The 72,089-nt window shown below is 34.9% G+C and overlaps 4 protein-coding genes and 1 long non-coding RNA gene across 12 annotated transcripts; 4 read left to right on the plus strand and 1 right to left on the minus strand.

Annotated features, from left to right (window-relative positions):
* Positions 1-14,016: 14,016 nt before the first annotated feature.
* On the plus strand, positions 14,017-26,767 carry LOC132612822 (neutral/alkaline invertase 3, chloroplastic). 2 transcript variants are annotated; one of them, XM_060326906.1, is made up of 7 exons: positions 14,017-14,067; positions 21,077-21,875; positions 24,130-24,295; positions 24,418-24,629; positions 24,792-25,285; positions 25,400-25,448; positions 26,221-26,767. In XM_060326906.1, the coding sequence occupies exons 2-7, from the start codon at positions 21,195-21,197 to the stop codon at positions 26,548-26,550; spliced, it is 1,932 nt and encodes a 643-aa protein (XP_060182889.1). In that variant the 5' UTR covers positions 14,017-14,067; positions 21,077-21,194; the 3' UTR covers positions 26,551-26,767. The 2 variants fall into 2 exon arrangements, with proteins under 2 accessions (XP_060182889.1, XP_060182888.1); XM_060326905.1 differs by lacking the exon at positions 14,017-14,067 and adding an exon at positions 19,255-19,409.
* Positions 26,768-27,757: 990 nt separating this feature from the next.
* LOC132614031 (protein kinase G11A-like) lies at positions 27,758-30,139 on the plus strand. The gene is made up of 2 exons (XM_060328375.1): positions 27,758-28,406; positions 29,267-30,139. The coding sequence occupies exons 1-2, from the start codon at positions 27,853-27,855 to the stop codon at positions 30,075-30,077; spliced, it is 1,365 nt and encodes a 454-aa protein (XP_060184358.1). The 5' UTR covers positions 27,758-27,852; the 3' UTR covers positions 30,078-30,139.
* A 3,770-nt stretch (positions 30,140-33,909) lies between these two features.
* Positions 33,910-40,713, plus strand: LOC132614372 (pseudo histidine-containing phosphotransfer protein 6-like). Of its 2 annotated transcripts, XM_060328818.1 has the most exons (9): positions 33,911-33,958; positions 34,505-34,582; positions 35,110-35,187; positions 35,555-35,685; positions 35,770-35,838; positions 36,277-36,348; positions 38,176-38,248; positions 39,837-39,922; positions 40,413-40,713. In XM_060328818.1, exons 2-8 carry the CDS (start codon positions 34,523-34,525, stop codon positions 39,891-39,893), a joined length of 540 nt encoding a protein of 179 aa, XP_060184801.1. In that variant the 5' UTR covers positions 33,911-33,958; positions 34,505-34,522; the 3' UTR covers positions 39,894-39,922; positions 40,413-40,713. The 2 variants fall into 2 exon arrangements, 1 of the variants encoding a protein (XP_060184801.1); XR_009572279.1 differs by lacking the exon at positions 40,413-40,713 and having other exon boundaries at positions 33,910-33,958; positions 36,277-36,395; positions 39,837-39,860.
* Positions 40,714-41,956: 1,243 nt separating this feature from the next.
* Positions 41,957-49,635, plus strand: LOC132615473 (uncharacterized). 6 transcript variants are annotated; one of them, XM_060330075.1, is made up of 6 exons: positions 41,957-42,536; positions 43,446-43,513; positions 44,443-44,531; positions 45,220-46,650; positions 48,288-48,355; positions 49,273-49,635. In XM_060330075.1, the coding sequence occupies exons 4-5, from the start codon at positions 45,222-45,224 to the stop codon at positions 48,326-48,328; spliced, it is 1,470 nt and encodes a 489-aa protein (XP_060186058.1). In that variant the 5' UTR covers positions 41,957-42,536; positions 43,446-43,513; positions 44,443-44,531; positions 45,220-45,221; the 3' UTR covers positions 48,329-48,355; positions 49,273-49,635. The 6 variants fall into 6 exon arrangements, 5 of the variants coding, with proteins under 5 accessions (XP_060186058.1, XP_060186062.1, XP_060186060.1 ...); XM_060330079.1 differs by having other exon boundaries at positions 45,220-46,638; XM_060330077.1 differs by lacking the exon at positions 48,288-48,355.
* A 17,830-nt stretch (positions 49,636-67,465) lies between these two features.
* Positions 67,466-68,365, minus strand: LOC132615713 (uncharacterized). Its single transcript, XR_009572807.1, has 2 exons — positions 68,237-68,365; positions 67,466-67,713 (listed from the first exon to the last, which is right to left on the minus strand). It is a non-coding gene; the product is annotated as an uncharacterized LOC132615713 (long non-coding RNA).
* Between the last annotated feature and the right edge of the window lie 3,724 nt (positions 68,366-72,089).

Raw genomic sequence — 72,089 nt, forward strand, 5'->3', positions numbered from 1 at the left:
CAGCTCAAAACAATTTTCCTTCATCAATCAAATATTCAAAATCAAACGTAACAAAATTCAAATTTCAAAATCTACTGAACCTTCAACTACTCTGTTTTTTTCAAAAAAAAAAAAAAAGATCACCAAGAAGTTCATCGTTTGAGGTAATTCAATCAATACGCATTTGTTATATCAAAAAATTTGTTCATAAAGTTACGTCAATCATCATGTATTTTTAACAATCTGTTGAAATTTGTTTTTTACGAAAATTAAAAAGTTATAGATCATCGTTTCAGGTTGATCGATTAAATACATTATAGTGAATTTTGAATAGGTGTATGTCAATCATCAAGTACTGTTCATCTGTTTTCAAATTTACAATCAAAATCACTAGTTTTGAAATTGATGAAAAAATTATTTGAAAAATATTTATCTTAAGGTGAATATGTTCTTAAATTGGTATAATTTCAAACAAAAACATCAATTATAAATCTCTTTAACATCACTGGTATAAATCTCAGCTAGTATTTCTGTTATGTATTTGTCAAATACTACCAAGTATAATGTATGTTCGATATTATTTTATGCAAACTGCAAATAAATTCAGTTTTTGGAAATTTTGATTGACATATTTAATGTTCTTAATGGTTTAAGTTGTTGAAATGAATTATGTATTTGTCGACTATAAATTGAATAATTTGATGTTGTATTTTTTGTTTATATGTTACCTGTCAAAATTGTACGTATTTACAAATACAATAACATAATTGAGTGTATGTTGTATTTGTAATGTTAATACTAACTTTTTTCAGATGTGTATTTTTCAATTTAACAGTATGATGTATGTTGTATTTGTCAATATTTACGTGTGATGTATGTTAAACCTGGTAGAATCTGATTTTGATTCATGTTAAATTTTTTTAATGCAGAATAATTGAATAAAATTTGTTGTAAAACAGATGTCGAATATTTCATCGTTAATTAAACACTCTGGATTTTAGAACAATGAAAATAAATACGTCAATTACAAAATTGATGCGGTCACATTCAGAGAGTATTATACGTATGTTGAATTTTTAGAAACAATTGCAACACAGTTGAAATTGGATAAATTTCGAAAGAACATATACGTAAACTACACTGTTGAAGGTGATGAAATCCCAATTGAAATTCACAATGATAAGAGTGTAAAGGTGTATGTGGAGTTAAAGAAAGAGAATAAAACATTACCAATGTATCCGCGGTGTATAACTACAAGTGATAGGAGTTTGGAGATATGTTTATCCGGAGAGAGTTATGTTTATGGTAATCACTTGCAAATCGGTTACACGAATCAGTCATCATTGGGAGAAACAGTTGGTTCGGTAGAATTAGCATCATCTAGTTGTGGACAGGATGATGTGCTGTTTGAAAACAAACAATTCATGGTTATAGACGACCTAAACCAAAAGGTAGTTGTTGTCGATCAAGTTTACAAAGACAAGGATACTTTAAAAACTGTGATGGAGAATTATGCGATTACAAACCGATTCAACTTCCACACAGAAAGGTGTAATGCAATAAGGTATTTCATTTTACCATGTAGATTGTGTATTTGAAATTGTGACTATGCTTATTTATAATGTCAGTAACTGTGCATGTTTAATTTACAGTGTATGTTTAAAACTGTTACAGTGTATGTTTAGATTGTATTTTTTACAAATTTATACGTGCAAACAGTTTTCTTTTACACTATGTATTTTAAAAACTTATTTTTATATATTTCAGTATTTAATAATGATTTGATTATATTTATTTTTGGTCATTATTGTATTTGACTTTAATGTATTTTTAACTCATGCTCATCCTATGTAGCTACACACTTGTCTGCGTATCTGATGATTGTCATTGGAAATTAAGGGCATCAAGTATAGGGAAGTCTGAACTTTTTAGAATTAGAGAGTTTCAAGATAAACATACATGTCTCCTAAAGGAAAAAGTTTATTCCCAACGACAAGCTACGAGTCGATTGATAAGTGGAATTGTTAAACCAAAAATAGCAAATCATAAGAGGAAATACACTCCTAAAGACATTACAGAGGATATAAAAAATGATTTTTGGCATGGATGTTTCATACATGGTTGCGTGGCGGGCAAAGGAAAAGGCGATGATTGATTTGAGGGGTACAATGGCTGAATCGTATAACCGGCTACCTGGTTACCTATATATATATTGGATAAAACATATCCTGGTTCAAATATAAAAATGCGTAAAACTAGAGAGAATGAATTTTTGTATGTTTTTATTGCTCTCTATGCATTTATCAAGGGATTTGAGTGTTGTCGACCAATTGTGGTTGTTGATGGTAGCCACTTAAAAACACCCTTCAATGGGACATTTGTATCTGCAAGCACATTAGACGGTGCAGGTATGTCTAAAATTCACGATGCCTTTTGTTTATTAATCTTAATAACTACAAATACAATATGTTTTTTTACAGAAGAAATACTTACATATATGCAGGTAATATACTGCCCCTAGCATATGGTGTGCTTGATTCTGAGAATGACAAATCTTGGACGCGGTTTTTCGAGCGTTTCAAAGAAACATACGGAGTAAGAGAGAACACGTGTATCATATCTAATAGGCATGAGAGTATAAACAAAGCTATTTTCAGAATCTATCCAGAAGTCACACATTATGCATGTATATGGCATCTATGGGGTAATGTATGTAAAAAAAAAAAGGAAAAGTCATGACATTTTGTCGCCTGTTTTTTATTCAATGGCAAAAGCATATACACAAGATGAGTTGATGCTTAAGGTTCAGAAAATAGATATGCGGGTTGCAGAGTATTTGGATGAAGCTGGTAAGGATAGGTGGGCTAGAGTTTATGCAATTGTTAACCGAGGTTGGACAATTACTTCTAACATTGCGGAGTGTATTAACAAACATCTTTTTGCTGCTAGAGAACTACCGATATATGACTTTCTGGAAGAGTTTCGAAAGATGTTTGATAGATGTAATTACAATAATTAGGAGAAATGGATCATACATTCACCACACTCGGTAAAAAATTCCAAGAGATGCTGTCAATCAATGAGTATTTGTGTCTACGAATGACGGTATGTTTCAAAATCAAGTGTTTTTACAAAAAATTAAATATATTTATTAAAAAAAAATTAATTCTAAATACTGTTTTTTAATAAGGAACTCTGTTTTTTTATTGAATGTATTTTTTGTCTTAAAACGATTTTTTTTTTGTGACAAATTGAAAAAAAACATTTTAGTTTTTTTTAATCTGAAGACTGATACATAATGAAATATGTTTTTTTATTGAATGTATTTTTGTTCTTAAAACAGTTTATATTGAAAGAAATTTAAATACATAATGTTTTTTTTTTGTTTGACAGATTGAACCATCAACAGAATTTGTGTACACGGTACATGATGGACGAAAGCGTTTCATTATTAATCTGAGTAACAAAACATGCAGTTGTCGTATGTTTCAATTAGACGAAATTCCATGTCCGCACGCATGAGCTGTTATAAAACAGAAACATTTGGTTGTTGATGATTATTGATCTGATTTATTCAAGCTGGAGACAGTTGTAAAGACATACGATATTGCTGTGGATCCTCTACCAGACAAGCGTAAATGGAAAATTCCAAAAGACATCTTGGATGAAGTGGTGTTACCATCGAGATACAAAAGACCACCTAGTAGGCCAAAGAAGAGGCGTAACAAACCTTTACATGAATTAATGGCTGCAAAAAATAGACATGCTTGCAGTACTTGTGGACAACTTAGACACAACAGGCGTTCATGTGGTTTTGAGCCTAGGAGGAAATGATTTGGTTTCAATTATGTTTTTATTATCGTACCCTTACTTAGGGAAATACTCCGAGTTTTTTTAAGAATAAGGACAAATGTGTCAATTATTTCTATTGACACTTATTATCTGTATTTCTATAATTCTTGTTTTGTATAAATGTTTGTCATAAAATTCATTGATTTCTGTCAACATATGTACAAATACATCTAGTTTACAGTATAAAAATCATCAATAATTCATGAACAGAGGTTAAACAAACATTGAGATTAAATTTGGTATTATAACATACTTGAGTAAATAACTGTGTATGTCTGTTAAAGAAACTTAATGTGAATACTTGAAGATTGTTTTTCTGTTCATTCAAACATACAACAAACATATAGTATGTGGATTACAAGAACATTAGGTTTTTATATCAAAAAAATGACATGTATTTTTAGCTGTTAAGTTGAAAAAACATTATGTATTTTTAAAATACATAGTTTACAGATGTTAATGATGTCAGTATTTGAAGGCCACTTTTTGATATTCAATGAATTTTCTTTTTTCCGAATAGTATGTTCAACAGTTAAATAATTGTCAACATTAATAGTAATCTTAAAAAAAAAAAAAACTGCACATTCATTTCACAAAATTATAAATCCAACATCAATCTAATACATCTAAAACAACAAACTAGCTACTAAAGAAAAAAAAGAACAAAAACATCGTTTATCCGAACATAATTGTTCAAACATCATGAACATCAACAGTGTTGTAATCTATCTCAGTCCTAATTGGTCTTGGTGGAACCCCACTATCACTCTCAGCATTGTTGGCCAACTTGACTTCGGCGTATCCCTACAAAAGAGTGCTATATCTCATACGCAGAATATGTGCATCAATATTATCTGGCATACTCCCAGCCATGATCAAATACTCAGCATATGCTGCCACAAATACACCACAGTCGATGTGATAAAAAGGGATATACATGTTAGTTTTTAATACTAACTATAATTAAGGATAAAAAATGTTATAAATATTTTTTTGTAATGAAACATACATATAACAGAATGTATTTGAAAAGAGTATTAAAATGTATGTTTATATAAATCTATATGACTTATCTATTTGGATATAAACACCATGTATGTTTTTTTAAATATTTATGTATTTGTGTGAATAGACTGATGCATCCTACATGTATTTGTTGGTTAAAATAACTTTTTAATTTGGAAATACTTACATGCTATCATATTCTTGCTGAGGCAGATTTTCAACATAAACAACATCGAGGGTATCCATCTGCCCCTTATTGTTAGAAGCTGTATCCTTAACCAAACTGAGACTTCTTCGATTTACAAAGAATCCCGACATATTAAGGAAATGCAGTAGTAATGTGGCCAGTTTATCAAATTCAGTCCTCACAACTGCTGTGTGCCAAGCAAAATGGTACGAGTTGTAAACATAAAGACGCCTGTCAAATTTTTTATTCATTTTTAAAAAAGAAAAAGAAACAGGAATCAAAATATCAGTAAACATGTATTTTTTGTAATATTTAAAAGACAAGTGTTAACCAAAAATACCTGTCTAAGAATGACAAAACAACCAACACCCAATGATTTTCTTCTTTTATGTTGAATGGTATTAGCACATTGTCAACCGTATGTCATGGCACATTCGCAAGTAGTTTGTGGCCCTTGACATAATCGATCAAAGTAGACTCTTTGTTGGCAACATCGGTCTGTGTTCCAATGTTGTGGAATGCGTGATAACAAACATCAAAGTGCTGCTTGAACACACAATCAACATTGGTGAAAGTGTAGTTGTTGTTCATGTCATATTTTCCTTTCTTCCGAAAGTAGTAGAATATGACGTCAATATGCTGAAATGATTCAAAAATACATGGGTTAACTTTAGATATGAATTAGTACATATTTTTGGTAATTAAAATTGTTATAAAAATTACCTCGTCATTCCAAAACTGACCATCCATTGACAAAAGGTAAAACCTGTCCTTATCTTTAACAGTTGTGACAACAAAATCGTATTGGACACCATCCTCGAAAGCTGCCATGTTTTTCTTGTAATGATCTTCATAATTTTTCCTGGAAAAACAAAAAAAAGCACAAATACATTATGAAAAAAGGGACGCATTCATAATTATTCCAAAATTCATAAAACCTTACAAACATACTTAGCATCATGCCTTTTGAGCATTCCTTTGTTAAGCCATTCACATAATTCTTCAAATACATCGAGGTCCAACACATCGGTAATGAGAAATTGATGAAAGGGGTGTTTCTTGTCAAACAAAGGCATTTGTTGCTTACCCGAACTGCTACCTATTTATTTGTGAAAAAAAAATCAACAGTTGCTCCACTTTAAAAAATGTATAGCAAATAACAAAAAGATGTAAATACATACCAAATTTTGTGCACCATGGCGAGGTTTGGTATTTTCCGGGCCGTATAGTCCGAGGAATTGATGGATGAAGAATTGTTTCTTTTTCAGTTTCTTCTTCTTTCGCAATCTCTTTTCCAGGAGTTTGACTTGGCCAAGCTTCGTTGGGCAGATACCACTCAAATATAGGCTGCACCTCACAAAATTTTGCACCGGGATCCACAAAATCATTAAAGCTAGTGTTTCCCACATTCTTTTGTGGTGTAACTTGTTCTTTTGGATGCTCTTTTGCTATATCGGCCGATACCTATGCAATAACCTAACAAATACAGACATATAAAAATGAAAAAAAAAAAAAAACAGATTGGTTGCGAATTAAACGTATTCAAGTTTAATGCATACCTCTTTATCATTTGAATCATCGAATTCTTTTTTTTCTTCCACAGTTTCTTTGGCTATCTCAACAGCCGGACATTCATCGAAAATCTTCTGTTCTCCCGAAAGATTACCTTCTTCCAAAATCTCTTCTGTTGAAACTTTGACAGTATCACCGCTTCAATTGTCATTATTCGCTTGTTTTTCATGACCATCACCCTTAATAAAAAATGCCATATAATATGAATTAAAAAATTAATTAAAAATAAATCAACAAAAACATAAAGAAATAAATTGTGAGAGAAAATTAATTGACAAATACTTGGCAGAATAATCTGTAACATACCTTGGGAAAAGAAACATGAACAGTGGTAGTATCCATTTGGATACCATCATCATGGTCCATGTAGGCATCACCTGCTTGATGTATGTTCTCGTCACGAAATTGAGGATGTGTTTCACTATTAGCCCCCTACAAATACAATATGTATTTATCAAATAAATTTGAAAAAAACATACTGATTCGATCCTTATTGACAAATGTATTAGTTAAGTTAAGATACCTTTTCTGAATTTTGATTCAGTTTTTTATTTTTCAAAAGCTTTGTTAATTTTTAATCCATCGCAAGACGGAAATCCTTTAATTCAGTAAATACAGACTTGAATACATCAAGAACCTAGAAAAATCAGAAAACAAGATCAGGAAGATTATAAAAACATTTTTTTTAAATTTAAACATAAAATGCATCATATAGGACAAAAACAAATTGTATTTTTAAACATAAAATGCATCATATATGATGGAAAAAATATAAAACTTACATCTTGTTTGAATTTGTTGAAATCTTCCCTCAAAGATTTGATGTCATCCGATTTGTTGGTGGATGAATCATCAACAGATGCGCGGTGTGTACTTGTACCAACTGTTTCTTTTCCTTTTGAGTTTTGATTGAACGGGCTGAATTGGGACAGAAACTCCTGTTGGAACTGACGGTGGGATGATAGTTTGTTGGACTGTTGATTGCCGATTTTCCACGGGCAACGATGCCGTTGACATCTTCCTAGATTTCTTGCGTGGTGGAGACTTTGAAGCGTCTTTCCGTTCTTTTTCCTTGGCAGCAGCAACATGTGGTGGTCTTGTAGAGAAATCAACATACTCATCCTCCGTTTCTTGTATTTGCGTAGGTTAAACATGTCTGTCTACAAAGAATGGACGCAACCTGAGCTCTTCAAATTCATTGGTCAGAGGAACAATGTTCCTAAAGTTAATGTGATCCTGTAAATTTGGAAAACATTGCACATATCAGACCTGTATTTGTCCGACCTGTATTTGTCAGTCATGTATTTGTTAAAATACATTGAAATAGAAAAGCATGACTACTGTCAAACAATGTATTTCTGTGAAGATAGTAGTTAAGAAACATGCATTTGGCAAAAACATATTATGAAGGATCTAATTTAGTAAAGGATTAAGTAAGAAGAATGTATTTCATTTTAGAAATTCTACCTTGGAAACACCTTCTCTGAACATGCCCGACATGAGTAGGGAAACCGTTGGTTGTGTGTTAATTGTTTTCCAGTTGAACATTCTTGGAATTCGATTTCCTGTCTTAACAGCTAAATTGGGGTCAACGTTGGAACAACACTCGTATATCCAAACTTGCATAGCATACGGAAAACCCCGAAGACAGTAAAACTGAAGTATCTTTTGCATCTTGTTGTGAACACTGACAATCAGATCATCGAATGCTTCTTTACCCCATGTATAATCTACATATCGTCTACTCACAACCAAATCAAAATGTTTTTTTGGTACTGTCACGTTTCTCTTTTCTCTCGACAGTAAATAATTATGGATGAAATATAATATCGCAATCCTAACAGCATCTCTATCAGCATTAGCCCCGACACTCCAATCCTGATCTTTAAAACACTTGTTTAATGACATTTTTAAAACATTTTTTGTTGCCCCAGGAAAATACTTTGTCATGAATTTGTTCTCAACATCCGGAAATTCAATTTCCTCACCATAACACTTGAGCCCAGTAATTAATGCAAAATCAAATAGAGTAAACGTGAGTTTAGTCCCATTGATATTAATAACAAAAACATCCTTCGAACTACGTTTCAACTCCCTAATCATCAGACATTTAAACAGTTGACACTGAATCTCGGATTCAACCGGCATATCCAAATATTTACCAAAAATAGTGTTCTCAAACATCTCAAACTGTTCATCAGTAAGTTTGTCCCTCAAATCATCTCTGATTTTTTGATTCATGTATGCTTTAATACGTACTGGAGCAGTTGGAGGACGTTTCAACATGAATTTAGATCCCTAAAAAAATAATTAATAATATGAGAACAAATACACATCGTATACTAAAAAATACATATGACTGTATTAAAAAAACACAAAAAAACAAATCACTGGTTCTAAAAACTACAACACAAAATAAACATACATACTTTAGAAAAAATGTTCCCATAAGAAGCAAGTTAAAAAAACAACCAAAAATACATAAACAACAACACATATATATTTAGACCTAAGTTTTATTTCCAGAAAAATAGACATACATATAATGAAAAAAAATCTGTAAAACCTGAGAAAATATTGGATGTCAACAAATACACAATAAAAACTGAAAAATACAACATCTATCTCGCAAAAACACACGAGTCTCACAACTAAAAAAAATCAACGCATACATTCATATAGATTAACGTATGTGTTTAAAACATAAATATAAACTGAAAATATGATAAATCTGGCATGAACATGAAAATAAAAAAAAAAGAATAATCAAAACATACATTCATAAAAAATTACGTATGCATTCAAATACATAATCAAAAAATGAATTTTTTTTTTTGAAAAAATACTTGATTCTTCACTGATAATTTTGCTGCTGGTAAATCTTCATCAACAACAACATTCTTCCCCTTTTTAGCAGAATCAACTTCAGATGTATTTCTCCTCTCTGATGTTGTAACAGAAGCTTTTTTAGTCTCAGAAATACGTAGTTGAAGACTCGCTTTTCTCTTAGGATCATGTATTTTCTTTGATCTAATCTCAGCATATTCTTTCTCAGCAGAAGCTGCATCAACATTGATTTTTTGTTGAGAAATACCCAAATTAAAGGTCGAAAAATCTAAATTTTGAACACTATGTGTTATACCTCTAGTTACTCTCCTATTAGATGTGGTTTGATCAGCTATTAGAATAATGATTTAGTGATTAACACCTGAAAATTAAACTTTGATTTAAGTTAAGATTATAAGAACAGTAACATTAAAAAACGAAAAATACACAATATATATAAAAATAATTACACAAATACACAACCACCCGAGAATTTAGGGCACAAAATCGTGGTTGAATCGTGGATGAAACGTGATTGAAGGTTGAAAGTAATGAAAAAAACGGCTAAAATTTTGATTAATTAAAGAGAGAGAATCCTAATTAATGTGTGAGTATGTAATTGTACCGTTAAAAGGGGGAACAGGGATTGGGCAACGCGATTTTAGGTGTATTTGTGTATGTTTTACCTTTTTTACCATGGTAGCTATAATTGGTAATATTGAAAAGTTTTAAGTTATTATTAATAATAAAAACAAATGGTAGTTATGTTCATTAAATATGGTTAAAAAGAAGCTATGACAAGTAATTTTTACTATAAACTATGCTTTGTCTGGCATAGTTTTGTATAAATTAAGTTATACTACAAAACTATGCCGGAAAAGGAGCACTACTAGAAAAAGAGTTTTTCCCACCGACATTTAGTGGTAAATTTGTGCTATAAAACATGATTTTTCCACCTCATTCCTATCGAACAATCTCACTAAGAAAATACATGATGAGAAATATATTCACATTGAAACGCTGGGAAACTTCATAATTTTTTCATGTGAAAATTCTACTATTTATGTTTTTTCCCACCGACATTCAGTGAGAAATAGCCACTGAAAATTTTTCAGTGGGAAAATAGTCATTTTTTAGTAGTGGAACTATGCTTTAAGGCATAACTTTTGCCCGAATAGGCATAATTTGCTATGAAATCTTGCCTTGATTTTTTTTTTTTTTTGCCTCTGCTGAGGTTCGAACCCGAATCTCTGGTTTCATAGACCAGCGAATAAGGATACTTTGGCCCACAAATTTTCATTAAATGAGAAGTAGAGATCAATAATTAAAGAACACCGATTTGAGGAGCAAAAATTAAAGACCAATCCATACAAAGGCCAATCAGCGCAATTTTTTGCCAAAGTTTTTAGTTGAGAAAGAAATTCTAGTTAGGAACCATATGATACAGCTCACTTTAGAACTTGAGGCACAAATATCTAAACTCAGGCACAATGCATAGCTTCAGACAAAATTATAACTTCAATAATTAAAATTGATACACGAGGAAAAACTGAATAATCATGTACCAAAGTTTTAGCTAACAAAAATTTTTGTTTAGGAATTATAATGATAAACTCACTTCAAAACTTTAGGTCCAAATGCATGAACTTCAGCAAATACATAAACTTTTGCACATATGCATAAGGTTCAAGCACAAATGCATGGACTTCAAGCACCAAAGCTGAACTTCAGACGTGTTTTGTCTGAAGCTTGTTTTTACAAACAATATGTCACGTTTCAGACAAAATTTATAATTTTATATGCGGATTTGTGCTACTTTCATGATGTTTGTCGAAAATTAATTATAAAGTGGTTAAACTTATAAAAATTATACTTCACGCATACTTGAAAAGACAAATACCGACTTTTCCTAAATATTATTTTGGAGAAAGAAAAAAAAAGTAAGTCAAGTAAGTCATGATTTATAAAGTAGGGCCAACTATTCAAAAAGCTCAATGATATCCCCAAGCCATTACAACCACAGAAAAAAGGAGAAAATGCAGAACAGTAAAAAGAAAAGGCCAACACGAAGACAGAGAAACATTATCTCATTTTCATAATGTCAACTCTTGAAACGTGATCATCAAAGGTTGTGACAGAGTAATAAATATAATTAATTAGAGGTCTCGATTTTAAATCTGAATATACAATTGCTTTTGATAGAAAAAATTTCAATACAATTTGGATTAATCCGGTTCAAAACGAGCACTAACACCAATTAAAAAAAACCTTTTGAGACATGGAACGAAAATAAAACTTTTGAGACGTGGAGACTTGTCCATAGCTGAAAGGGACGTGGTGAATAATATCTTCAATCCATTTCTTTCTTATGGGGGAAATTGCTTCTGGTGAAAGATTGTTCCATGTTGTACATGCCAATAATTTGCGGCTGCTGCTGCTAATAATAATAATCACTGTAATTGTGACATTTACAGATAGATAGATAATCGTCATTAGACCAAATTCTGTAATGAATAGACTGTGTCATATTTTAGAAATAAAATATGTAAGAATTATTTACTTTCTCTTTTGAGAGGCCAACTATGATTGTCATTTTGCATAAAAAAGGATTACACAATAAGAAAGTTGTTATTAATTTATTATTTATCATAAAATATTTTTTACACGTAAGATATTATGCTTGATTATGACAAGTGTTATTATATGATATCTAACAATTCATGTGTGTATGTTTATGAATATTGAATAGACAAAAGGTATACTTTTGTGCGGTACGCAAAAAATTATATGCACTAGGTGCTTCTAACAACAATAATAAGAGTCCGCGACTTAAGTGACACACAAAAAAAAAAAAAAAAAATTGGAACCAAAATAACACAAAAAAGAAGAAGTTACAAAAGTAGGTTTCACGCACAGAATTTGTGCCTGAAAGAGGCTACTTTTTTTTTTTAAAACTATCAAAATCACGTTTTTTTCATACTTTGGGCAAAGATTAGTCGTGTTTCAAAACCACGAAATATTAATATTTTATATAGAACTTAATATAATTTTTTGCGTACAATAATATCGGCTCATTACATCAAGTATAACTAAACGTTTGGATCGTCGTTTTAGGGATTGTAAAGTGCCCCGAAGTAAGTTTTGTTTGTTTGGAAACTTGTCATCTTTAAGTTTAAGTGTCATATTTTATAGAGTTTTGATCTAAGTGTTTTATTATTTAGTCAAATCGAATGTACAAATAAAAATATTATATTAAAAAATAATTTATCCAATACGAGAGGTTCAATCAAGGTATAATATATCTCATTCAATGCTCCCACGAAGGTTTGATCCCATGTTGTTGGCATAAAAAAGAAGTAAGTAAAAAAGAGAGGCTAAACCACCAAGCCAAATTGGTGAAAGCAGCAAAGTAGACACTTTTTATTTTTTATAATGTTCACTAATGCTATCTAACTCGTTTTCATAAATTGAATTTCGAACCTCGAAATTGACATTCAAAACATCATTACCACGGGATTAGCATCTCGAAATAGATTTTTTATCATTAGATTTTTACTAAAGATGAATGAAATTTTTGCACAAATTTGGGGCGAAATTTTTGCACAAATTTGGGGCAAAATTCAAATTGAATGGGATAACAAGTGTTTTTTTAAAAACCGGCTCGGCTATGGCGGTTTGCCCGGCTAGATCTCGAAAAAATACCCTGAGTAAAAAAAAATCGCGTAAATCGAACATCCGAGCGCAAAGTTATGACCATTTAAAGTTTCACCAATTTACAACTAGTTTTCTACCTATGCTCCTATCCTTATTTTTTATTTACTTAAAATCTTCTATGATACATAAATTAATTAAGGTCATGCCACAACGGTAAGGGTTTGGAGCTACTCAAATTTAACATTTAACATGTGAATATGTCAATTTTTTTCGTCCCACTGTAAACATAATTCAACATTTGTTTCCATTAGCAATCATAAAAATGCAAATTTGTCTCCCTCTATTTGGATAATTTTCAATGTATATACCTCATATGTATGGGCAACGCGTTTTTTAGCCTCTCATTTTTTGGCATCTCGTGTGGGCAACAGGGCCGTGATGGTGCAAGTACGTCTCGTGGTGGCAGAACATCTCGGAGTAAAAGAGCCTCTCGTACTTGAAGTTTTATTTTGAATATTTTGTTATTGTAAAAAATGATGTATTACTTAATGCAATGAATTATTTTTGAATTATTTTGAACCTCTCGTATTGGATGAATTATTTTTTAATATAATATTTTTATTTGTACATTCGACTTGACTAAATAATAAAACACTTAAATCAAAACCCTATAAAATATGACACTTAGATCTAAAGATGACAAGTTTCCAAACAAACAAAACTTACTTCGGGGCACTTTACAACCCCCAAAACGACGATCCAAACGTTTAGGTATATTTGATGTAATGAGCCGAGGTTGTTTAGCATATTGATCAATCAATCAATTTGGTCACGTTTATTTGTTGAAGAAGAAAAAAGGGAAATTATTTTGTTCACGTTTGTAGAAATTGACAGCAATTATATACAGCTTGCAACTAAACTAAACAATAAAAATCTCACACATTTGTCCCAGGTCCTTTCAAGTTTCAATTTCTTCATCATATATTTATAAGGTAAATAAAAATCAAAATTCTAACTTTTTTTTCTTTAATTTTGTGAGATTTTTTTTTTTTTTTTTAAAACCTTCAATGAAGCTTAATTGCTTAAAGTTTGGAACTTTAAGCTTGTTTTTTTCATTTGATTTTCATGCATGTCAATTGGGTTATTGTTACAATTCAAGATTCCATCTTTACTTGTTATTCTAAGAAGTAAATACCCATGTTGTTTAAGAATTTTTTATTTTACTGTAGTAATTAAGTGAAAATTTATTGGAAAAATTGGATTTTTAGATGACTTACTGTTGGTCTCATGTTAGTATGATTGCAATTTTTTTAATCAAGATTTTAATATTGAGTAGAACAATAGGATATTGATTTGTTTTTACCATTAGTGAAGGCTTACTTGCTCAAAGTTTAAAACTTTAAGCTTCTTTTTTTCATTTGATTTTCATGCATGTCAATTGGATTATTGTTACAGTTCAAGATTCCATGTGGGTCCATCTTTATTTGTTATTCTAAGAAGTAATTAGTCATATTGTTCAAGAAAATTGTGTTTTATTGTATACCCACTTGGAGATTAAGTTAAAATTATATTGGGCATGAGTAGTTAATTGGAAAAATTGAATTTTTAGATGATGTAAGTGAATATTTTGATCAAGATTTTAGTATGAGTAGAAAAAAATAGTATATTGATTTATTGTTCATTCGCAACTATGGGAGCTTGGCTGAGTTCAGATCTTGTTCACTTTTATTTTTTATGATCTTGGTAAATGAGGAAATGCCTAGATTCTGTAGATTTATTGGCTTTAAATGAAATGTAATTTTGAATTCGAATTGTTTCGGTTGTCTGATGAAACAATGTCCTCCTTTTGAATGTCTCATAAGTTCAAGTAGTTGCAAGTAACTTATTCTGTTTTCAAATGGCACTTTATCAATATCTAGTAGACTTTTTAGCTCCATAAAGAATACTATAAAGAGGATTATTCTCCCATAATGGGATGCAATGAGAAGCAAAGCTCAGAATTTTATTCTATCTGCTTTATAAATCGACAAGTCTTTTTTTTTTTTTTTTTTTTTTTTTTTTTTTTGTGTTTTTGGTTGAGAAGGTAAAAAAACAAACTATATAAATCGGCAAGTCTTGTGTGACTATGTCTTTTTGGTCTTTGCTGCCAATCTCTTTTAGTGGACAGCAAGTAATTGAATAGAGCCGAAAAATACAAGATTCTACCGGTAGTTTGATGTGTGCTAATTGAGATCAGTTACCTGGTTTCATTGTTGTGCTTTTAGTGGTTCTTGATATAATTCAGTGTTGTCAAAGGCGCGCTTAAACCCTGAAGCGAGGCACAAATGATGTTGAGCGTTTCGCCTCTCTTAAGGGGCCTTTTAGTGTCGTTATCAGGGTTCTAAGACATACTTTTTCTTGCCAATAAACATACTCCTGAAAAAGTGACACTAAAAAAATGCATAAAGTTTCACACATATGCATAAACTTCAAGCACAACTGCATGAACGACAAGCATCAAAGCATGAATTTTAGACATGTTTCATCTGAAGTTTGTTTGCACAAACAATATGTAACATTTTAGACAAAATTTGTAATTTCATATACGGATTTGTGCTACTTTAATGACGTTTATCGTAAACTGATTTTAAAGTAATTAAACTTATAAGAATTTATATACTAACTAGAACTTAAATGATAGCCTTAAAATCGACTATCGGTGCACTTCATGCAAATTTGAAAGGACAAATACCTACTTTTCCTAAATATATTACGGAAAAGGGCCAAATATACCCTTGTATTATAGGAAAAGGGATTAATATTCCGCTCGTTATACTTTGGATTCAATATACCCTTACAGTTATATTATTGGATTAAATATACCCTCTTCGCTAAGTTTGTCCAAGTTGTATATTTAATCCTACGTGCCGCTGACCTTTGATGAGGTGGCATGTGCGTTTCAACCCATTTTATCCCTCCCCTCTTTTTATTCTACCATCGTTAAAATTTCCTTCCCGTCAACCGTCATTGCCACAGCTAAAAGATTCAACATTATCACCACTTTCCAGAAAAAATGGCTACTCGGCCCCTCACTACCAAGGGCTTCATCTGGATTTCTCTATTTCTCCCAACGAAGAGACAAAACCCAGCAGAAGAATATTAAATTTCAAACTTAAAAAACTGAAACCAAGACTAAGATCAACTTTAGATGGGTCAATAATTAATAGGAATCTCAAGAACATTAAATTTCAATGTTAAAAATGAAAACCTACATCAAAATGAATTAACAACGGGTTGCTTGTTGATTTGTGGTTAACTTTTGCGAGTGGGTTGCATTGGAAAAATGCTTTGTCCGAGAACAAGTTATTGATGGAAGATTCAAAACTCAATTGTTTAATGCTTATGAAGTTTAATACTCCACTGCATGCACCGTCATATAAGGTTTCTGGTGGACCGATGATTGTGATGCTCGTTTTCATCGATTAAACTGACGCATAAACCGTCGACTGGGTGGCGGTAACAGTGGCAATGGTGGAGGGGGAGGAAATTTAAATGGTACAAAAATAAATAAAAGGGAGGGGTAAAATGGATTGAGTGTGTGAGGTGGCATGCCACGTGACATCTACCTCATCAAATGTCAGTGTCATGTAGGACTGAATATACAACTTGGACAAACTAATATAACGGCAGGGGTATATTTGGATCCAAAGTATAACGAGGAGTATATTTGACCCTTTTCCCATAATACAGGGGTGTATTTGGCCCTTTTTCGAATATATTATTTTGGAGAAAGAAAAAAAGTACTCCCTCGTTCCTATAATAAGTGTCACCTTAACCAAAAACACGCATATTAAGAAATTAATAATGTAATGTGAAGTTTACCAAATTACTCCTATATAATAAAAATAAATTACTTTTACCTTTTGATTAGAGCATGCACAAGAAGTAAATCTTTTGACATTGGAAATCTAACAATATCAAGTTATTATGTGGCTTTTCCAATCATTATTTAGAAGTTATTTTATTGTCTAAAGGTAGCACTGGAAAAATTAGTCAATTTATGTTTTGATTTTCTAAGATGATATTTATTATGGGATAATTTTTTTTAGCTAAAGTGATACTGAACGGAGAGAGTAACAGTCAAAGCAACTCATAATGTGAGGCCAAATGTTCAAAAAGTTCTAACCATATCCTCAAGCCATTACAACCACCCAAAAAGGAGAAAATGAAGAACAATAAACAATAAATTAAAAAAAAGGCGAACACTAAGAGTTTTTTGGATGAGCTTATGCCTATAAGCTACAAACAACTTATAAGTTAAAAAAAGTAAGTTGGGATAGTCTAACTTATTTTTTTTTGGCTTATAAGCTGTTTTCAGCTTATAAGCTATTTTCAGCTTATAAGCTGCTTTAGATAAGCTAAGTCAAATGGGCCCAATTATTTTTTTGAGCTTATTTTAATCACAAAATGACTTTAAGCTGACCAGCCAAACACTCAAAAAAGCTGAAAACAATTTATAAGCAACTTATAAGCCAATCCAAACGGGCTCTAAGAGGGTGTTTGAATTGACTTATTTTAAGTGCTTATTGATTTTTAAGCTCTTTTATTTTTTATTTTTTATAGTGTTTGAGAAAATAAAAAAAAAATTTAAGCACTTACTTTTAAGCTTAAAAGTATAAAAATAAGTCAAAAATCAAAAGTTGAGTAATCAATTTATGACTTTTAGCTTATAAATTATTCTTGAAAAGTTAATCTAAACACCCTCTAAGACCGAAACATTATCTTGTTTTCATAATGTCAACTCTTGAAACGTGATCATCAATACAATCACCTTTGATAGAAAGAAATTATAAGTGTTAGTCGGGCTCAAAACAAGTACTCAACACCAAGTAAGAAAAAACTTTTGAGACGCGATAGGAAAAAGAAAAGTTTTGAGACTAGGAGTCTTGTCAATAGTTGAAAGGGACGTGGGAGATCAATCCATTTTTAAGGGGCCATTGCTTTTGGTGAAAGATTGGTCCATGTTGTACATGTCAATTATTAATATTTGAAGTATACGAAATGTTAATTATGGTTGAGTAACAGAAATGTATATGTAAAAATTAAAATACATGTTTTGCCTTCACTAAATAATTTGATGTGAATATCATTTTTTTAAATTTATTTGTCTTTCATTTCCAAAAAATTGTCCTATTTATATTTGAAGTGCGCGAAATGACGAAATATCCTCCTTTCATCAAGATTTTCCAATTACATATTTCTTTTACAACTTTTGACTTCTGATACGTTTGTTTGACTTTGAAACCTTTTTCATTTAAAATCCTTAAGTAATACAATTTATGTTCATTAAAAAAAAGAAATTAATCAATATTCAACTTATAATTAGATTAAACTTGATCACATTGACTGTGCTGTTCAATGTACTTTTTTATTTTATTTTCATGGAACGAAGTGAATATTAGCTACCAAAATTATTTATGATTCACAAAATAAAAAAAGATTATTTCAAAATTAATAAACACGTAAATAAAAAAAGAAAAAGGAAAGGAGAAAAAGAACATAATGCACAGCAAGTAAGAAATGATTTCTAAAATCTTATTTTCAAAAGTGTTTTTCAAAAAATACTTTTGGCGAAAAATAGCTTGTATTTGACCAATTAATTTAAGAATCACTTTTGAGCAGCAATAAGTGTTTGAATAAGCTTTTAAAAAGTATTTCTAAATATATTTTTCTCAAAAGTGCTTTCTGGTAGAAACTATTTCTTTTAACTTCTGAAAAATAACTTCTGCACATAAACACTTAGGGCCCATTTGGCCATGAATTTTTTTCACTTTTTTCCGGAAAACGTTTTCCCTTTATTTGGAAATCAATGTTTAATTTAAAAAATACCAAAAAACTTGTTTTTCACTTGTATAACACTTTCAATACATTCACTTATTACTAAACACAACTCCATCCTCAACTTCAACTTCAAAATACCAAATACAGTGAAAAATATTTGGTTTTCATGGCCAAACGCCTACTTATTTTCTCTCACAAAATCACTTATTAAAAAACTAAAAACACTTTTAGGGAAAAATAAAGGCTATTAAGAGAAACAAAAAGAAATATTAAAAGAAAAAAACCAAATGACGTAGAGACAAAACTAACCAAATTTATTCACGTTTATTTGTTGAAGAAAAAAGGGAATTGAAAGCAATTGTATATATAGCTTGTAGCCATAACTTTGCAACTAGTAATAACTTATACGCCCGCCATTTATTTCTTTATTCATTTCCATCCTTAAACAATAAAAATCTCCCATATTTTTCCTAGCTCCTTTCAGGTTTCAATTTCTTCATCATATTTTTATAAGGTAAATAAAAATCAAAATTCAATTTTTTTTCCTTTATGTGAGATTTGATTTGTGTTTTTTACCTTCATTGAAGCTTGATTGCTAAAAGTTTGACACTTTAAGCTTGTTTTTTTTTTTTTTTTCATTTGATTTTCATGCATGTCAATTGGGTTATTGTTACAGTTCAAGATTCCATCTTTACTTGTTATTCTAAGACGTAAATATCCATATTGTTTAAGAATTTTTTGTTTTACTGTATACCCGCTTGGTAATTAAGTGAAAATTGATTGGAAAAATTGGATTTTTAGATGATTTACTGTTGGTTTCATGTTAGTATGATTGCAATTTTTTTTTTTTTTTATCAAGATTTTAATATTGAGTAGAAACAATAGGATATTGATTTGTTTTTACCATTAGTGAAGGCTTAATTGCTCAAAGTTTGAAACTTTAAGCTTGTTCTTTCATTTGATTTTCATGCATGCCAATTGGGTTATTTGTTACAGTTCAAGATTCCATGTGGGTCCATCTTTATTTGTTATTCTAAGAAGTAATTAGTCATATTGTTCAAGAAAATTGTGTTTTGCTGTATATCCACTTAGAGATTAAGTTAAAATTATATTGGGGCATGAGTAATTAATTGGAAAAATTGAATTTTTAGATGATGTAAGTGAATATTTTGATCAAGATTTTAGTATGAGTAGAAAAAATAGTATATTGATTTATTGTTCATTAGCAACTATGGGAGCTTGACTGAGTTCAGATCTTGTTCACTTTTATTTTTTATGATCTTGGTAAATGAGGAAATGCCTATTTTCTGCTGAATTGTTGGGCTATAATTGACATGTAATTTTGAATTTAAAATGATTTGGTTGTCTGATGAGATAATGTCCTCCTTTTGAATGTCTCCTATGTTCAAATAGCTGCAAGGAACTTATTCTGTTTTCGAATAGTGCACTTTATCAATATATAGTAGACTTTTAAGCTCCATAAAGAATACTATGAAGGAGTAAATTTTTGGATGGAATGAGAACCAAATAGCTAAGCTCAGAATTTTATTCTATTTACTTTATAAATCGACAGCTCTTGTATGAGTGGTCTTCTTGGTGTTTGCTGCCAATCACCTTTAGTGCACAACAAATAATTCAATAGAGCCGAAAAATACAAGATTCTACCGGCAGTTTGCCGCGTATCATAAAAAATTACCTGGTTTGATTGTTTTGCTTTTAGTGGTTCCTGATATAATTCAGTGTTGTCAAAGGCGTGCTTAAGCCCTGAAGGGAGGCGCGACATGTTGAGCGCTTCACCTCGCCTAGGTGGCGCTCAGTGTCGTCATCAAGGCTCTAAGGCATACTTTACCCTGCCAATGAACGTAATCCTGAAGAAGTGAGACTGAACAATTGATATTTCACTTTATCGTAATTGTTTTCAAATTTATTGTCCATATATTTTTTATTCATGCTTATAATTATTAGTCTTGGACTATAGATACATATTTGTTCTTTTTCCTCCATTTGCGCCTTTCATCAGAGCCCATGATTTATTTGCACTTTGCGCTCAAAGTCCCGATGGACCTTAGAGCTTTTCGCACTTTTTGCCTTTGATAACACTGTGATATATATGCTACCTGTTTGATGGATTATTTTCAAGTGTCATTTCATTCTGATAGTAACCTATCCATGAATGTCCAGTATCATTAGGTATCTCTCATTGGAATTGGATGTGTTGGATTCTTGAGAAGGATCCTGGGCTTCCTTGTCATTAATATCTTTGCTCGCGGCTCTGTTCCTTGCCTCGACATCAGGATAGATGGCCACATCTGAAGCAGTTCTGCAACTTTTAGGTGGTTCGCTACCTAGTCTTTTTGGATCTGATAATTCTTTTAGGAAATTGGGATCATCACATAGCTCCAAATCCTTCATCAGATACAGAAAAAAGAGGGGTCCAAAGTTTGTGAATTTTCTCAACTGTTCAAACACAAGACGACCTGTGCATGGTAATATTGCTCATTCCTATTCAAGATCTGTGAAGTGCAAATGCCAGCAAGCTGACAGTGCGAGTAGTATTGCATCAGAAAAGGGAAACGGGGCGTCGTGGTTTGTTGACAATGACCAGAGCTTCGATACAATCAATGGTAATACACCAAGCATTCTGCAGTTTGAGACAGTACGAGAGGCTAAAGTAGGAGAGGAGGACTTTCAATCCAATGGGAGCTTACCTCCAAATGGCTCTGTACAAGATGTCTTGAATAGAATGGCTGGAAACTCCCTTGAGGATGAAGCATGGGAACTACTACGGGAGTCGATGGTTTATTATTGTGGTAGCCCTATAGGAACAATTGCTGCAAAGGACCCAAATAGTTCCGCCGCCAATGTACTAAACTACGATCAGGTCTTTATCCGTGACTTTATACCTTCTGGTATTGCTTTCCTACTGAAAGGAGAATATGAGATTGTTCGCAACTTCATCCTTCACACTCTTCAGCTGCAGGTATTATGCTACTTAACTTGCACAAAAGTTTGTTTTCTGTACAAAAAAATGAGTTAATGATATTTTCTTTCATATAGTCATACATTTGTTGATTGCATTTTTCTTGCTTGTATCTCATCATCTAGTTTCGTATCTCATTGAGAAATCTTGCTATGGATGTTCCTCGATGGCATTGCAGTTAAGGATGGTTGCAGGAATAGCGTGTTGTGATATACCGCCCTTCTTATTTTCATCCATGGATAAATTCCTGGGAAAAATTCATGTTAATCACTGGAAATGTATGCTAGGATGCAACTTTTGTTTGAGTAATCTTCTGGAATTAATGGTTGGATACTTATTTCCTCTTAAAACATTCAGCTTGATGAGATAGTTGTATTGTGGGTATACACCTATTATGTTTTATGTCTGCCAAACAATTTAGATCACTGTTTTTTTAGCTTCTGCTGTTATACGTCCTTCTCAGCATTCTGATGGTTTTGCTTTTCTACTTCAAGGTAAAATAACAAATTTTTGGATTATACATTCCTTTATGTAAAGAATATTTTAAGTATAAGTCTTCCTCTGATTTATCAAGGTAATATTAACAACATGATTAAACTAAATGATGACTGCCTTATTTGTTTGTTGGCTGTTCTTTTACAATGAGGGAGGGAAGGGAAACCCCTAAGCTTTACATGAATGGTGTGTTCCATCAGGGAGGACAGGCTATTATCACCTAATTCCCTTAGTTGGTTCGAGCCCCACGGTGGGTTGTTTGCTGTTGATCTTTTTCCTTAGATTAAAAAAAAAGATGGCAGCAGTTATTTGGAGTAAGATATAGATAAAAAGATTCTTTATGAAAGGTTTATTATCTTCAGGTCCCTTAGTTGCACTGAGATACCTCTGTTGTGATTAGTTGGAGGCACTTGAACAGCATATTACAAGACTGTTTCAGGCAACCCCAGTATTATTGGTTAATGGGTGGCGGAAATTTGCCTTTGCAAGGATTATATGATCTAGTTGCAGATAGGTGTCCGATATCCCTAGTGGTAGATGGTGATAAATAAAGCTGGTGGTAATCTGGCAAAAGTTTCCCATACCCTTAGTGCCCCAGTCCTTGGGAACTTTTCATTTTATGATTTTTTATTAATGTATTGGGGCACTCAAGGGTGTGCCTAGTGGTTAGTGAAGAGGGAAAAGGCTCTGGGAGACCACAGTTCAAATCCTAATAGAGACAAAGACACAAGGTGATTTCCTTCCATCTGCCTAAACCTAGTGGGCAACGTTACCCTGTACATGTGTGGATGGGAGATAGCAGGTACCGGGTGAATTAGTCGAGGTAAGCGCATGTTGGTCCATAAACCATCATTATAAAAACAAAAAAAAAAATTGCCAGGCATTCACCTGCAAGCATTGAGCGCGTATCTTTGCAAATTTTGTTTTTGTGATATTTGTATTAGTAAAATATACAGCTCAACTTAACTTATTGAGAGTTGAAAAGCATAGTGGGTCCCAAACTCAGATACAGGAGGAGGGTTGTGGTAAGCTGACAGTCAGCGTAAAAATTGTTATACTTATGATGAAACCTCAGAAATACTTAACGTGATATGATGAACCATCGATTAATTCAAGATTGAGTCATAGCAAATTGATTGTATCAGAAAAATATGCCTGCAATGCTTAATCATATATTGGTAAAGGAAAGGGCCTTTTGCCCTATAGCTTCTCTTATATGATAAAATAGAGCTTGGGAAGAAATAAAATGATTCATCGTAAGTTCCTTGTGCTTTCATTGGGATTTCAGAAGTAAATGTCTTCAACTACTGGAATTTTGTAAAGTCCAACTCCACCGCAAATTAACGTTTCAGAGAAGTATACCGATTCATATGGATCTCCTTCTCTTCTGCCTACTCTCCTTTCAGACGGTTCTCAAAGCAAAGAAGGAAAGGTGGCAGCTCCCATGGGTGCTAATTTACTTTTAAACTCTGTAGTAAATGATTGAGAACTGTGGGTTCAACCTGCTAAGTTGTTTTTAATTTCAATAAAGATGCTTCATAGGCTATAAACCTGAACATTCTCAATATGCTCCGTAATCTGGTTAGCACTTTGTGCAGTCCAAAAATTCTCTTAATGGAAGTGGTTAATCATACAATTAAGCTTATATCAAATGAAGTGATTTTGATGTCAAGAGTAAGCTGTATGATCAAGCAGCTTGTCCAGATTTCAGGAAAAAAAAAGGTTATAAAATGACAACTGATATGCCATTATTCTGCAGAGCTGGGAGAAAACTATGGATTGTCATAGTCCTGGTCAAGGGCTGATGCCTGCTAGTTTCAAAGTCCGGACAGTCCCATTGGATGGTGATGACTCTGCAACAGAAGAGGTACTGGATCCAGACTTTGGAGAGGCAGCAATTGGCCGAGTTGCGCCAGTTGATTCCGGTAGGAAAAAGGTTCTCTCTCCAAAAAGAAAAAGAAAAGTTTTTTTTTTTTTTTTTCATTTTCTTTACCTTATCATTCTTGTACTTATAGAGACCTCTATCTATTGTAACTGGTAATCCCAGGACTATGGTGGATTATCTTGTTACGTGCATATGGGAAGTCCTCTGGCGATCTCTCGGTACAGGAGAGAATTGATGTTCAGACTGGAATAAAAATGATACTGAGACTATGTCTTGCTGATGGCTTTGATATGTTCCCAACATTGTTGGTGACTGATGGTTCATGCATGATAGATCGCCGTATGGGAATTCATGGTCACCCTCTGGAGATTCAGGTTTGATTTCAATCACTATAATAAAAGAGCTGTCATACCCGGCAGGTTAGTTTTTAGATGGGATGGAAAAAATAGTTGTATCAATTGTGGCTGATTCATCGTGAGTTATCTTGGTTTGCTCCCTAATAATGTTGTTTAAGATTACATTTTTATTTGTTGCAGGCACTGTTTCAGTCAGCACTGCTTTGTGCTCGAGAAATGCTTACACCAGAGGATGGATCATTTGACCTTATTCGAGCATTAAATAATCGTCTTGTTGCCTTATCGTTTCATATTAGAGAATACTATTGGATTGATATGAAAAAGCTAAACGAGATTTACCGGTACAAGACGGAGGAGTACTCCTACGATGCAGTTAACAAGTTCAATATTTATCCAGATCAGATTTCTCCTTGGCTGGTGGAATGGATGCCAAGCAAAGGAGGATATTTGATTGGAAATTTGCAACCTGCTCACATGGATTTTCGATTCTTTTCTCTAGGAAACTTGTGGTCTATAGTCTGCAGTCTTACAACAGATGATCAGTCACATGCTATATTGGATCTCATTGAGGCCAAGTGGACAGATCTGGTTGCTGAGATGCCTTTTAAAATATGCTATCCTGCTCTTGAGGGTCAAGAGTGGCAGATTATTACAGGATATGATCCCAAGAACACGTAATTTTCTACCTCGGTTACATTAAAAAATTTACTTCTTTGTCTGCTATTGACTCTTAATGACTGGTCCATTATCTTTCCTCATCTCACGTTATCTTCTTGTGCCTGATGCAGACCTTGGTCCTACCATAATGGAGGTGCCTGGCCAACTTTGCTCTGGCAGGTAACGTCCTTTCTCGATCTTGAATTCGGAATTTGGTGCTTGTAGATCTGATCTTCGGGTGGGAGATCAGAACATTTCATTTTATTTTGTTTCTTTATCAAGTATCCTTTAAACCTTCCGAACCTGATCTTTTGTTACTGTGCATGATGTCGTTCACATTAACATATTGTTACAACTTACATCTCTGTTTTGTGTTATGTAAGGGCTGTTTTTGCAAAAATAACCAGTTTGTTTCATTTTGTCTCTGTGTCCGTCCATTTTTGGCGAGACAACCTTAATCCTTCCATGAAACTAGATAAGGGCTGTTTTTGAAAAAATAACCACTTTGTTCGGTTGTGTCTCCGCGTCCGGCCATTTTTCCTGAGATAGCCTTAATCCGTTCGTGGAAGAAGAAAAGGGCTGTTTTTGAAAAATAGCTTTTGTTCCGTTTTGTCTCCACAACCGATCATTTTTGCTGAGACGACCTTAATCCTTCCGCGGAAATCGACAGTTGTGTTACAAAGAATTACTTGAACTGCAGTGCATTCTTAGTTTTTATCTTGTGGATCTCGTCATTCATCCTGGGAGTATTTCTTTTATCATGTTAGCATCTAATGAAGTTACATAAGTCCCTTTTTAAGACAGAAAGATAGTGCTGAAAGTTTTGAATTAATCACGTGTGACATATGAGGTTTGCTCGTCTTTTGCCCAGTAACTGAATTAGTTTCCCTAAGATATTATTATAGAATAAGCTGGGAGGAAGTTGACGTAATATCTCTTGGAACTTTTGTAGCTGGCTGTTGCTTGTATTAAGATGAATAGACCGGAGATTGCTGCAAAAGCTGTTGAAGTGGCAGAGAAGCGCATATCGCGAGACAAGTGGCCAGAATATTATGACACTAAAAAAGCGAGGTTCATAGGGAAACAAGCTCAACTTTTCCAGACTTGGTCAATAGCTGGATATCTCGTCGCCAAACTTCTCCTTGCCAATCCAAGTGCCGCGAATATTCTCATTACTCAAGAAGATTCCGAGCTTCTCAATGCCTTCTCTTGTGCCGTCAGTTCTAATCCTAGAAGAAAAAAGCGTGGCCCAAAAAGTTCCCAGAAGACCTACATAGTATGATAAAATCAACCCCACAAATTATTGAATGTACAGTTCATTGACTAAAATTGGGCATTGAGCCTGTTAAAGTGTACGATAGCTACATATAATTGTTTCGCCTGGTGTTAACAAGCTGAAATTCTATTAACATTTCAGCTTATATTATAAAAAAGTGTTCTTCTGTAAACAATTTACTAACTGCAGTCAATATTAAGAAGCTTTCAACCTTGGACGAGTATGATGCCTGAATATGAAATGATTCATTATGCATCTTGTCTCATAGTTCTCCATATGGGAGTGCCTAAAATTGTTTTTGCATGAATTATGCTGTTGTACAGGAGAAGCCAGTCTGGGAGAGGCCTTATTTTATTGTTTTGGACATTTTCTACCAATTCCTATGTAATATTGTAATACATAAGTTATTCCTTTAGCTCGCGTACTTAATGTTGGATCTGCTGAAGTAAGCATTCATATAAAAACAAGATTACTGTATATATTATGCAACAAAGCAGGAATAGCATCTAACATTACATTTCTATTAGAAGCTGTAGGTCAATAGTCAAAGTTCGAAACTACAAAATTGACCAAAGTAGAGAAACCTGAATCATTTGAGCTGTAACTTGCAAACACTAGAAGACAAACAAGTCATAGTTAACATTAGTAAAGGGACTTGAAATCATATTAACTGAAGGAAAATCCAGCAAAATATTTATCTGCACTCAGTATTTATATTAAACCAAATAATTTAACCACAAGAGTCACAAATAAAAAACGAGATTACATATTACTTAACCATGATTAAAGTAATAAAGTTATTAGCAAGACACGTCTTGTAATCATTTGCTTGGTGTAAATAGAGGACATATAAAAAATTTAGAAGAACTAATTAGGATGTCATTATATTCCTTAAGAACAATATAGGTAAATTGTTTTCAATGTATGTAGCTTTCAGTATCTGTAGCTTAGATGGCTCAGATATGCATAATTAAACTATAGTTAATATGCCACCAAAGATGTACCAGAAAATTAATCTATACATAGTTCCAAATATCATAAACTCTTAAATTATACTAGCTCATATATAGTAATATCAATCTGTCTGGGCCATAAATGGGCCCTGACTCCAACAGCCGGCAATATGACCCACAACCATTTTGCCGGCCCAAAAATCTACATTTCTTTGATCCTTCTAACTACCCTTCAAAACAGAATGAATATTTTTCCTCCCCCCTCCATTAAAACTCACCAAACAATATTACCATCATTTTATCACATATATTCTCCTTCCATTCTCATATTTTCTCTTCTTCTCTCTCAAAAACCATGGAAACATCTTTAGTCCACGAGGACGCCAGCTCCTCAGCATCGCCAGCTATCAGCTCGACCACGTTAGAGGTGGGAGAAGTTCGTCTTAGCGTGGACATGGAGGTGGAAACAACCATATACAATACTAATACTTCAATCTCATCATCCACGAAACCCCATGCAACGTCTAGTGATCCATGCTGGAACGCCATGCGTCGTGTAATCCAGACAGAAGTCTCGGGTTTGAGTCTTGATGACTTTTTCTTCATCCAGAAACTTGGGAGTGGTGACATTGGTTCTGTCTATCTTGTTGAGTTGAAGGGCAATAAAGGGTGTTTGTTTGCAGCTAAAGTGATGGATAAAGAGGAATTGGTTAGTAGGAGCAAAGAAGGAAGAGCCGGGACAGAAAGGGAAATATTGGAAATGTTAGATCACCCTTTTTTGCCTACCCTTTATACCACTTTGGACACTGATAAATGGTCTCTTTTGTTGACTGAGTTTTGCTCAGGTGGTGATCTTCATGTTCTCCGGCAACGACTGCCGGAGAAGAGATTTGATGAAGCTGCCGTCCGGTTAGTACCTCCTCTACCATTTACATCTTTTTTGTTTAACCATTCATTATCCGAAACCTAATCATACCGACTAATTCAGATAAGCGCCGTGTAGGACCAGTAACAATATGAAGAAACACTCCCTATCAGTAGTTTCTCCATTCCCATGGCGAACCCTAGAACTCAAATTAAAGTTGGAGAAAATCCAGTTTCATTTCATCCCGACCACTAAAGCTAGGTTATAGCAAGACAACAAATTGTTAGTTGATGCTTATCGTAAAAAGTGGGCTCGATCGATTCATCCGATTAATTGATACACGTCGTGTAGGAACCATTAAGATGGAGAAGCATTCCTTTTCTATATTTCCAAGGTGGAAGACTAAAAATAATTTGATCTAACAAAAAAAATAAAAAATAGCTACTAAATTTGTTACTATCTATGCTAAATAGTCCGTAGCTGACAACAACTTTTTATAATCCGCAGCTAATCCGTCATTAAATAGAATTAGCAATTGATTTTTACTGTCTAGTGACAAAATTATCTATTATTAATTCCGATTTTTTTTTTTTTTTACTGTTAGGATTGACGTGGTAGGAATTCCATCCATCCCGGCCACCAGACTCATTAATAATTCCTCTGCCATTAATCATATGCCAACTATTTTATTTATAAACAATGTCTTGATGATTAACGTCTAGACAATGTGAATGTTTGTCCAGTTTGCCAATGGGCCATTTTGGTAGACTTCTAAGATAATGTGGGGAAATAGATTTCAATATATGACACGCATGATATTTTTGATGTGTCCTACTATTATATGCTTTCTATTTATTAGCTGACTAATTAATGTAACATGTGAGTTTGTCTATTGATGTAACAGGTTCTACACATCAGAAGTTGTGGTTGCTTTAGAGTACCTACACATGATGGGGATAATTTATCGAGATTTAAAGCCTGAAAATGTGCTAGTAAGATCAGATGGTCATATTATGTTGACTGATTTTGATCTCTCACTAAAATGTGATGATTCATCAGTAATGCCTCAACTTGTTCAAGAAAGTAGTCCAAAGCTAGATCATAATTCAAATGATCAATCCTCCATTAATTCACCTCCATATAAGTCTTCGTCTTCTTCGTGCATCCTGCCCAATTGTATCGTGCCACACGTCTCGTACTGGTACTACAACCACAGGCGAAGAAGAAGAACAAATAATCAACGACCCCTGAGGTTGGTAGCTGAGCCAATTGAGGCTCGATCGATGTCATTTGTTGGGACCCACGAGTACTTAGCCCCGGAAATCGTGTCGGGGGAAGGCCATGGCAATGCGGTGGATTGGTGGACACTAGGAATTTTCATGTACGAGTTGCTTTATGGTGTGACACCTTTCAGAGGACTTGACAATGAGTTCACCCTTTCGAACATTGTGGCTCGAGCCTTTGAGTTCCCTAAGGAGCCAATGGTTCCGACCATAGCTAAGGACTTGATCACCCAACTCTTGGTCAAGGACCCTACCAGGAGAATGGGGTCCATGATGGGGGCCACAACAATCAAACAACATCCTTTCTTTGATGGTGTGAACTGGGCACTCTTGAGATGTACAACCCCACCTCATATTCCCCAAAATTCCAAAAGTACTAGAGAGTTTGTCTCATCTTATGATGATGATGATGATTATGTAGATTATTATTAGTGTTGCTTATAATTTAAGGGCTCGTTTCGTACGAGGAATAATAATCATGGAATTATATTTGAGATGAGTTTATCCCATGTTTGGTTGAGATAAAATCGCGGTATAATTAATTCTGGGATTGTAGTGTTATTTTATACCTATGGGAAGGTGAAATAACTAATTTCGGAATGACTAATCCTGATATAATTTGTTTCCAACCAAACGACCCCTAAGATTTTAACTTCTGCGCATGGGCTTATAAAGTCACTTTACACCGTCCAGTTAAGTTACGTACAATATGTCACTATTTGTAGTAAGTTTGATACGGTAGTCCAGGTGATACCATCTAGGGGAACCGTAGTAACAAAAGTGAGTCGATGCCTGCAATGGTTGTACCTGGTGCAACTGGTGTAGTCCGCAGTTGTTGGAGTGTTGGTTTACAGAAGCACAGAAATATATAGATCGTAGATTATCTGATGTAACATGTTGAAATATACTGGCAGTGTAACTTTTCTTACATTGTTTATGTATGTAAGTTAAATTCATAATTTAATATCTTCACTTGATGATATTCACCAATGAACTGTATATGCCACCATATTTGGCGTAACAGTCATACTAATAATGAATTTGTTATAGAAAAATTGTCCTAATGCTGTAGTCGGGAAAGTAGTTTTATGATGCGTCATACCAGAAGAATTGTGCCAAAATAAAATATTCACACAAGTCAATCATGATTGCATTAGAAAAAATGAATTATCTACTAAAAATTGAAATGAATAACCAAGGAGAAATAAGTTTTTAATCTACATAGATTATTTTTACATGAACTAACTAACTTGGTTCAAGATGTTCTTTTTCCTATCTCAAATGGGTCAATATCAATTGGTTCCTAAAATGCAAAGCAATTACATTAATTTTGACTCGTTACTGACTTACTGCTGTGCTAGCCTTGTTTAGAATAATTTGTTGGTAGATTGTTTTATACAAGGTAAGAAAATTTACAGTCTAGATTACGGAGATTATTAATATTGAAAATATGACTTACGGAGATTATTAATATTGCTTCTACGATTGTCATAACTACAGGAAAAGGAAAGAGAACTGGTGGGGCAGAATGAAAATTCATAAAGTCTGTTTTCCACATTTAAGATTTAACCGTATACCATGTATTTTTATTCGTTAAAACCCCAGTTTTAACCCCCACTAAAGTATTCATGTTATATGTCCTTTACGTTTTTTAATGTTTCTTAAAAATATCATATTACTTAATAGCCTTAGTCATAAGAATATTTATCTAAACTATTATTTATTTCTTTAAATTTAAATATCGAACTTAATTAATGCTCTAATTAGAATAACAAAGAAAGCTTTTAAATTCATATTCATTCTTTTTTATGAAGAAAAAAAAAAAAGAGAGTTGATGTCAAATGATATTGTTATGAAATTTGCATCTGGTATTCAACTAATCACTGAGTTTGAATTTGCGCATAAAGCTCTTTTAATTTTCCATAGCAGTTTTCTTTCATATGAGATACATAATTTTGCATGTACAAAACTCGCTAATTCATTAATATGTACTTGTGCAATAATTTGCTATAGGTGAAAATACTTGCTATCAAGCGTTTCACAATTAACATGATTTATACTTGAGATTTTGATTAACGATGAAAAAATAAAATCATCCTGTTGTATTTTCATACTTCATATAAATAGTAGAACTTGTTAATTAAGTGAATTTTTCTTTTTGGATCTATCAATTCGGTAAAAGAAAAAGAAGAACAAACAATTCTTGTACTTTTTTTAAGTATGTTATCTAAAATGCTGCTAGTTCCTTACTTCTCAAATTGGTCTGTTCTTTGACTCTGGTAACCCAAATAATTATGGAAACAAGGTTGATAGAAATAAAACCAAACAAGGAAAGTAATGATGGGAACAAGTTTGAGAGAATTAAAACTAAGAAAGAGGAAAATAATTATGGGAACAAGTTTGAGATAGATAAAAAAAAAAGAAGGAAATAATTATGGGAACAAGTTTGAGAGAATTAAAACTAAAAAAAGGATAATAATTATGGTAACAAGTTAGAGAATAATAAAACCAAAAGAGAGGAAAATAATTATGGGAACAAGTCTGAGAGAAATAAATCTTAAAAAAAGAGGAAAATAATTATGGGAACAAGTTAGTGAGAAATAAACCCCCCACACACTCCCCCCCCCCCCCCCCCCCCCCAAAAAAAAAAAAAAAAAGGAAAATAATTATGGTAACAAGTTAGAGAGCTGAAATTAAACCTAAAAAGAGGAATATAACTATGGGAACAAGTTTGAGATAAATAAAACCAAAAAATAGGAAAATAATTATGGGAACAAGTTTGAGAGAAATAAAACCAAAAAAGAGGAAAATAATTATGGGAACAAGTTAGAGAAATAAAAAAAAATTATGGGAACAAATTAGAGAGAAATAAAAATATTATGGGAACAAGTTGAGAGAAATAAAACCAGAAAAGGAAAATAAATTTTAAACAAGCCAAAGAAGAGAGTTCGTTACTCAGTTTCGTATTTTCATATAAGGCAAGCTCTGTTGCAAGAGAGCCAAAAATTTGAAACAAATGAAACAGAAAATGGAAACGCCAAATTATAGGGTTGGAAATAAGCTCTTTGTCTCCTTTAACAATGTTCAACTTCTTACCATAATACAAAATATTCATGAAATCTGTTTGTCAATATATAATGGTAAAAGAGATAGTAATAATACACAACTCAATTTGTATTTCCTCTACAATTCTGTGTTCTAATTGACGAAAATGGATGAAGAAACACTCGATCAAAAATTACTTGATTGTATTAAGTCTCTTGAGAAAGAGGTACGTTAATGTCGCTAGGAAAGGAACTATAGTTTCAGCTACCGAGTTTACAGAACTCAGTAGTTTTGGCTCAAATTCTGTATTTATGTTTAAAAATGTACTCTTGTTCTTTCAATTTATGCGACACTTTTGACTTATAGAGAGTCAATTTGACTAATATTTAAAGTTAAATCGGATTCACTACTAAAAAGTACTATTTGCTAACTGAAATTTCCCACTAAAAAAATACTCAGTGGCTATTCCCACAGATATTTTGATTCAATCAATGAGAAAAAATAGTAGTGTTTTCATATGAAAAAATTAGAAAGTTTTCTTGCATTTCAATAGAAACCTGAATTCCACCATGCGTTTTTTCAATGAGCTGATTCAGGGGATGAAGTGGGAAACTCATGTTTTCACCACAAATTTTTCACTGATTTGTAGGTGAGAAAAGCCTATGTTTTCTAGTAGTGATTAGATAGACTCAATATTTTACAATTAAAATTTAAATATTAAAAAATTATACGGAATTTTTTTCTCATAATAAAAAATATATTTTAAAATATTGATCAAGATTCAAACAGTTTGAACCTCAAAAATGAAAAATGTCACGTGGATAGAGGGAGTAGCTAATATAAAGTATAAATACTTTATTAAGATCTAATAACCAGCCATATTTTCGAATTCAGAACTCATACGCTCAAAATTCTAACTCGGCTTATGATAATGGCACCCAAATTTCTAGAAGTTTCTGCCATGATACACATTCACGTTTTATGTACAGGTAATGGACTACGAGGAAATGGATGATGATAATCAGGAATTAAACCAACAATTATCTGTAATCTGTAAGTCTTTGGAGAACGAGGTACGTTACACTTTATTGAAGCTTTTTAAAGTATTTCTGTATTTCGTAACTGATATTTTATCTCTCTATGCGTTACGTTACGGTGCATTAAACATGTGATCTAAAAAGTAACGTTTCTTGGAAGTATTTATTGATCATTTATGTGCATTAGTAACTTTCTTCGTTGTTCATTTGCTGAATATATCCTCTTCTTAGGTATTCTTTGTTTTGAGTTTCCGTTGATGATCAAAAACACACCTTAAGTAGGCGTTTGGCCATAGAAACCAAATATCTTTTTACTGTATTTGGAATTTTTGAAGTTGGAGTTGAAAAAAGAGTTGTGTTTTTTTATAGTTTTTGCAAAGAATATTTTGTTGTTTGAATGTACAGAAAGTAAAAAAAAAAAAAAAAAAAAAAAGTGAAAACAGGGTGTTAGGTGTTTTTCAAATGCTGATTTTCATATAAAGTGAGAAAAAATTCCGGAAAAATGTGAATAATTTTCATGGCCAAACGGGTCGAACAATCACTTTTTCACGAGTTTCACATTCCATTTTCCTACATGAACTATCACGTAGGTGTGTTTTAATACATAGATGGTGATAGTTCAGGTAGGAAAAGGGAACGATGAATAGTTTGCGTGTGAAACTCACGAAAAAGTGATAGTGCATGTGTGTTTTTGACCATTATCTCTTTTTCTTTTTCTACACTCTGTCTCTCTCTTACTCTCACAGTCACTCTCATTTTTTTCTCTGTAATTTCTAGGTTTCCAATAGTCAGAAAATGGAGAAAAGTGTACTCATTCATCAACCAAGTGATCGCATGCAGTCCCTCCAGGATGAGGTATACCAATGATGCTGCACTTCCTAGTATCTTAGTCTTATTGACTCTCGATAAGCGAAAAGTTTCATATGGATAGAGGGAGTACTTAATATGGAGTGTAAATAATTTATTAAGATCAATAAGCAATACCATAAGTTATTTTGTTCATTTTTTGTACCTGAATTCTCTACGCAGTTTAATTACCTGTTGCATAAAGTGCACCACGAATAGTGTGGGTAGCGGGAGAGTGAACGAATAATATCTGCAGCCTTGCCTTGCGTTTATGCCTTAAACTTGTGGACTTACATATCACTAATTGACACATTGAATAACTCAACTTAGAAACCTGCAGTGTATGGTTAAAGAATTTGTGTGTGTCACTAAGTTTTTTGTTTTAGTTAGGGTCCTTTATTTTTCGTCATCCAAAATTTCTTCGATGTTCATCTGCTGAAGATATCCTCTTCTTATGTGCTTTTTTGTTTTTCTACACGCTGTCTCTCTCTCTCTTACTCGCACAGTCAATCTCATTTTTTCTCTGAAATTTCTAGGTTTCCAATAACCACAAAATGGATAAAAGTGCACTCATTCAACAACAACGTGATCGCATTAAGTCCCTTTTGGATGAGGTATACCAATGATGCTGCACTTCCAAGTATCTTACCATAAGTTATTTTGTTCATTTTTTGTACCTGAATTCTCTACGGGTTTAATTACCTCTTGCATAAAGTGCTCCAATTGATTAGTGTGGATAAGGGTAGAGTGGATGAATAACATCTGCAGTATAATCTTTCATTTATGCAAAGCAACTGCTTTCACGCCTCGAACTTGTGGACTTACATGTCACTAAATGAGACATTGAGTAACTCAACTTAGAAACCTGCAGTGTATGGTTACAGAATTTGTGTGTGTCGAGGTGTTTATGATGAGATTTCTTATTATTAAATGATGTAGAAGTGTAAAAGGTATTTCATTCACTGGGGATGCTTTTTGCAGGGTTTGGTTGATTGCTATTTCCGACAAAGCTACTCATTGAAGGAGGACGTGCGTCCTTCTTTCTTCCTAGATCTAGTTCCGAGTTTTTTATGCGATGCTCGCAATGTTATGCGAGAAATGGCTACGGTTCTGTACGTTTTCGTTGTTGTTATGGATCAATTTTTTTGTTTTGATTATGGTTGTCGACTTATGTTACTTTCTCTCATTTATTTTAGTGAGTCACCAGTTGTGGACTTTGATGTTTTAAATGAGCATTGTATCAAGCTGAAAGGAGGTTCTTCATGGTGAGTTGTTATTTCTTAAAGTAGCCATAAGAGTTCTTCTTCATAAAATTTACGTAGATATTTGATATTCGGTACATAGTCTTACGTATTATATGACAAATGAAAAGTATTATAGCATTGCATCATAAAATGGAATGTGCAGAGAGAATTCATGTATCCAACCGTAACTAGTTTGCCGTTGAGGCATAGTTGATTGATTTTCTTTTTTCAGAGAGCAGCAGTTTCGTATTTGGTTTGTCTAAACGTTACTATCTCTTCATATCTTACTGAGGTTTTTTTTCTTGAGTTTTTTTCCACCAAAAATTCTCTGAAAAGTGGATCATCAGGCTTCTACCTTCTGTTGAATATGCCACAGTTGGAATCTTAGGTTAACCTTTCATTTTCGTAATTACTTGCCATAGGAAAGATCATAATGATTCTGCTCAACTTCTTTTGCAGCATTGGAGCCTGTAAGGTTGTGAATGTATGTTATGATTTTATCCGGGCAATTGACAAGAAATCCAAGGATGAGTATGATTCTTTCTACATCAGCTAGATTTGTCCACAACTTGTTAAAGGTTTTACTGTTCACTTTCTTGTTAGGTATTCTGTTTGGTTAGGGAAATGTTTAATGCATGTCCTTATTCATCTCAAAGTCTACTTTTCACATTAAAAATCAACTAGTTTTGAAATGATGGGATCTTGTTATATCTCACCGGCATTGATATAATTGTGATGGAGATAGAAAGCTGATGGTTGGGTGAACTTAATTGTACTTGGTTTGTTTAACATTGCTTCCATTTAGCTAGGCACTTTCGAGTGCATTCACTTGTTTTGAACATGCAAATAGTAATACTAACACTACACTGCAAAGGAAAAATGAGTTTCATCTTGGTTGCATTTTATGAAACATTGAACTTTTTAATCTTCTTCCTTCTTTTTCCTTTCAGAAAGAAATAAATCTAGGGGTCAACTTTACAATCAACATACTCTGTTAACCACTTATGCTGACAAAAGGAAGATATGATGTATTTCTAGTTTTCCATATTGGGGTAAAAATGTCAAAAGTACTTTTTATTCATGTAAGCACACTGCATAACTGATATGATGCTTACTATTACTTCTTTTCCTTCTTATGATAAGGTTTGGGGAGAGGACTCTTAGAAGATGTATGACTTCACTTTATTTAAGATTTTGTTTTAGGATATGGTTCAAGTTTATATGTGGAAAAAAGTGTGAAAGAAAAAGCTCTTTCTTGTTTATTTAAGAATACTTCATAACTGTGTTTGCTTCAATCAAAACATATTTTCACCTAATATTTAAGGTTGGGTAAGGGTGGACTCTTTTAAGATGTGATATCTTAGGAGGGAATTTATATGGAGTAGTAAAAAGAAGAATCAAATTTTTGTTCAAGGTATTATGAAAATGTGTATAGATTCAGCATGGTCCAGGAGAAAATTGGAATAAAATTGGAATACTTTGCTGGTGATGAGCTCTTTTGCTTCTTGTTACCTTTCATGACAAAGGTGAATGACTGTTTCTCTCAGCTAGGTCATTTTTTTTTCATAAGGGCATAAAATATGTGGGAATGCTTTTCGAAAAATCCATTTAAATCCTGGATTCAGATACCTGCTTGGTGCATGATATATCGGAGCCATCTACGTATCAATTGAAAAAGAAAAAAAAGGAAAGAAAGAGTGGAGCCATATATCTATTTGGTCTATAATCTGGAGGTAACTAATAAAAATATCATGCGGTTAAGGAGAGCACTTAATTCTATAAAAGGCACTCAGGAGTACACCTTAAGGTGTGGCATGGCCTAGTTTTCTTGAGGGAAGTCAGGTGTGGCAAACACCTCTTTCCTTCTGCCTTAAGTGTATGTGTCAAAAGCTTTTTCTTTCCCTCAATGTCCAAAATAACAAGATTTTATTTTGATAACCAAAGCATTAAATATTTAAATAGTGGGTTACTCTCTTGTATATCCTCATGCTGTCATACATACTCGTCTGTGTCGTTTTCCCCTGCATTTGTGTGGGTGTGAGTTGTATAAGAGATGCATTAATCCTTTGGCAATGATCAGAATAGTACTAACCTTATTCCTTGTTTTTTTCTGACGTAGAATATTTCAGCATTAAATTTTCTTATTGTGGTTAGAATTTCATGACTGTTGAGAATCTTTCTTTTTTCTCTTTTTGGGTTCAAAAGCACTGATTTCCATGAAAGGACTGCACTTTCTCTAACAAGAAATCCTTAGCCACTCTTTGTGGGAATAATCTTGTTGCTCATAGTAATTAGAACATATCACGAAGATGTTTAGTCGTTATCTGACGAAACTATTCCCATTTTCTCTGTATGTAGGTGTCTGCAGGCATTTAGAAACTTCACACGAGAATATCATGATCTTCAGAGCAAACTGGAAGGCATTATGCAGGTACTATATTATCATGCCTACATTTACTTGAAGTCGCTTGTGACATTTCAACCGTGTCATTTGGTAATGCTGGTCAACTTCTTCCTGAGGAATTACATTTCTGACTCACATATACACCTATTCTTTTAATTTAATGTCTTAATAACATCTCATTTCAGAAACAGCAAGAACGCAAGTTCGATCTAGATCTTTTTTACGTCCTATCTACCTCAGCAAGTTTTGCTAATAATCAACATCAATCTTTCTAACAATTGTAGAAGTAAGGCCTTTCATGAATATGTCTAAAGAAGCTTAGTATGATTTTCTTAACTTCTTTTGTTAAAGAAGCTTAGTATGATTTTCTTAACTTATTTTGTTTACTCTTTAACCATCTATCAATTTACTTCTGATAAAATTCTATGTCTCTGTTCTACCAATTAGTCATCTTAACTTTTTCTCTTGTTGAAGTGTGTGACCATCTCATAAAAAACTTAAGCTGTTAGAGATAGCACACTTTCATTTATTTAAATATGTCTTCAATGTCTCTTTGAATGGTTTGTTATATCCCATTGCTCTAATATTATAGTCCCTTTGTAATGCACTTAACTAATTATACTCCTGTAAAGATTGTATGCCAACTCACAGAAGTTATGAACCTGACATTATAACCTCTTGAAATCATCCTGATCAGAGTTATATTTTAAGAATTGAACTAGAGGATAAATCTACTGGTATGTTGACCTACTACCTTTATCTTTTACTCCTATAGTTATATGCTATGCAATGTTGACTTCAGAAAGATGTCATATATCTAGCTCTTACACATTTTTTACTAGATATCCCGCGCTAAGATGTCCGTAAGAACTATATCGAATTTTCTTTTTCCCCTGTTCTTGATAATGCCACCTAAAGATCTTTCATGCATTTGATTGTATGAACATAGCCAGAGGAAAAAATAACACTAATATAAGAGGAGACAGAAAACTCAATGGGTGGAAAAGCAAGAAAATTGTTCAACTCTCCTCAGATAACATAGGAATAGTGTTTTGAGCTACTTGCTTTAAAGATCAAAGAAATAGCTGAGATTGGTAAAGTCTCTTCATTGCAGATGGAGTAGATCCTTTTTCAATGGCTATTTTTATCATGAAATGAACTGCAACCAAAAGGAAAACAACTCCGTAGTTTAACAATAGTTTGGACTAACATATAACTCAAGAGGATAATATAAAACCTATGCCGCATTTATGAGAGTTACTGTGGCTCCAACACAGTGAGATACTTGATCAATGACTATTCCTATGGTGTTCCATTCTTTGATTGCAGTAAAAGAGTACATAAAACATGAAGTTACCAAAATTTGTCTCTTATATTTTGCGAATATGCTTAATTAGTCAGGAAATCACTGCTTCTTGCCAAAAGGCCATCATGATAAATAAGAATTTTGCTCGTACTTATTAATTCATCTTACTTGTTAAGTCTAAACCATTCAATGGTTTTATATGGTAATCAACCTAATATCTTCTTGCACTTATGCTTTCTGTTATAATTCCTAGTTGAATGAAGTTGCATTACTTGTCTATTAACATTATTCTTTACATGCAAAATGAAGCTTGAGAGGGAAATCTTGTCTGCTGAGAGCTCAAAGTCCGTGATCGGTGAGCAGTGATTCTCTCATCCTATTGGACTGGAGTAGCGGTAATATTCTGTAGTTTCTTTTTTGGTTTACCTTGTGTACTGCTTTTTTGCTTTGATCCTTCAAGGCTTTAACTATCATTTAATATCGTGAAGGCTGTAACGACTTGAATAAAATGATTACCAGTAGGAGGTATCTTACAATGTTTGTCAAACAGCATGTGAACCTATTTGTTTGATATACATGCTAGATATCAGATAAAATTGGATTTTTGCTGGCTCTTTATCCATTTTCTAATCCACAAGATATTGTCAATAGCATAGTGTTAAGAGTGCCTAAATATGCACATGTATGATTTCAGCCGTCTGACATGCAAGAAAACCATGGATAAATTACCAACAACTAGATTAACAAAAGCTTTAATGGTGTAATAAATTAATAATAGCCGTTTCTTGTAAAATCTTGCCAGTAAACAACTTGTTTTGACATAATAAAAGTGTGCTCTCTGTCTTTCTATTGCTGGCTTAATTTTTTTATGTTTTGTGAATAAAGGCTTCCATATTCGAAGATGAAGAATCAAGCAAAGGGGCATGGACTTCTCTATTACAATTCTGCTGCTAGGAAAACTATGAAATATAATGTTTAAAACTTTTTAGTCACCATACAGGTGCAATGTGTTTGTATAAGACAATTGTAGTATCTTCACTTATTTATCTTGCTTTTATTTTACTGTCTTTTTTATGACTGAAAAGTCTAGCTAAGCTAGGTCGTACGGGGATTCTTAAATAGTTTTTAAAGTGAGGCTTTATTAATGGTCGATCTATCCAATTTATAGAAGCTACACTTTTATGACATGTTCTCTTCATTCATAAGCGGTAACCAGCATAGAATCCATGTCCCAAGAAAAAGTTAAACAATTTGTAATTACATGGGCCAGTACAATAAAAAGTATCACAATTTGCTCCCGTTAAGACGCGGTAATATCAACACAACCGAGTGGGAACTATTTGAATGCATTAAAAGATGATATAAGAGATGTTCCAATTGCAAAGCTAATAATTAACAAAGTAGGGAATAGAAGAGCTTCTCAATACTTGTGCATGGAGAAATTCGATTCATAAGGAATCGATTGGTTGGTGGGATAAGGATAATAATCTCTGATAACGCGCGAGATTATTTTATCCTGTGTTTAGTTAATCCCACCATTTGTACTAAAATGGTGGGATTAGCTTGTTTAGTTAATCCCACCATTTGTACTAAAATGGTGGGATTAGCTATTTCATATGAAAGGTGAGATAACTAATCCCAGGGATATCGTTATTTATTCCATCCTACCAACCAAACAACCCCTAAGAAGCTTAAATATACAATAATTAGGAAGCATAAAATAAGTGAAAACTCAAAATTGACCCTTACCAGGCTAAGCATACAACTCAAACTGTCCCTTTCTAAATGAAGGTGATAGTAATGTTCATTTACTTGGAAAGAGATAATTTATTAATTGGATCTAAGTTACCATGTTCAAGAAAAAGAATGAAGCTTGAGAAATGAAACACTTCTGAAACAAGATGTTTGAACAAAAATCCATTTCTTCGAAAGGGCAACTAATGCAGTTGTTCAATATCTTCCATTACATCGGACCAAGAAGATATAACGAATCTTTACACGGCTAGTCGGCCGGATTTACTTTTTCTAATTAGTACCCATGTTATATATAGATTATACGTTTGCGACCAGTTTCAAATTCAAGTAGTTGGGTGAACGACTATTAGGTTAATTCTTCAAGATAGATATAATCACTTAGGGGTCGTTTGGTTAGTATTCCTAGGATAACTTATCTTGAGATTAGTTATTCCACCCTTGATATAAAATAACAGTACAATTTCAAGATTATTTATACCATCATTTTATCCCAACCAAACGTGGAATAAATTCATCTCAGATATAATCCCGAAATTATTTATCTTTATCCCCTGTATCAAACGAGCCCTTAGGTTGTAAGTATCCAAAGATGGTCAAGAAAACCAAGATCTTTTGTCATTATTTTCGTGTCTATCGTCAGGCTTAACCTGCTATTGCAAAAGTATTTTGTTACGTCCCGTATTTTTATACATTGGGACAACCCGGATTAACTATGATAAATTAAGGCCAAGACTATTCCGGGATTTGAAGTCGGGACTTTTGACCTTTGATTTTATTTTGAGACATAAGTTGTGTATGAAATTGTTAGCTTGAACACTTAGGAAAAATTGGGACCATAATTCATAAATTTGGAAATTAAAACTCTTGCATAAAAAAAAAAAAAGGGAAGATGTGTGGATTGAAGTGGTCCCCACACATTGTTGTGGCCAATTTTAATTGGTCCAACACATGTGTGGGCCCAAAGACAATAAGAGATATTTTAAGGGGACTTAAAAGATGACCACTTAGTCATCTTTCTCTCATTTCACATTCCCACACTTAGAAAATAAAGCAAGAAGTTGAGGAACCAAAACCATGGCTCACGGCCAAGACCATGGAAAACCAAATCCAAATCAAGCCCCTCTAAAAATATTTCTTGGGTACAAATCAACTAATTAGAGGTCCCTAAGTAACTTGGAAGCATTGTTGGAGTGATCAAGTCTTTCATTTAAGAGATTTGCAAACCCTAGCCTATTGGTGGATTGAAGAAGAAAGGTGAGATCTAATCTTGTTTTTGAGTTATAAATGTTGTATGCATATTATAGTATGTCAATATGGATGAAAAATCATGAAATGTAGTATGTTGGAAGTTGGGTCGTGTATGGTGTGTGAAGTTGTGTAAATGGGTGTTGTGACTAAGTGAAGAATTAACTCTATTTAGTATGTTGATTGTTGTAGGGTGAAGAAATGAATGAGAACTATCGATGTATGTATATAGGTGGGTATGTAGCCGTGTATATGGCCTCCAATTTGTAGCAAAGAATGAATTAATATCGCTTAGCGTCGAAATGGTTGTTGTGATGACTTTTGTGTTGGAAATGAGCAATTAATAACTCAAGATTGATGTTGAGAATTTGTGGGCTGTTTTGAGGTTAGTTGTGCGTTTGACGTAAGTTGTATATTTTATGAAAATCATATCGTTCTATTGTGGATTGTGATACAAAACATGACTTGAAAATGAGGAAAGTGAAAAAAAAAAAAAAAGGGGGTTGCTCGGCTAAGGGGACTGTTTTCGGGCAACATAGAGAAAAATTCTTGGCTTGTTGGAAAAATTATGTGAATTGTTTAGAATGTTCTTGAATGTTGTTAGTATGGATTTGGGTTAATAATCGAATGTACGAACGATATTGTGGCTTGAAAGTAAGCCGTTGAAACGAATATTTGGAAAGTTGTTGAAAGATGTAAAAGAGAGCTATTACTGTTGTTTTGCCTTTCGAATTGATTATTGATGTTGCTAGGTTGGTTATTGTGGTTGTTGTTGTTGATTTTGAGCGAGATAAATTCTCGGGATGGCCTATTTATAGGGGAAGTGCTGCCGAATTTTCTGTAGAATTTAATGATTAGTTGGAAAGAATGGCTCAAGTGCCCTTAACTAATGTTTGGTATTCGTTGGCGTATTTGTAGACCTTGGGGAGCCCGAGGCGTGGATTGAAAATTTACTTTAGATTGGCTATTTTGGAAGGGCGTACGAGGTATGTAAAGTAATCCTCCTTCTTCGGCATGCCTTAGTTAAAATAGGCTATGATATAAGCCTCGAGGAAACTCTATTCTCACAATCCGAGCATGTTTATGAATCGCATTTGTTCTTTGGCATCCTTGCCTTGTCATGGCAAAACATTGATCCTTATGTACTTGGAATCCATAATTTGTAAAGATTACATGAAAGCTGATTTTTGTTTTAAAGTTCATTCTTTAGCGATTTCAAAACTTCAAACGCCCATAATTTCCTCAGAAAAGCTCGGATTGCTTTGAAATTTTCGTAGGAGTTTGTATGATATAAAATGAGTATGTTTTTCATAGGCGGGCTCAGTTCGGGTCTATACTCGTCCGTGGGTCCCGCGACGCCCTTTATGTAAATTCGACAACTTTGAATCAAAAAGTGATAATTATCATTCCGATTTCGAATATGACTATTTTACTTATCCTTCGGATTTATAATAATGATTTTATGCATATGATTCCTCACTACTCCGCTCGTGCCTACTATGATATCGTTCGCCGGTTCCCGGGCCGGTTCTATTGTCGTGCGCTTTTTGATACATTCCGGTGTTATGCTGTGTTTATGGTTCACCGTGCTCCTAGCTCGAGGGCCGGGTTCCACTTATGTTTGGCGTTATGCTGTGTTTGGCGTTATGCTGTGTTGTGATGTGTGACGGGGATTCGGAGATTTGAAACTTTCTGGTGTTATGCTGTGTTGTGGCGCCATCGACAGGCGGGCGACCACATTTTCCAGTGCCCTATGCATAATTTATACTTTGGAAATAAACATTTTGATATGTATTATTTTCTATATATCTGATTCGATTATTATTCAGATTTATTTCTGTACCTTCTGCTTTGCATACTCAGTACATATTTCGTACTGACCCCCTTCTCCGGGGGCTGCGTTTCATGCCCGCAGGTACAGACGCACAGCCTGGTGATCCACCTGTTTAGGACACCCTTTCTGCTATTCGGAGTGCTCCTCTCTTTCCGGAGCTTATACTTTTGGTATATATATTTATTAGTGCATTTGTATATATTCGTTCATGGGTACGGCGGGGCCCTGTCCCGTCATATGATTCTGTCGGTCTGTTTAGAGGTCTGTGGACATGTTTGTGGGTTGGGGTCTTTCTGTATGGATGTATGTACATGTCGTTTGGGCGATCCCATACGCCGAGGCGGCCGGTCCGCATATGTTGTTTGGGCGATCCTATACGCCGAGGCGGCCGGTCCGTATATGTTTATATATTGCTTGGTTAGCCCTGTGTGGCTTTTGTTGGTATTTTCTGCGTGCAGGGTATATTGGATAGTCCGTAAAACAAAGGAAACTCTGTCGAAATTTTTCTGGAAATTACCTAAATTTGAAATAAAGCCTTGTCGGCTTCCGCCATATACTAGAATGAGTTGATAGAATTTGAGATAATATTTGATAGATGGGTTCGGGTGCCCAGATCGGGCACTAGTCACGGCCTACGGGGTTGGGTCGTGACAGAAGTGGTATCAGAGCGGTTTGTCCTCGGAGTGTCCACAGATCGTGTCTAGTAGAATCTTGTTTATCGGTGTGTTGTGCACCACATCTATAAACAGGAGGCTATAGGACATTTAGGATGTTGTCTTTTCTTCTGATCTTAGATCGTGCGATAGAACCGTGCTATTAGGATGATTCTGTTTTGATCTGTTGTTGTTTTTCTTTCAGTGATGCCTCCGAAAAAGGCGACGGCCGCCCAGAAGAAAAAGGGCGTAGTAGGAGAGACTAGCCGGGCTCAGAAGGGTACTCGGACCCTTGCTCAGATGATGCGTGATATTACGTCCCGGCCAGCCGACTCTGCTACGTCTTCATCGTCAGAGGAGTCTGGAGCAGCTTCACCATTAGCTCCAGGGGCTTCAGCTCCCGCGCCTCCAGCTCCTCAGCCAGGGGCGGAGGACAGGACACTGAGAGAGGCTGTGCAGTTATTGACCACTCTGGTAGCGGGACAGGCTCGCAGACGCGGGCGGAGAGATGATGATGATGACGATAGGCGTGACAGCCTGAGGGTTCGAGAGTTTCTATTATGTGGCCCTCCAGAGTTTTACGGGTCTAAGCCCGACGAGGACCCCCATGACTTTATTCGGGGGATGCGGCGCTCACTAGATTTGGTCAGGGCTTCAGAGACTGAGTCTGTTGAGTTGGCTTCGCATAGACTACGGGATATTGCTGCTCACTGGTATGAGTCCTGGGAGCTATCCAGGGGTGAGGGTGCTACCCCAGCTACTTGGGACGAGTTCGTGACTGCTTTCACTCACCACTTTTTGCCCCCAGAGTTACGGCGGGCGCGGGTTGACCGATTTTTGCATCTGCAGCAGAGGGGTCGGAGTGTTCGTGAGTATAATATGGAGTTTGATTCTCTGGCCCGGTACGCACCTACCATAGTAGCAGATATGGCCGATCGGATGCACAGATACGTGATGGGGTTAGACCGCTACTTAATTGATGGCTGTATGGCGGTGGCATTGCAGACAGACATGGATATTGCCCGACTACAGGCTTATGCTCTGGGTATGGAGGACCGACATAGAGCTGATTATTCCAGCAGAGATCGGGACAGGAGGCCGCCCAAGAGGGCCAGGTCCGCTGGGTATTCTGGGGAGCCTCAAGGCGGGCAGCCTCAACAGTATGTTAGACAGTCTTCTCAGCCAGCGCAGAGTGCGCCCCCGCAGTCTACCGGAGAGGGATTTGATAGTGCCAGATACTCAGGAGCAAGCCAGAGCTTCAGGGCTCCAGGTTCACAGGTGAGCCGAGGTTCCAGCCAGGCGAGGCCACCTATGCCTCGGTGTTCGTATTGTGGGAGATCTCATCCAGGAGAGTGCTACCGAGCTACGGGAGCCTGTTTTTCTTGCGGCCGTCAGGGCCATATGATGCGTGATTGTCCAATGGCAAGTGGTTCTGGTAGTACAGTTCAGCCGACAGGATCAGCCGCGGGTTCATCTTCTACTCCCTCAGCCATGCGCCCTGCGGGACGAGGTATGCCGGTACAGGCGGGTCGCGGTCGAGGCCGTGGCGGTGCTTCAGGTTCTAGCGGTCCCTCGAACCGCATATATGCGTTGGCCAGCCGACAGGACCAGGAGGCGCCACCAGGTGTGGTTACAGGTGATTTGAATTTTTAAATTCGTTACATTGTTTGGTAAGAAATTGATATATGCTATTCAAAAAGAAACTCCCCCGAATTTGAGTAAGATCCGTAGCATTAAATCCAACATTCGAGGACGAATGTTCTTAAGGGGGGGAGGATGTTACGTCCCGTATTTTTATACATTGGGACAACCCGGATTAACTATGATAAATTAAGGCCAAGACTATTCCGGGATTTGAAGTCGGGACTTTTGACCTTTGATTTTATTTTGAGACATAAGTTGTGTATGAAATTGTTAGCTTGAACACTTAGGAAAAATTGGGACCATAATTCATAAATTTGGAAATTAAAACTCTTGCATAAAAAAAAAAAAAGGGAAGATGTGTGGATTGAAGTGGTCCCCACACATTGTTGTGGCCAATTTTAATTGGTCCAACACATGTGTGGGCCCAAAGACAATAAGAGATATTTTAAGGGGACTTAAAAGATGACCACTTAGTCATCTTTCTCTCATTTCACATTCCCACACTTAGAAAATAAAGCAAGAAGTTGAGGAACCAAAACCATGGCTCACGGCCAAGACCATGGAAAACCAAATCCAAATCAAGCCCCTCTAAAAATATTTCTTGGGTACAAATCAACTAATTAGAGGTCCCTAAGTAACTTGGAAGCATTGTTGGAGTGATCAAGTCTTTCATTTAAGAGATTTGCAAACCCTAGCCTATTGGTGGATTGAAGAAGAAAGGTGAGATCTAATCTTGTTTTTGAGTTATAAATGTTGTATGCATCTTATAGTATGTCAATATGGATGAAAAATCATGAAATGTAGTATGTTGGAAGTTGGGTCGTGTATGGTGTGTGAAGTTGTGTAAATGGGTGTTGTGACTAAGTGAAGAATTAACTCTATTTAGTATGTTGATTGTTGTAGGGTGAAGAAATGAATGAGAACTATCGATGTATGTATATAGGTGGGTATGTAGCCGTGTATATGGCCTCCAATTTGTAGCAAAGAATGAATTAATATCGCTTAGCGTCGAAATGGTTGTTGTGATGACTTTTGTGTTGGAAATGAGCAATTAATAACTCAAGATTGATGTTGAGAATTTGTGGGCTGTTTTGAGGTTAGTTGTGCGTTTGACGTAAGTTGTATATTTTATGAAAATCATATCGTTCTATTGTGGATTGTGATACAAAACATGACTTGAAAATGAGGAAAGTGAAAAAAAAAAAAAAAAGGGGTTGCTCGGCTAAGGGGACTGTTTTCGGGCAACATAGAGAAAAATTCTTGGCTTGTTGGAAAAATTATGTGAATTGTTTAGAATGTTCTTGAATGTTGTTAGTATGGATTTGGGTTAATAATCGAATGTACGAACGATATTGTGGCTTGAAAGTAAGCCGTTGAAACGAATATTTGGAAAGTTGTTGAAAGATGTAAAAGAGAGCTATTACTGTTGTTTTGCCTTTCGAATTGATTATTGATGTTGCTAGGTTGGTTATTGTGATTGTTGTTGTTGATTTTGAGCGAGATAAATTCTCGGGATGGCCTATTTATAGGGGAAGTGCTGCCGAATTTTCTGTAGAATTTAATGATTAGTTGGAAAGAATGGCTCAAGTGCCCTTAACTAATGTTTGGTATTCGTTGGCGTATTTGTAGACCTTGGGGAGCCCGAGGCGTGGATTGGAAATTTACTTTAGATTGGCTATTTTGGAAGGGCGTACGAGGTATGTAAAGTAATCCTCCTTCTTCGGCATGCCTTAGTTAAAATAGGCTATGATATAAGCCTCGAGGAAACTCTATTCTCACAATCCGAGCATGTTTATGAATCGCATTTGTTCTTTGGCATCCTTGCCTTGTCATGGCAAAACATTGATCCTTATGTACTTGGAATCCATAATTTGTAAAGATTACATGAAAGCTGATTTTTGTTTTAAAGTTCATTCTTTAGCGATTTCAAAACTTCAAACGCCCATAATTTCCTCAGAAAAGCTCGGATTGCTTTGAAATTTTCGTAGGAGTTTGTATGATATAAAATGAGTATGTTTTTCATAGGCGGGCTCAGTTCGGGTCTATACTCGTCCGTGGGTCCCGCGACGCCCTTTATGTAAATTCGACAACTTTGAATCAAAAAGTGATAATTATCATTCCGATTTCGAATATGACTATTTTACTTATCCTTCGGATTTATAATAATGATTTTATGCATATGATTCCTCACTACTCCGCTCGTGCCTACTATGATATCGTTCGCCGGTTCTATTGTCGTGCGCTTTTTGATACATTCCGGTGTTATGCTGTGTTTATGGTTCACCGTGCTCCTCGCTCGAGGGCCGGGTTCCACTTATGTTTGGCGTTATGCTGTGTTTGGCGTTATGCTGTGTTGTGATGTGTGACGGGGATTCGGAGATTTGAAACTTTCTGGTGTTATGCTGTGTTGTGGCGCCATCGACAGGCGGGCGACCACATTTTCCAGTGCCCTATGCATAATTTATACTTTGGAAATAAACATTTTGATATGTATTATTTTCTATATATCTGATTCGATTATTATTCAGATTTATTTCTGTACCTTCTGCTTTGCATACTCAGTACATATTTCGTACTGACCCCCTTCTCCGGGGGCTGCGTTTCATGCCCGCAGGTACAGACGCACAGCCTGGTGATCCACCTGTTTAGGACACCCTTTCTGCTATTCGGAGTGCTCCTCTCTTTCCGGAGCTTATACTTTTGGTATATATATTTATTAGTGCATTTGTATATATTCGTTCATGGGTACGGCGGGGCCCTGTCCCGTCATATGATTCTGTCGGTCTGTTTAGAGGTCTGTGGACATGTTTGTGGGTTGGGGTCTTTCTGTATGGATGTATGTACATGTCGTTTGGGCGATCCCATACGCCGAGGCGGCCGGTCCGCATATGTTGTTTGGGCGATCCTATACGCCGAGGCGGCCGGTCCGTATATGTTTATATATTGCTTGGTTAGCCCTGTGTGGCTTTTGTTGGTATTTTCTGCGTGCAGGGTATATTGGATAGTCCGTAAAACAAAGGAAACTCTGTCGAAATTTTTCTGGAAATTACCTAAATTTGAAATAAAGCCTTGTCGGCTTCCGCCATATACTAGAATGAGTTGATAGAATTTGAGATAATATTTGATAGATGGGTTCGGGTGCCCAGATCGGGCACTAGTCACGGCCTACGGGGTTGGGTCGTGACATATTTACTATTTTTATGTGTCGCATCTTTTGTAATTTGTACATCTTGAATAAATGAGGTAGAATATCTTAATTTAATTTCTTAAACAACCTCCTTATCTTTTAACTTTTTCCTTCACATCTTGTAGGTACAAAATTTGTTACTCATCGCTAGGGTGGCAAACGGCGGGTCGAGTCGGATATGAATCGGTCGAAAATGGGTTAAATCAAAACAGGTCAATATTTTACAAGGATAAAAAAACGAGTTAACCCACAAATAATATGGATAACCGTATTATCCATGAATTCACGAATAGTTAGATGAGCAGACAAGCTAAAAACCAAATAAGCTAAGATTTTAAGACAAAATCAATAAAAATTAAATATTTAAAAACAAAAAATAAAAATTATTTTTTTTGTTTTTTTTAATCTAGACTCCCAGAAATTTCTATGATGTACTAAGTACTAATGTATAGTTGGCTTGAGGGGAGTGTAGTTGGTGGATAACCCATGGGTTTACCCATATTTTAAGTGGATAATATGATTGACTCGTATTGGATCTATTTTAAATGAGTTGGGTATCCAATCCATTTTAAATGGGTTAGGTCGGGCGGATAATCATAAATTTTACCCATTTTGCCACCCCTACTCATCACAGCCATTCATTACCACTGTCACGACCCAACCCCGTGGGCCGTGACTAGTGCCCGAATTGGGCACCCGAACACAATCACAAATCCGAGTGGCAAACAGATAACTTATACCAACACAAATATCAAACACTGCCTCAGATTATATCAAACCCATCCAGGCATATAACAGAAGCCGACAAGGCGGTGTTTCATATTTATGAGATTTTCAAAGAAAATTTCGGCAGAGTTTCCTTTGTTTTTCGAACTATCCAAAATAACCCTGTACACAACAAATACCAACAAAGGCCACACAGGGCCAACAGAACAACATATACATGTGCGAGCCGACAAGGCTGCCATAACGAATAGAGTCATGCAAACACATCCGTACAGAAGTAGGCACACACACCCACAAATACGTCTACAGACCTCTAAACAGACAAACCGAATCATATGGCAGGACAGGGCCCCGCCGTGCCCCTGAACAAATACATATATACATAGCGAACGAATATATATACCAAAATGTGTGCTCTGAAATGAGAAGAGCACTCCAAACAGCAGAAGAGGGTGTCCTAAGTGGGTAGATCACCAAACTGTGCGTCTGTACCTGCGGGCATGAAACGCAGCCCCCCGAAGAAAGGGGGTCAGTACGAAATATGTACTGAGTATGCAAAGCAGAATATACAGAAAACAAACCTGAGACATAAACGAAGCAGAAGTGCCGAACATAAGTACAAATCCAATCATATCAAAATGTTTAGTTTCAAACATGTAAGTCATGCATAGGGTACAAAAGAATATGGTCGCCCTCCCGTCGATGGCGCCATAACACAGCATAACACCAGAAAGTTTCAAATCTCCGTATCCCCGTCACATATCACATCACAACATAACGCCATACACAGCATAACACCAGAAATATGTGGAACCCGACCCTCATTAGCGAGTAGCTCGGAGAACCATAACACAACATAACTCCGGAGTATATCAAAAGGCGCACGATAACAGAACCGGCCCGGGAACCGGCGAAAGATATAACAGAACGCACGAGTAGAGTCGTGAGTAGTCATATGCATAAAATCATTATCATGAACTCAAACATAAGTAAACTGATCATACTTGAAAAATCGAAATAATAGTCATAACGAATTCTTTCAAAAGTTCCCGAATTACATAAAGGAACGTCGCGGGACCCACGGACGGGTATTTATCCAAGTCGGGCCCGCTTATGGAAAACATACTCATTATACATAATGCAAACTCTTATGAAAATGTTGAAACAATCCGAGCCTTTATGCGAAAGATATGCATTCAAAAATTACGAAATTCATTAAAGTGAAACCTTTTTGTACAAAGTTTGGAAATCACTTCTTTCAAAAACATAATGGTTCATATTTCATCAAATCATACATAAGAGTGCCAAGGAATATATATATATATATATATATATCATATCATGCTCGGATTTCGGATTTGGAATTTCCTTAAGGCTTTAATCTAGCCTATGTAAAACTAAGACATGCCAAAAAGAAAGGAGGATGCTTTACATACCTCGTACGCACTCCAAGATAGCCAATCTAAAGTAAATCCCAATCTACGCCTCGGGCTCCCCAAGGTCTACAAATATGCCAACGAATATCCAATCATTAGCTAAGGGCACTTAAGCCATTCATTCCAAACTAATCATTAAATTCTACAGAAAATTCGGCAGCACTTCCCCTGTAAATAGGCCATCCCGAGAATTTATCTCGCTCAAAATCAACAACAACAACCACAATAACCAACCTAGTAACATTGATAACCAATTCGAAAGGCAAAATAATAATAGTAACTCTCTTTTACATCATTCAACAACTTTCATAAATTCAACTCGACGACTTACCTTCAAGCCAACATCGATGCTTATATATATTTAAATACTAACCCGAATCCACACCAACAATACTTAAAGACATTCTAAGCAATTCATACAACATTTCCAACAATCTAAAATTTTTCCCTTCCTTTCCACATAATGTAACTCTTCCATTCTAACTTCACACCATCCAACTAATATCAACATTTTTTTTTTTCCATATTCATCAACTAACTCAAGATTACCCAAACATATTTCAATAACATTTTAAACAATATCCAAGGATTCGAACCATTCCGCCCATTTCCATATTCCATTCGAAACTTCTACAATTGCAACGAAACTACCAAATCGCATTGTTTTCTTCCAAATTCATTAATAACAACCATAGTTCACATTTAGCATCTTACTTTCATGATTGCATAAAAATTATATAAAAATCACTTAATTTCTCATAACAACATACAACCAATTTCAACACCAACTCAACTCGTTAACCCTTTATCTACGTCATCAATGTCACAACGACACCTCTAACAAGCTAAATAAATTTTAATTCACCATTCTTTTTCATTACTATGGCTCACGGCCACACTCCTCTTCACACACCCACACGACCTCTATAAAGTTTCTAACCATTAATTTCCTTCATTCTCATCACATAACCCATGATAACAACAACAATAATCATATGAACATAATCATACCCTCAATCCTTTCAATTTAGCAAGGATAGCAATATGTCCATAAGATAACACAACTTTAAATTTAACCATTTAATTCCTACATAATGCTACTAAAATCAATTCCTCATTCTTACTCAAAACACCCCCCTTACACGGCTCAATTTATAATTCAACATCAACATACATAACCCGTTTGAATTCAACACATATCTACCAAGCTATACAAGTCTAAACTACCTCCAAAACATGTAGAAAAGAATTAAATCTTACCTTAGAGACAAGCTCTAATTTTTCACCATGAAATGTCTTCAAGAAAGCCATGGCTACCATGAACTCCATCTTTTTCCTCCTCTTGAGCTTCAAATCTCTCCAATTAATTGTGTAGAAGGGGGCAAAAATGGGCTGGCCGTGAACAGTGCGCCGCCCGTGAACAGTACGCGTGAACAGTACGCGTGAACAGTACGTGAACAGTACGCGTGAACAGTGGAGGCGCCGTGAACAGTGCGCCGCCGTGAATAGTAGCGCCGGGAACTTCTCTCTCTCTCTAAGCTTGAGAGCTTCTCTCACTAACTCTACTTTGATGGATGAGTTTTGTGAATAATGGAGGAATATAAGTCATCTTATGCCTTATATAAGTAGCCCTTAACATTGACACATGTCCCACTAATTTACTTGTCTAACTTTAATTAATCAATTTTTGTGATAATCAAAGTTGAAAATTAAAAGCTCTTATTTCATGTTCGAAAATAATTCCTCCTTTAACTTGAGTCGATTTGCTTGCGGATAATTTGTCGTATAAATGTACGGGGTATAACAACCACGATCCGATGGCTTAACTTTTCCTGACATAATTTAGTATATATTGTGGACAAACATCCTCATTGTTGTGGACATCAGCTTATTTAGATGATTTTTAGGTGTCGTTTCATAATGTATCATGTCGTATCATATTAGATCATATTATTTTGATAAATAAAATATTCAGATAGATAGTATCAGAGGCGAATTTAAGATTTTTAGAATATGAGTTCACCACTAAAAAAAAGAGGGAAAAAAGTGTGTTTAGTGAGAATTGATTCCTAAGTCCTCTAGGTAAATAACTCAACCTCCAACCAAGTGTACCATTTAGCCTTTGTCACTCCCCGAACCATGGCCTGGACGTAACGCGACACTCGGTGCCTGACTGCATGTGCCGAGCGAACCACATGGCTTGCTGAATCGTCATGATACATAACATAAGCGGAATATAACGTGAATGCATGATGAGCCTTTATAAAACGTAGTAAGTCATAATACTTAATAAAAATACTTGTTTAAACATGAGTGCGGAAATAACATGAATGAGCCAAAATGGCTATACGACTCTGAATGTCTGACATGACATAACTGACTTATCTATTCTATGAAACCTCTATCATGAGTCTAACTGAAAAACATACTTACTGGGACAAGGCCCCCAGCATACCTTAGATGCATAACTAATCATAAACAAAAGTTAACTAAACCCCGAATGAGATGGGGCTCACCAATAAGCTAATACGAATGCTGTCCTATTGAGCAGATGTGTCATCCTGTATATCAGTACCTGCATCGTGAAATGCAGGCCCCCAAGGCAAATAAACAGGGACGTCAGCACATTGAATGTACTGGTATGTAAAGCAACTGAATGAAATAACATGGGACATGAAATAACATGATAAGAACTAAAACTTAAAACCTGGACATGAACATGAGCATGAGCATGAGTATATAAACATGAAGTTGAAACTGAAACTGAACATAAACATGAGTACTGTAAGCATGAAATAATCTGTAATACCGACATGAACCACCACGGGGAGAAACGTGGAGTCTGATCTCTGCCCGATTAGCTAAGCCATCTCGTACCTTACCGGGGCACGAGACATGAACATGACATGAATGGATCCAAAATTCCTCAATGGGGAAAACATGAAGGAATCGTCCTAACTGGGCGGAGCGATCCTTATCCTACGTTGGCATACGTAGTTTCAGGCTATCTGAGCCTTCTCGGTATTAATACAACTCCCGAACATGAAAATAACTGAAAACATGATTTCTGAATCTTGACATGAACATGGGTACATGAAGACATGACAATAAATACATATATAAAAGGTTTTCATGAAAATAAGCATAATATCTCATATCTTGTGTTATAGAACCCATGGGATGCAAGTTATGGGTTTTTCATAGATTATGGACTGAGTCTCAATTACCAAAACAGTAAATTAAGACTAATCAAATGGAATTGTAACTGACCATATAATATACATCATGGTTCAAGTGTCTAGGGTTTAGCAGGAATATACCTAGAATCCTAAAACTTGGTGTGTAATCTTGGAATACTGAAACATGGGGAAGAACAAGGATGTCCCCACACGTGGATAGCGTTTACATACCTTGACTTCCTGCTTTTGAGCGTATCACTATGTCCTTCAATCCCTTCAACCTTCATCTATAACAATACAGGTCATAGGGATTCCATATTTGCAACAATATCCATGCTTTGATCATCTAAGCATTTTATCAAACACTTGGTGGGCATGAAGCTCCACAACCTTCATTAATGGTGTTTTCTTCACCCAATCCCCATTCTATTACTTCTAGATGATTTTAAAATCTCAATTAGATGTAATTAACATCATTCTTCATCACCCACATGAATACAACAATCCCAAGTCAACAATCCAAAAACTCTAGCATAGTTCATATAATTCTCTTATCAAATCCATTTACTATTATCCCAAGAATTCATCAATTCACAACTATAAATGATTAGGGAGTAGAAACATTACCTTTTTGAAGTCCAATCCTCTTGAATTCGGGTTCTAGGGTTTCCACATCCAACAAGTATGTTCCAATCATAACTCTACGGATTAGAAGAGTTTTGGGGACTTGGATTCAACCTAGAATCATGATAAAACTTACCTTAAAATGTTCTTAAGGTTGGGTACTTGTTCTCTATGCGTTTAGAGAGAGTTTTCGTGAATGGGATGTTGGGGAAATAAACCCCAAATCCCAAATATAACAAAAAAAACGCGTAAACCCGACTTTTGACCCGAAATCGACCTGTTTCGCGATGGTTCCGTGATGCGGGTGCATCACGCAACATTCTACAGCTAAAGATTCAGAGTTGCGCGATCGGTCCGTGAAGCGAGACCATCGCGCGCCCTCACGCGCCCCGAGAAGCGACGGGTGTCAGTTCTGCACAGTATTCGGTAAAATAGGCATAACTTCTTGTACATAGCTCTGTTCAAGACCCATAATATACCGTTAGAAAGATATTTCAAAGGGATACAACTTTCATCAAGGAGGTTTTCCCAAATTTCAAATTAATAGAGGGGTTATGGTCGTTGGAAGTAAGACCTTCTATAAACTCACTTGCAAACATGCCCCGTAGAGTGGCTTCCAACTTTGCTTTGCCCAAAGACATTTCTTATGACTTGATTGGTTTTCAAAACACTTCCTATAACTCTCATATTGGTTCCATTATATTATCATCTTATGAGTCAAACCTTCGCCCGAAGCTACGAGGTGTTACAATATCTCCCCCTTGGGATCATTCGTCCTCGAATGATGGGTCATGGTTAAGAATATGGCTGGACATGGCTTGACTACATGAACGTGAAGAAAACATGACATGAAACATGGAGACTAAACTAACATGACATGGTTACATGGAAACGTGAATACTGAGACATGAACATGGGCACTGGATAGCTGACATGAGCGTGGAACATGAGACATAACATGACATGGGGCATGGAAACTGACATGACATAGTTTCATGAAAACATCAGTGCCCAAACATGAGACATGAATAGCGAATACATGAACTTGAACGTGAAACGTAAGGCATGAATACATAAAGGACATTATAACTCTTCTCCAAAATGTCATTAAGCCATCATTAATTCGATACTCGTAATTCTTGCCCGACACACAACATATACCTTGCTTTCCTTAACAACTTTCGTCTCCTACCTCAAATGTCTTTGAAATCTCATTTAGAATCATTAAATATTACTTCTTGCTCGTCAACATGTCGTATACGTCATACCCTTCGTGGGTCTATTCTGTCACGACCCAACCCCGTAGGCCGTGACTGGCGCCCGAGTTGAGCACCCAAACGTACCTATCCATTCGAATCACATACAAATAGCATATACGGCCATAAATACTATATGCCGTCTTAAACTATATCAAACTATATCGAACACATTTCAACGCAACCATATGCGGACATATATATATATATATCAAAAAGCCGACCAGGCTATCAAATGGCACAACGGCCCCAAAACATATACAAAATGCACGCCGATAAGGCTGCCATAGCGAATAAGATCATACAACCACATCTGAACCGAAGTAGGCACACACACCCACAAATATGTCTACAGACCTCTAAACAGAGCAACCGAAACATATGACGGGACAGGGCCCAGCCGTACCCCTGAACAAATATATACATACACAGCGAACGAATATATACCAAAATATATGCTCTGAAATGAGAAGAGCACTCCAAACGGCAGAAGAGGGTGTCCTAGACTGGTGGATCACCAAACTGTGCATCTGTACCTGCGGGCATGAAACGCAGCCCCCGAAGAAAGGGGGTCAGTACGAAATATGTACTGAGTATGCAAAGCAGAAGATACAGAAACAAATCTGAAACATAAACGAAATAGTAGCACAGAGACTAAGTACAAATCCAACATATCAAAATGTTCACTTTAAAAATATGTAAGTCATGCATAAGGTACAGAAGAATATGGTCGCCCGCCCGTCGATGGCGCCATAACACAGCATACACCAGAAAGGTTTCAAACCTCCGAATCTCCGTCGCACATCATAACACAGCATAACACCAAATATAAGTGGAACCCGACCCTCTTTGGCAAGTAGCTCGGTGAACCATAAACACAGCATAACTCCGGAGTATATCAAAGTGCGCACGACAACTGAACCGGCCCGGGACTCGGCGATAGGGATAACAGAATGCACGAGTAGAGTCGTGAATAGACATATGCATAAAATCATTATCATAAACTCAAACATAAGTAAAATGATCATACTTGAAAATCGAATCATAGTCATAACAAATTCTTTCAAAGGTTCTTCAAATTACATGAAAGAAAGTCGCGGGACCCACAGACGGGCATTTACCCGAGTCGGGCCCGCCTATGGAAAACATACATATAATATGTCATATAGACCCCTACAAAAATATTGAGGTAATCCGAGCATTTATGTGCAAGATATGGCATTCAAGAATTACAAAATTCCTTAAAGCGAAACCTTTCTATACAAAGTTCGGAATGCGACTATTTCAAAGACGTAACGGTTCATACTTTTATCAAATCAAACATAAGAGTGCCAAGGAATATATATAGATCATATCATGCTCGGATTTCGAATCATAGGATTTTCCTAAAGGCTCGTAATCTAGCCTATCCAAAACTAAGGCATGCCAAAAGAAAGAAGGATTTGGGCTTTACATACCTCAAACGCACTCCAAGCTAGCCGATCTAAAGTTATTCCCAATCTACGCCTCGGGCTCCCCAAGGTCTACAAATATGCCAACGAATATCCCATATTAACCATAGGCACTTAAGCAATTATTTATTCCAAACTAACTCTAAATTCTACAGAAAATTCGGCAGCATTTCCCCTGTAAATAGGCCAACCCGAGAATTTAACTCGCTCAAAATCAACAACAACAACCACAATAACCAACCTAGCAACATCGATAATCAATTCAAAAGGCAAAATAACATTAATAGCTCTCTTTTACACCATTCGACAACTTTCCAAATATTCAATTCAACGGCTTACCTTCAAGCCAACATCAACGCTTATACATTCAAATACTAACTCAAACCCATACTATCAACATTCAAGAACATTCTAAACAATTCACATAATATTTCCAACAATCCACAATTTTTCCATCTATGGCCGAAAACAGCCCTTAGCCGAGAGCAGCCCCCTTTTCACTTTCCTCATTTTCAAGTCATGTTTTGTATCACAATTCACAATATAACAATATCATTCTCATAAAATATACAAATTACAGCAACGCACAATAAGCCTTAAATCAGCCCACACAATTTCAACATCTTTCTTGAGTCATTAAACGTTTATTTCCAACTAGAATTTATAACGACGACAACTAAAACATTAAGCGATATTAATTCATCCTTTACCAAACATTTGAGGGCTATACACGGCCACATTATACATATACATATATTGATGGTTCTCATAAATAAAGATTGCACTAAGTGCACAAAATTCTCCAAATCAGTCTGCAACACTTGTCATATCAATTTGGGACATTAGACTCTCATTTCCAACATAATTCAATACCACTTCAATCAATACCCAAGGATTTAAACATTTCCGCCAATTCCATATTCTATCCGAAACTTCAACGAATGCAACAACACTATCAACTCGCATTGTTTTCTTCCAAATTCATTAACAACAACCATAATTCACATTTAGAATCTCACTCTCACAATTATATAAAAATCATATAAAAATCACATTATTATCTCTATAATCCTTACAACAACCCACAACAATTTTAACTCCAACTCTAACCATTAAATTCCTTCATTCTCATCACATAATCCATGATTACAACAACAAAAATATCAATTCAAATCAGTCCATCAATTTCAATTAAAACAGCCCCTACGACATTCAACAACATTCCAACACCAACATACATAATTTCATTCATGCAATTCATGTTCACCAAGTTACAACTATGCTTCAACATCAAGATACATAATTTCATGGCTTCAACCATGCTTCAACATCAACACACATAACTCCATGACAACCATAACCAAAATTAATTCACCATTTTTAATTAAAACAACCCATGAAACTAATATACATTCTAGCATGATTTGAGCTTCCATTTTTACAGATTTCACTTCCAGCAAATTGAGCAAGGATCAAGGCATCACTAAACATGCAAGATGGAATCAATCCTTACCTTAAAACCTTGATTTTTCCTTGCAATACTTGAGGCAATCAAGGGCTGCCATGGCCGAGAACTTGGCAGCCATGGATGGTCATCTCTTCTCCTTCAATTCAAGGTAGGATTTGGTATTTTAATGGAAGCAAACAGCAGTTGGCCGTGAACAGTGGCGCGTGAACAGTGGCGATGTGAACAGTAGCGCCGCCGTGAATAGTAGCGTCGTGAACAGTAGCCCCGCCCGTGAATAGTGGCGCCGGGAACTTCTCTCTCTCTCTAAGCTTGAGAGTCCCTCTCTCTAAGACCTAATTTGCAAGATTAATTTGTGGAATATGTGATGACTTAGTCATCCACTTATACTTATATATATATATATATATATATATATATATATCTTTACAAAGTGGACATATGTTAATTTTCATGACATGTGTCCATCTTTATTCAAGTCCAACCAAATCTCGCCACGTGTCGTGGGGCCCACTTTTCGATAATTAGATTAATTAATCACTAATCCCCACTTAATAATCTAATCATGGTAAATTAATCACAATTTTCCATTAATATTTTTACACTAAGTAAAATTTATAAACAATTCATGTTCTAATAGAAACCGGAAATTAAAGATTTCTACTTCGTGCCCGAAAATGATCCCGTCTTTAACTTGAGTCGATTCTTTTGCGAATAACTCGACGTATAAAATTACGGGATATAACATATTCGCGGTACGCTAACGGGGAAATTTCCAAGGTGTAACAGCCTTCTTCTAACATGTGTTCCAGCAGGTAATATTATAGCAATTTTAAAAAATATATACATAAAATATCTAGTTTTACGAAGAGACCATGTATTCACGTGCCTCAAATTTATTTCCTAAATTTGCCCCTGGATAGTACTATACATTTTACCGTCATTACATATATACCAACAATATGAAGAATAAACCTACAATATCATAAACATAAATAAGATATGGAATAAAATTATTGTAATAAAGATAAGATAAAATGAAAACAAGGACAACATAACAACACGACCACATCAAATCGATCGTCGACTGTCACGTTAAATGAGACTTTTTGTCGTCATATAACGATACCAGCCCATGCTAGCTCGATCGGCAAGGAAAAGTGGGATCTTGAGTCTTGGCTGTCGGATAGTTGGAAACCACGGGCCCACCACCTCCAATCACGTCATCTTTCTTATCTTTTGCTGTCTCTTTCTTCAACGTTGTCATGCTCTCCCCTGTTAAAAATGTTTCAAGCCAGAGTTTATTACATAGGTGATTGGTGAAAGACTGAAAGTGTTGATGACTTTGAACAGTAATAGGGGAAACAGAATTGATTTGGTAAAACAGCATGTGAACCTATTTATTCGATGTACACGTTACGTTAGATATCAGATAAAATTGGATTTTTGATAGCTCTTTATCTATTTGCTAATGCACAAGATATTGTCAATAGCAATAAGCACGTCAACCGGTTTCCGTTAACCGGTTAAAACCGGTAACCGGACCGGTAAAACCGGAACCGGAACCTGTTAACCGGTTCCGGTTAACCGTTTATTAAATAGCGGTCCGGTTTCGATTTTTTTGAAACCGGAACCGGTTAAACCGGTAAAATCGGAACCGGACCGGTTTAGCCGGTAAAACCGGTCGAATTTTTTTTTTTTTTAAATGTAGCCGTTGGGCTGCTTAGTTGGACCGTTGGCCAACGGTCCTTTTGCAAAAATGATCGTTGCCAAACGGTCCCAAACCCACATTTTGGCCCCCCCAACCCCCCAAACTTTTTTTTTAACACTTTAACCCATCCCCCACCCCTATATAAACCCCTCTCCATTTCCATTTAATCCACACCAATTCACTCTTCTCTTTCTCTCAATCTCTCAATTATAGTTACTTTTCAACAATTAGCCACTTTAAATTTCTCTCAATTAAATATTATAAAGTCTTATTATAGTTTCAATTATTAATTTTGCAATTATAATATTGTTGGTGGAATTGGTGATTTTGCAACAATCCGAAGTAGCTTTGGTGGATTTGCAATTCTAGCCGCCTTCACTTTGTTGGAAATTAGTCCGGCAATTTGGTACCTTCGTTCCAACTCTATTTTTATTTTTCGCAATTTAATTTACGCAATTTAATTTGTTGCAATTTATTTGAGTGTGATTTAAATTAATTTTATTTAATAATGGCGAAGAGATTTAGACGTGGTGCCGGTAGTAGTGGTATTGTTAGGGGTGGGTTTAATGAGGAAACATTTGTGGAAGAAACACCTAATTTAGGTATTGATGTTGGTGGAAATAATCCACTTTTAGATCATGAGGCAATGCAACAACATTATACCGACACTTTTAGATCATGGTGGAACGGGTACACTAAATGGTCATATGAGAAAGAAACATATGGATGTTTGAGGAGAGCCGGTTCAAATGTGGGGGGTATTCAAATGATAATAGACCTACGTACTGGTAAAATTTTTAAGTATGACAAGAAAAAAGATTGTTTACCATTTTCCTTTCCTTCGGGTTTGGGGTTTGTTACTTACATTCAACGTTGTTATAATCCGTTATTTGAGGGTATTCCTAGAAGTACTTGTAGAGCGGATGTTATAGATTTGTATAAAAAATATAAATTTTATTTGCACCATGTATTTAATTCTTTAAATTGTAATGTTTCTCTTACCGCTGATTTGGGTCTTAGTCTTAACAAGTTAGATTTTTTTGCTATTACATGTCATTGGGTTGATGATAATTGGGTTATGCAAAAAAGAATTATAGCTTTTTTATATGATGAAGGGAAAGATCGTCACGATGAATTTTTTTTAGCGGCTTCAATGTCTACTATTATGAGATTTTTTAACATTTATAGAAAAATATTTTGTATTGCTTTAGATAATGCTTCTAATAATACAAAGGCGATTGGTCTTTAAAAAAGAGAATTAAACCCTCCGCTAAAAAATATTTTTCATGTGAGATATAGTTGTCACATTTTAAACTTAATTGTTAAAGATGGTCTTGTGTGTTTTGACGATTCTATTCAAAAAGTTAGAGAGGCGGTTGCGTTTCTTTTTTTTTGTAATGCTAATAGAGGAAGACTGAGAGATTTTAAGAATTGTTGTGTGAAAAATAACCTTAGACCTAGGAAAATTCAAGTAGAAATTGAGACTAGGTGGAACTACACTTACATTATGCTACAACAAGCATATGAGTATAGGATTCTCATACAACAATTTCACAACAAATATAATATTAATAATGATGATTGGTTAAATTTTACGCATTGGGAAGATGTTAAGGAATGTGTTGAACTCTTAGAAATTTTTTATAATGCAACTCTTATTTTTTCTAAACAATTTTATCCCACGGTAACCGGAATTTTAGCCTACGTAGAGGAAATAGCTAGATTTATACAAGAGTATAAACATAAACCCGGTTATCAAGCGGCTATTTTTGATATGACAACAAAATTTAAGAAGCATTTTTTTCCCATCCCAACTTTATTTATATTGGGTTCTCTTTTAAATCTTTGTTTTAAAGTGTCTTATACTAAAGCATTGGTTAATCAAATTTATACATTTTTAGAAATTGAAGAGGGAGTTGAACCATCTTTAGCTGAAGCCGATCTCGCTATTGATGCCGAGTTTAGAAAAGTTTTTAGTCATTATTCTAATTTGGAAGAAAATGCTACACCCGTTGCTCCATGCCCTACTACTTCTCAAAGTAGCAAAAAGGGCTTGTCGTGTTTGTCGCATTTAAAAGTTTCACATTCACATCCAACTCCTTCTTGTAATGCAAACTTTGATGAATATCACTTTTATTTGATGCAGCCAAATGTGGATATCAAGGAACTAGATGATTTGGATGTCTTAGCATGGTGGAAGAAATACAAGGCAAGTCATTCAATACTCTCAAGAATGGCTCGAGATATCCTTACGGTTCAAGTATCAACTGTGGCTTCGGAGAGTGCATTTAGCCAAGAAGACAACAAATTGGAGACCATAGACACTCATTATCCGGATTTAGCTTGCAAGTACTAGTGTGCATTCGCGATTGGATTAGATCGGAGCGACGCAACTAAAACTTAGAAGCGGTGGAAGGCGAAGAGGAAGAGATTGAAGATTTGATAGCAAGTGGAGCGGACCAAATGGAAGACTTTGAAGATATCTCTATGACCGAATATGATATGGGGGAAATTAACCAAATAATTGAGAATTGGGGATTTTATTATTCTACTATTTCTTTGCAACTCATGTATTATTTGCAAGTTAAAAAAACTACAACTTGCAAATAAATGTTATCCAAGAATGAATAAAATATATGGCTCATTGAGCTTTCTTCTATTTACTTATGTTCATATTTTTACTTATATTAAGTTAGGAATATACCTAAAATATACTAAGAATATACTTATAATATACATCTACTTAAATTAAAAACTAGAAAGTTATATACTTGAAAAATAACTAAAATATACTAAGAATATACTTATAAAATAAATATACTTAATTTATAAACTTAGAAAAAAATTAAGCTATAAATAACTTAAGTTATAATATATAAGTATATATAGTATATATATAACTTAAACATATATATATATATATATATATATATATATATATATATATATATATATATATATATACACGTATATGCTATATTGCTGTTAGTCAGTAAATATATAAACTTTACTTATAAACTTATATAACATATGTAAATATACCTACAATATACTAATAAATACTATAATATATATATACTATACAAAAAAAAAGAGGCTTTGGACACTTTTGAACCGGACCGGTCCGGTTTCGATTATTTAACCGGTAAACCGGAACCGGTGACTGATTCCGGTTTTTAAACCGGAAACCGGCCGGTTTGTTAACCGGTTACCGGTCTGCTCCGGTTCGAACTGGTTAACAGGTTTAAATAGCATAGAGTTAAGAGTGCCAAAATATGTACATGTATGATTTTAGCCGTCTGATATGCAAAAAGCCCGGATAAGTTACCGACAACTAGATCAACAAAAGCTTAATGGTGTAATAATAGCTGTTTCTTGTAAAATCTTGCCAGTAAAAAACTTGTTTTGACATAAAAAAATGTGCTCTTTGTCTTTCTATTGCTGGCTCAAATTTTTCCTTTTATGTTTTGTGAATAAAGGCTTCCATATCCGAAGATGGGGAATCAAGCAAAGGCCTAGGCATGGACTTCTCCACTACAATTCTGCTGCTAGAAAAATTATGAAAAATAATATTTAAAAGACAATTGCCGTATCTTCACTAATTTATCTTTGTCTTTGTCATGGTTGAAAAGTTGTTAGCTAAGCTAGGTAGTACGAGGATTCTTAAATAGTTTTTAAAGTGTGGCTTTATTAATGGTTGTTCTATGCAATTTATAGAAGCTACACATGTACTCCCCCGTCCCATATTACTTGGGCACATTACTATAAATACATATTCCAAATTACTTGTTTATTTATAAAATCAAAATAAAATTAATTAATTTTTTTTCATCTTACCCTTAGTATTAAATGTTCTTGAAAATAGTTAATATTGACTAGAATGTGTTTATTGGAGAGAGATAAGGGTAAGATAGTAAAATACATCTTTTATTTATGATTTCTTAAGGGACGTGCAAAAGAGAAAGTGGGCAAGTAATATGGGACAGAGGGAGTATGATATATTCTCTTCATTCAAAAGCGGTAACCAGCATAGAATCCATGTCCCAAGAGAGAGTTAAACAATTTGTAATTACCATGCACGAGTACAATAAAAAGTATCACAATTTGCTCCCGTTAAGACGTGGGTATATCAACACAAACCGAGTGGGAACTGTTTGAATACATTAAAAGGTGATATAAGAGATGTTCCAACTGCAAAGCTAGCTAATTAACAACGTAGGGAATAGAAGAGCTTCTCAATACTTCTGCATGGAGAATTTTGATCCATAAGGATTCGTTTGGTTGGTGGGATAATTAAGGATAATAATCCCGAATAACGCGTGAGATTATTTTATCCTACTAAATGTTTAGTTACTGATAATAATTAGTCCCAGCATTATTTTATCCCCACCATATGTACTAGAATGATGGGATTAGCTATTCCGTATAGAAGGTGGGATAAGTAATCCCACAGGTTATCCTTATTTATCCCATCCTACCAACCAAACGACCCCTGAATGTATAGCCGCCCAACTCACCTGAATTTTAATGGGTTGGGTCAGCAACAAAGGTTGGGATCAAAGCTGACCTATCTTTTATCCGGGTCAATTTGAGTTGTTTCACAAGTTAGATAATGAAACAGTAGATGGACTTCTCATCTTCTGTGCCTGGTGATGCTTCTTTGAGGGCGTTGATTAATGTATTAAGTGATTATATATATTTTGAAGAATTAACCTAATAGCCGTTCACCCAACAACTTAAATTAGAAACAGCTCGCCAACGTATAATCTATATATAACATGTGTATACTCTTTGTATACCAATTAGAAAAAAGTAAATCTCGCCGACTAGCCGTGTGAGATCCCTTATATCTTCTTGGTCCGATGTAATGGAAGATATTGAACAACTGCATCAGTTTCCCTTTTGAAGAAATGGATTTTTGTTCAAACATCTTGTTTCAGAAGTGTTTCATTTCTCAAGCTTCATTCTTTTTCTTGAACATGGTAACTTAGATCCAATTAATAAATTATCTCTTTCCAAGTAAAATGAACATTACTATCACTACTCATTCAGAAAGGGACAGTTTGAGTTGTATGCTTAGCCTGATTAGGGTCGATTTGAAGTTTTCACTTATTTTATGCTTCATAATTATTGTATATTTAAGCTTCTTAGGTGGTAAGTGTCCAAAGATAGTCAAGAACACCAAGATCTTTGTCATTATTGCAAAGGTATTTACTATTTTTATGTGCTGCAGCCTTTTGTACATCTTGAACAAATGATAGAATATCTTGATTTAATTTCTTAATTAAACAGCCTCCTTATTTTTAACTTTTCCCTTCGCAGCTTGTAGTTACAAAACTTGTTATTCATCACAACCATTCATTACCACGATCTGACGGCTTAACTTTTCCCGATATAATTTATCACATGTTATGGACAAAACAAACACCAAGCATCCTCATTGTTGTGGAATTAGGCTTATTTGGATGGTTGTTACATATAGTTTCGTGTCGTATTGTATTAGACTATATTATTTTGATAAAATGTCGTCTAGGCATTCCCTGTTGCTCCGATCTCCCTATGCCTAGGACGCTTTCTGGGCCAAGAGCCATAGTTAGTTGCTGTTCTGGTCAAATATTTAGATAAATGTATATACTTTTTTTGTCGTACATATACGAGCAATAGGAAGAATAAATCTACAATATCATATACAAAAATAAGATAGGAAATATAACTATTGTAAAAAAGATAGACAAAAGATAAAATAAAATTATTAAATAACAAGCAAAAAAGGAAAAGAAAAGACTACAACACGATCACATTAAATCATATCAATGTTACATAAAATGAGATTTATTATCGTTATATAATGATGAATATAGTGATAGAATACAAGCCAATGCTAGCTCCATCAGCAAGGAAAAGAAGGATCTTGAGTCTTGCAAGTCGGATGGTCAAAAACCACCGGCCCTCCACCTCCAATCACGTCATCTTTCTTATCTGTTGCCGTCTCTTTCTTCAACGTTGTCATTCTCCCCCCCCTGTTAAAAAATGTTGCAAATTACTAGAGTTTATTACATATGATAAAGGCATTGATGACTTTGGCTAGTGGCGGAATAAGAAGATCGAGTTGGTGTGTGGTAAGTTGGCATGCGCATTTTGGCTAAAATAAATGGAGTTAACAGCAGAAAGACAGAGTAATTTGAGCCACTTTATAACGTTAAGAGCATTTATGAACGATAGTATAACATTAAAGACATATATGAACCGATCGATAGTATAACGAAGAGCAATGTATTAAACTTTTTTCAATAGTAAAAGAGTAAATGATGACCCTTTTTCCTAAAAACAAGAATAACAATTGGAGTTCACAAATTAAAACGACTAAGTTTAGTGTTCAGTTCGAACTTTTTATTAGAGCCATCCTTTATAACAGTATTTTATCATAATGATCCAATCTTATTCGACGCCAATTTTCATTATGCTATATTATATGACTATATAGTAATATTTCTATATTTAAAAAATATTCAAACAAACGAAACAAGATTTGACTGTATATACCTTTTCTTCAATGGTGGCCTTGGTCTTCTCCATGCCAGACTTTGCTGAGGCTGTCGCATCAGCTGTTTTCTCTTTAGCTGGCTGCATTTTATTTTGTCTACTATGATATGGCTTCTTCAGCTCTTTTAACGAGTTGCTTTAATTTGTGTTCTATAGTATTTATATTTGCGAGATGTAGAAAAAGAGAGAAATTTGTTACGTCTTTTATTGGCTTTGAATCAGAGAACGAAGTGCTGCCACGTTGATTAGAAGAGTACGTGGAGAATTGAGCAAGTTAGGATTGTTGACCACTTGACTCGTTTCAATAGGTCATCATGCCTAATTCAGTAATTGTTGTTGAAGGAGTAACGTCACTTGTCATGGGTTCGTTCGGTAGGATAAGCTATTCCATATAGATAGAATTTAGTGAAATAGGATGTGATAACTTATCTCACCCTTTATATGTAATAACTTGGCCCATCTTTTATCTCATATAAATGAGATTGGGTGGAATATTAAAGGAGTTATCCCACCAACCAAACATGTGATAATCCCAATCTCATGTTATTAGTAATCCCATCCCATCCAATCTCTCCTACCAAACGACTCATAAGAGGGAAATATATTAGTCTATTGATCTAACCCGTTTTGATCCAGATAAATTTTGAACAGGTTGAACTATAATTCGTTTATTAACTTGACTCATTTTGATCCTCCCATTTAACATCCTTACTTGTTCTCTTACGAGAAGTCTCTGTAAGAAAAAACTTAATTTGCACCTAATTGTCTACCAAAAATAGAAGATATTTTCAAGAAGTTATTAGAAAGAGAAATACATTGTCTTCAAAACAACATTATACAAGTAAATATTTACTTGGGACCTTCCTTCTTTATAATCATAAATTTATGTTGTCCGGATTCTTTAAAAATAATAATATGTATATTTTTGGAGAATCTACAACGAGTGCAACAATATTTTGAGAAATTTGAACAACATGCCTACTCATCTAAGAGGGAATAAGTATTATATTCAGTCTGCATGAGCATACATATATTATATATACAACCAGCATGGTCTTAATAATTGTAAAATAACAGCAACAACTTTACATGGACTCTATGCAGTAGTATGCAACTATGCATACACCAGACTATTATTTATTGAAAAATAAATGTGATTAATATTTGAATCTGAGGAGGAATACTCATATCATAACTCGTTAGGTTACCGGATTATATAACCTTCATGTGGTTGCAGTTTTATTAGGAAATGTACTAATCAGAATATATCTTTTCTAGAAAACACTAAGATAAATTTCGTTGACTTTAATGAACAAAAGATAATTTTATATGACTTTAGTGATACAACGGGCGACCGCTCATGAAATTAACACGATGGACTTGGTGAAATAGATGATAAGTTTACGTAGTTCATCTGATAACTTGTTTGTGCAAATCAATGACAACCATGAAAGTATTGGAATCATACTTCTTTCATTTGTCTAAGAAAAAAATCTCTTCCCAGTTTAAAATTTGTATGCATCAATTGATTCTCTTTGGAGGTTCTATTCTTCTTTTTTATTAAGAAATAAAACTGATTTGATTGTCAAAAGAATTAGAAATTCATGAACAGGTCAGAAAGGGAAGGAAACTAGAGTTTTTTTACACTATATATGATATGAGCATGAGTAAACTAGGGATCTGAGATAAAAGAAGACCAACATTTTTGCATACAAAACTTTAATCTGAGTAGAGATTTCATAAGCGAATAAAAAAAGGACTATGATTATAATATTTTCATTGTTGACATTGAATGAATTCCATGCCCTCCCCTCATTTATTGTTGTGAGTTCTCTTCATCTGGTTGTGACATGAATTGAATTGAATTGAGGATGAAAAGCTGGTAAAGAATAATGGTTTATATACAGGAGGCGTGGTACTTTAGTGTTATTTTCATTCCTTTTTCACATAATTGCTAAATAGTAAGTTGTTAAATTAAAAAAATATTAGTAAGTTGGTAATTTCAAGGGGAAATATTAGTAAGCTTATAATTTCGGGAGGGGGGGGGGGGGGTATGGAAATATTACTTAGTAAGTTGTTACAAAATTAAGTAATATTTGATTTACATAATTCTTTATCACATAAAAGGGTGGGAGAAGAAAAGAGAAAAAGAATCGTAACTTATGAAAATCAATTATTTACGATATTTATAAATTTTAAATTCTTTATTGGTATCAATTTGCTTTTATGTTTATTTGGTAAGTGTATTATATTAAGAAGTTAGATGTGTGTAATCAAGTACTTTTGGGAGTCGCCTAATTGCTAATTGATAAATAGGAGACAACTTATATGCATGTTATTTTGGAGAACACCTAACCATCCCTCCCTCCTCTAGACTTAGCACATTTTATTTAATGCACTAAACTTTGTTGGGAAGAAACAAGCAATAACCAAATTGCACGATGAGGTAACAACGGAAGAAATACCCAAGTCAAAACTTCCTATACTATTTGAACCAAAAGAAGACAATAAACACTAGCACAAATGGAAATCCGGGCAGCAGCTATACCAGCAATAAAATAGCAAAGCAAGCAAAAATAAATCGAATGCAAGAGACACCAAATTTACGCGGTAAAACCCCTTCAAGGTGAAGAGGAAATATCCACGGGACCTCCAGCCCACAAAAGCTCCACTATAATCAACAAGAGTTACAAAAATATCCTCCAAATGACTACAACAACAAAGCCAAGCACGGAGCAACAATACATAAACGATAGCACCAAAACTAGTGAAGAAAAGAGAGAAATCACCCCCCAAAACGAGCTACTGTTCGTACTTGAAAACTGGAGCTACGGACTACAAAACCCAATCTTCACCGTTGAAATCGAAGAACCAGATGTTGAGAACCTCCAGTTCTAATTTCAACACGATCCAACGGTTAACGAATTGGGAAACACAATTTATAGCGGACAGTTGTAGCAAAAAAAATTTGGACGAAAATATGCTTTCTCTCTCACGTTTTTCTCTCTATATGGCTGCTATGAATTCACTCTTGTGTTCTAAAAATAAGAAATAAATTGATCTTATATATAGAGGAATTTTTTGGGGCAAAAGTGGCCTGGTCCAAATTGGATTGGATTTTCTAATCCAATTCCACATAGGAAGGGAAAGTTCAAAAACCCAACAATTCTCCCCCTCCCGACTATGTGGAGGAAACCGCCATCCCGGATATCAAGCAACACTCTAAATCTAGACTTGCAGTCAAGCCCAGAACAACCCAAATGGATGACATCTTCACAATTGGAGAAAAGATTTCATCAAAATCAACTCCCTTCTTCTGATTAAAGCCCTTGATAACTAATCTAGCCTTGTACCGTGGAACTGGATTACCATTTTCATGTTTCACCCTGAAAACCCACCTGTTTTTCAAACCTTTTCTATCTCTAGGAAGCTTAACCAGATCAAATGTACGATTATCATGCAAGGATTTAATCTCATCTTGCGTAGCATCAAACCACCTTTTTTTTTCTTCACTATTCATGGCCTCATCAAAACTTTCAGGTTCTCCCCCATCAGTCAAGAGTACAAACTCATTGAGAGAATAACGAGATGAAGGTACTTTCTCTCTAATACATCTTCTGAGAGAACTTTCTGGAGCATCAATAGCAGCTGGTTGCTGGCCAACCACATCATCTTCCACTAGAGCATCAACAACATCATGTTGGTCATTCTGAACATGATCACTATCTTCATTATCAACTTGATCTTCATTATTTTGAAGATTTTCTTTAGGTGCAATAGTTACAGAAACTGGATCAACATCAACTAAGCTCTCATTGCTCTGAGAATCAACCTTTTCAGTTTTTTCAAAATC

The sequence above is a fragment of the Lycium barbarum genome, chromosome 10 (assembly GCF_019175385.1).
Source record: "Lycium barbarum isolate Lr01 chromosome 10, ASM1917538v2, whole genome shotgun sequence".
NCBI lineage: Eukaryota > Viridiplantae > Streptophyta > Magnoliopsida > Solanales > Solanaceae > Lycium > Lycium barbarum.

What these genes read in the sequence shown, in the direction of transcription:
- LOC132612822 (XM_060326906.1), top strand. Translation starts at nt 21,195, where the DNA reads ATGGCCACATCTGAAGCAGTTCTGCAACTTTTAGGTGGTTCGCTACCT. An exon ending in TTCACACTCTTCAGCTGCAG is followed by an intron (nt 21,876 to 24,129) that starts GTATTATGCTAC and finishes ATTATTCTGCAG; the next exon opens with AGCTGGGAGAAAACTATGGA. An exon ending in AGTTGCGCCAGTTGATTCCG is followed by an intron (nt 24,296 to 24,417) that starts GTAGGAAAAAGG and finishes TGGTAATCCCAG; the next exon opens with GACTATGGTGGATTATCTTG.
- LOC132614031 (XM_060328375.1), top strand. Translation starts at nt 27,853, where the DNA reads ATGGAAACATCTTTAGTCCACGAGGACGCCAGCTCCTCAGCATCGCCA. An exon ending in TTTGATGAAGCTGCCGTCCG is followed by an intron (nt 28,407 to 29,266) that starts GTTAGTACCTCC and finishes TTGATGTAACAG; the next exon opens with GTTCTACACATCAGAAGTTG.
- LOC132614372 (XM_060328818.1), top strand. Translation starts at nt 34,523, where the DNA reads ATGGAGAAAAGTGTACTCATTCATCAACCAAGTGATCGCATGCAGTCC. An exon ending in TTAAGTCCCTTTTGGATGAG is followed by an intron (nt 35,188 to 35,554) that starts GTATACCAATGA and finishes TGCTTTTTGCAG; the next exon opens with GGTTTGGTTGATTGCTATTT. An exon ending in CTGAAAGGAGGTTCTTCATG is followed by an intron (nt 35,839 to 36,276) that starts GTGAGTTGTTAT and finishes CTTCTTTTGCAG; the next exon opens with CATTGGAGCCTGTAAGGTTG.
- LOC132615473 (XM_060330075.1), top strand. Translation starts at nt 45,222, where the DNA reads ATGCCTCCGAAAAAGGCGACGGCCGCCCAGAAGAAAAAGGGCGTAGTA. An exon ending in GCCACCAGGTGTGGTTACAG is followed by an intron (nt 46,651 to 48,287) that starts GTGATTTGAATT and finishes GCGTATTTGTAG; the next exon opens with ACCTTGGGGAGCCCGAGGCG.